The 72089-nt window shown below is 44.5% G+C and overlaps 3 protein-coding genes and 1 long non-coding RNA gene across 5 annotated transcripts; 3 read left to right on the top strand and 1 right to left on the bottom strand.

Moving 5' to 3' along the window:
- The first annotated feature begins 28964 nt into the window (after window positions 1-28964).
- LOC125543255 (endoglucanase 2-like) lies at window positions 28965-31648 on the top strand. Its single transcript, XM_048706547.1, has 7 exons — window positions 28965-29219; window positions 29313-29525; window positions 29641-29841; window positions 29929-30018; window positions 30114-30918; window positions 30988-31029; window positions 31135-31648. The coding sequence occupies exons 1-7, from the start codon at window positions 28992-28994 to the stop codon at window positions 31446-31448; spliced, it is 1893 nt and encodes a 630-aa protein (XP_048562504.1). The 5' UTR covers window positions 28965-28991; the 3' UTR covers window positions 31449-31648.
- Window positions 31649-32081: 433 nt separating this feature from the next.
- LOC125543256 lies at window positions 32082-35713 on the top strand. Of its 2 annotated transcripts, none has more exons than XR_007298360.1 (3): window positions 32082-32199; window positions 32297-33411; window positions 33501-35712. It is a non-coding gene; the product is annotated as an uncharacterized LOC125543256 (long non-coding RNA). The 2 variants fall into 2 exon arrangements; XR_007298361.1 differs by having other exon boundaries at window positions 32124-32677; window positions 33244-33411; window positions 33501-35713.
- Window positions 35714-44533: 8820 nt separating this feature from the next.
- Window positions 44534-51615, bottom strand: LOC125546727 (cell division control protein 48 homolog D-like). The gene is made up of 3 exons (XM_048710879.1): window positions 51369-51615; window positions 47144-47238; window positions 44534-46702 (listed from the first exon to the last, which is right to left on the bottom strand). Exons 1-3 carry the CDS (start codon window positions 51613-51615, stop codon window positions 44534-44536), a joined length of 2511 nt encoding a protein of 836 aa, XP_048566836.1.
- A 6368-nt stretch (window positions 51616-57983) lies between these two features.
- LOC125548161 (probable protein phosphatase 2C 8) lies at window positions 57984-61215 on the top strand. The gene is made up of 3 exons (XM_048711837.1): window positions 57984-58602; window positions 60518-60620; window positions 60723-61215. Exons 1-3 carry the CDS (start codon window positions 58045-58047, stop codon window positions 61115-61117), a joined length of 1056 nt encoding a protein of 351 aa, XP_048567794.1. The 5' UTR covers window positions 57984-58044; the 3' UTR covers window positions 61118-61215.
- The last annotated feature ends 10874 nt before the right edge of the window (window positions 61216-72089 follow it).

Genomic DNA, 72089 nt, shown 5'->3' with positions numbered 1-72089 from the left:
CCTTGTGGTTTGACTTAATCTCACCATGCTTCTTTGCATCCTGTGATCTTCCAATTGTTGTGAATCAAACACCCAGATTGGCAGAAATCCTGTGTTTTTAAATTCTCTGTTTTGCACGTGCATTCCTATCTATTTCCTATCCCTGCATTATTGGAATCCTCCAATTCAAACGAGCCCTTACAGAATTACTTCTCTTACAGATAGTTGTCAAAGAAAACCTTGCGTGGTTTGTCCCGCTCTTGCTGCGCCGTCGTCCACCCTAGCTCAGCTGCTCCAACGACAGAAGGGTCCAGCACAGCAGGGATCCGGCCTCCAGATTGTCTTTCGCGGCCTCAGATCTTCTTCCCTGCCGCTAGCAGCCATGAAAACTGCATTACCATCATCAACCGAGCAGATGACCTCGAGGACTAGACGGGTCCGCAAGAGAGGTCGCACTCTTTCGTGTCTGCTTACGTTATGCATCGCTTAATATTACATGCTACTTTATCGTCCTGTTCACCGATTAGACTCTGAGTCAGCTCCAAACTAATGGTCAAACTTGAGTTTTTAAATGGTTGTGGGGTACATATCGGGGCCGCTATCGATAGTATCTATCTACTATCTGGTTAATCTCCGGTGTCTACTATGAGTTTCATGTTGGGTGGGAAACAAACAGTAAAGAAGCCATTATCTGTATTTTTTAACTGAAGCCATTATCTGCCTGCTATTATTGGCTTTGGGTCTATCCACAGGTTGCTACCATCACTCTGGATTTCTGCATGCACTCCTTACATAATCTCACGCTGTTTTATTCCTATGCATGACAGTTATTGTAAACAATGGAACTGAACATGTAGAGCAAAAGAGACGAGCCTTGCGTGGCAATAAAATTTCATGCGGACGTCGCTCCATGGTAGGCGCAAAGGCAGCCCCCCTCCACGCATTTCGGATTGTAATTGAGAGGAAGATATCTGTTCTGAGGGGGATTCAGAAGGAGAAGACAACTCCTATTTACCCCCTGAGGTCTTCGCTCTAACTTGGCATGCTGATGTTGGTTATATCATGCATATGGTGTCTTGCATTGCTTACTTTATACATCAAATATGTCATCTGCTTAGTTTAGACATCCTTTGTGCGAATGCCATCTGTTTAGTTTATTCATCGTTTATGTGAATTATGCAACGCCATCTTGTTTAGCCAGGCATCATATATGTGAATTTTGCAATGCCATCCTGCTTAGCCAATCATCTTATATGTAAATTATATCATGCCATCCTTTTTTTTCGTTACATATTACATTTGTCAACAATGTTAGTACATTCAACTGCTCTTCGTGTGCATCAGCCATTTGACACGGTGATGGCAAATTCTAGAGTGAAAACAAGGTCTTCAGAGCAGACTAATGCTATCTGACGAAGCGCATATCTCGCTGGTTACGGATAGCTCCTCAGAGGAGGATTCAGAGACAGATGACCAGTCCTATTCCCCCCCGAGGTGTATGCTCTAACTTCGCAGGGTTATGTTGCTCATATCGTGCGTATGGTGTCTCGCATTGCTATGTCATTTGATTAGTTTAGACATGCTTTGTGTGAATGCCACCTGTTCAGTGTCTAATTACCATATATGTGAATTATGCATTGCCATCTTGTTGCAAGACATTATATATGTGAATTATACAATGCTATCTTGTTGCAAAGATATTATATATGTGAATTATGCAATGCCATGTTGTTTAGCCAATCATCATGTATGTGAATTATATCATGCTATCATTTTTTTGTATTACATGTTCCATTTGTCGACAACGTTTGTATATTCAACTACTCTTCCTGTGCATCAGCCATTTGAAGCGGTGATGGAAGTATCTGGAGTGAAAACAAGGTATTCAAAGCAGACAATGCTACCTGCTGAAGCAGACATCTTGCTGGTTACAGAGAGCTCCTCAGAGGAGGATTCAGAGACTGATGACCAGTCCTATTTCCCCACAGAGGTCTATGCTCAAACTTGGCAGGGTTATATTACCCATGTCATGCATGTTGTCTTGCATTGCTTAGTTTTTACATCATATATGGATTGCCATATGCTTACTTACTTACTATATAAATCATATATTTGAATTATATCATGCCATCATGTTTACATAGTACATACACATCATCTATCTGAATTATGGCTTGGCAACCCATTTAATAAAGATGTCATATAGTTATATCATCTCATCCTGTTTAGTGTTTACAGTCATCATATTTTGAATTATGGCATTCTATCCGTGAATGTATGTGAATTATGGCATGACAACCTATTTAATAAACACATTATATAGTTATGTCATGTCATCCTATTTACATAGTCTCATATTTTGAACTATGTCTTTCCATCTTTTTTAGTTAGCCATCATAATGTGAAATTGTGTCATGCTATCCTGTTTAGTTAGCCATCATATATGTGAAATTGTGTCATGCTATCCTGTATGGTTAGACAACATAAATATGAATTATTTCATGCCCTCTTTTATTCCCCACTATTCATTGCACCTGTCTATCATACAATGTCTATACTTTCAATTACTTTTCTTGTTTATCAGCCATTTGAATTGGAGAGCGTGATGGCAGTATCTAAGGGGGTAACAACACGGTCTTCAGAAAAGATAGTGCTACCAGTTGATGCAGATAGAACCATGGTTGTACTTGCCCAAGGACCAGATCCACCACACATAACCTAGACTCCCGCAGATTGTACCCCTACCCAGTTGGACAGAGAACCAGCTACACTCCTTCTAACCCCAACCCCGATAGATAGTAACCCAGTTCCAGTTGACACAGCACCGTCTCCACCACAGAGCACCCAAACACGAGCAGTTAGTAAGGGAACCGCAGTGCCCAAAGCACAAGGACCACCACTCCGAATCCCAACTCAACGCTTAAAGGAGAAGAAGATTTGTTCTTAGGTCAGGTTCTGTAGCTATGGTTCATACTCCTTTGCTCTTGCATTACTGTATTTACTCATACCAACTAGCTTCAAATTTGAAGGATGGAATTGAAACTCCAATGGCGCAACAGGTATGTTTTAAACCTGTTTCTCTAACTGGTTTGCTGCTGTAACCTACTCTATGTTAATTTCAGTTTCAATTGAATAAACAGTATTGTTCTCATGTCATGCACATTACAAGTGTTGTTATTGCTCTATACTTACCCGCACTTATATTCTGTCTATTCTGCTTTGTCTTGAACAAATATTATTTGAACTGTGTCTCTATCTTGATTTGGCAACAAAAACTAGAATGATATAGACCATAAAGTGACCATGGTACATAGATATATGTTTGTTTCATGCTGTTATCCTGTCCACTTTACTACTAAACTCATTTACCAAAATGAGTTTCATATACAACATGGTAAACATGTGATGTGTCTGCTTGTTTCTCTTTTAGAATGCGGACAAAATATTGGAGAACAGTACCGCGTTATCCAATGGTAAAGGAAGTAATGCAGATAAGGTTCAAGATAGTGAGACATCCCTGTTGGTCTCCAAGAAAGCTGATAAAAACTATCTTAACGACAGTGAGGGAACCAAAAAGTCCTGTCTTGATGTAGTGTTCGAGTTACTGGCCACTACTGCTGGCACAAGCTCTTCAAACTCGCTGCCTGAATCAGTTCATCTTCTTGAGTCTCAACTTCAAGTTGAAAGACATCGATCAGATGTGCTGCGACAGGAAGCTGAGGGACTAAGGAAGTCCCTGCAGAATTCATATGCATATTTTCTGGTGCAACAGCAAGTGCTGGAGGATTTAAGCGCCAAACAAGAGAAAGTTAATAAGCTTGCTAAGCATCTTGCCAGCATTATGGGTACCCAGGATATTGTTTCTTGATATCTTCTGAAGTGGTTTCAGTTCTGGATTTGTTTTGCTGCGGCGTTTATTTGCGCCGGTCGCCAACTTTGACAACCAGTGTATATGATATGCTGCTTTGTTCCCTATATTTGCACTGGTGGCGAACTTTGATGCCCAGTGGATGTAATATGTGTAATAGCCGTGATAGCCTAGCGTTAGTTGCTTGCTTATTTATTTCCTTGTTGTCTTGTTTATTTGTTTGCTTGTAGTCATTGTAGTTCTTTTTCCGCGGTTAGCTAGTGGCTGCAATAACCTATTTTTTAAAACTAGGCCACAATAACCATGGGCTAATATTTACTGTAGTGACACTAGGCCTCCTACTGGCCGTAGAAACAATGGGCCTTCTATGGGCCGTAGAAACAATGGGCCTTCTGCGGGCCGTATCATCAATGGGCCTTATACGGGCCGTATGATCGATTGGCCAAACATGGGCCAAACAGACCGCATTATGGCCGTAAATGGGCTAGAGTTGGAATCGCCCGTTCATGGGCCGACCATAACGGGCCATCGTTAATAAATAGGCCGTATTTGATGACGCTATGAAAAACGGCCCAACGTATTAATGAACCACAAACGGGCCGACTGTAACCACGGGCTGAATTTGGCCCACAAGCAGAAAATGATAGTAACAGGCCGTAAGTAAACGAATGATGGAAATGAGCCCAAGTATAAATGGGCTCTGAGAAGGCCGAAAGATAACATGGGCCGGAAACGGCCCAACGGAATAACGGGCCGTTAATGGGTATAAAGTGATACGCTGTTCATTACGGGCCAGTTTCACCACGGGCCGTTAATGGGTGTAAAGTGATACACTGTTCATTACGTGCCAGTTTCACCACAGGCCGTTAATAGGCCAAGAGTTAGATAGAGCCTCATATGGGCTGAAAGACGTCATGGGCCATACATGCGCCAGAAGTGAAAACGGGCTGGAATCATATTGGATGGTCCAGATGACGCTACTGGGCCTAATTCGGATAGGGCGTAACGGGCCTTGGGTTAGCGGGTTGTAAATGGGCTATATGCGAACATGCCGTTAACAGGCTTTCCATGGGCCGGCCCGCCACCTTTTGACCAAGTCAAACGGGCCGGCCTTTTCACAGAATGGGCCTCTGTTGGGCCATGCGACGTGTCGACGTATCATAGGTGCCTTCCGTCCAATGAGTGGATGACATCTGTCCCAATGATGAGCCGGCACGTGTTTCCTCCAGCCAATGATGATTTTACACGTGGAAAATCCCCATTGGTCTGTTAACGGGTTATCGGATCCAAAACCCGACCCGATAGCTTAACGACGTTCCGTTACGGTGGATGCCACGTGTCGGTCACCCTTGACGAAAGCACTTCTGTGACGCGCGATTTATCGTCATGGAAGTGGACACTTCTGTGATGATAATTTTGGTAATGTCATGGAACACTTCTATGACAGCATAGGTATGACTATCTTGATTCTGCCATAAAATCGTCATGGATGTACATGCATGACAAAAAAACGCGACCTACTATGACAAACACGTATCATCACGGAAGTGTATTTTTTTGTAGTGCTAGCTACTACTTAGATGCAAACTGTTGATGTCTAGTTACATACAAGACATGCGGTGTTGTAATATCTTGTTGTAGTGGTGAGGTCTAGCACACACACTCATCATAGGCACAACATAACAATTTGAACAAGCATTAGCCAAACCATAGTCATGATAACGATAGTCTTAAACAGACATGCCCCTAGGGATTAACCACACATATCTTTAAACAAAAAATCACTATTAATGAAAATACATTAACGAACAGGCACAAGTGCCCCGTCGTGCTTCTTGTACATGACCATCACCTCGCTATTGGAAAGGTTGAAGGCGATCACCTTGAAGGTGATGGGAGTCAGCACCTTGAAGGTGACGAGGTATCCAATCTTCAGCTGGTGAGCTATGGTGAAACCAACCAACCTTTTATCAAGGTTGAGCCTATCGTTGACCATCCAGAGTGTGATTTGATACGTATCCATCATATATACTTTTCCAAACACTTTTGCCCTTGTTTTGGACTCTAACTTGCATGATTTGAATGGAACTAACCCGGACTGATGCTGTTTTCAGCAGAATTGCCATGGTGTTATTTTTGTGCAGAAATAAAAGTTCTCAGAATGACATGAAAATCAACGGAGAATATTTTGGAATATATAAAAAATATTGTCGAAAGAATCAACGTGAGGGGGCCCACACCCTGTCCACGAGGGTGGGGGGCGTGCTGATACGTCTCCAACGTATCTATAATTTTTGATTTCTCCATGCTATATTATCTACTGTTTTGGACATTATTGGGATTTATTATCCACTTTCATATTATTTTTGGGACTAACCTATTAACCGGAGGCCCAGCCCAGAATTGCTATTTTTTGCCTATTTTAGGGTTTCGAAGAAAAGGAATATCAAACGGAGTCCAAACAGAATGAAACCTTCGGGAACGTGATTTTCTCACCGAACATGATCCATAAGACTTGGACCCTACGTCAAGAAATAAAGAAGGGACCCACGAGGTAGGGGGCGCGCCTACCCCCCAGGCGCACCCTCCACCCTCGTGGGCCCCCTGTTGCTCCACCAACGTACTCCTTCCTACTATATATACCTACGTACCCGCAAACGATCAGATACGGAGCCAAAACCCTAATTCCACCGCCGTAACTTTCTGTATCCACGAGATCCCATCTTGGGGCCTGTTCCGAAGCTCTGCCGGAGGGGGCATCCATCACAGAGGGCTTCTACATCAATACCATAGCCTCTCCGATGAAGTGTGAGCAGTTTACCTCAGACCTTCGGGTCCATAGTTATTAGCTAGATGTCTTCTCTCTTTTTGGATCTCAATACAACGTTCTTCCCCTCTCTTGTGGAGATCTATTCGATGTAATCTTCTTTTTGCGGTGTGTTTGTTGAGACCGATGAATTGTGGGTTTATGATCAAGACTATCTATGAACAATATTTGAATCTTCTTTGAATTCTTTTATGTATGATTGGTTATCTTTGCAAGTCTCTTCGAATTATTAGTTTGTTTTGGCCTACTAGATTGATCTTTCTTGCAATGGGAGAAGTGCTTAGCTTTGGGTTCAATCTTGCGGTGTCCTTTCCCAGTGACAGTAGGGGAAGCAAGGCACATATTGTATTGTTGCCATCGAGGATAGCAAGATGGTTTTTTTAATCATATTGCATGAATTTATCCCTCTACATCATGTCATCTTGCTTAAGGCGTTACTTTATTTTCATGAACTTAATACTCTAGATGCATGCTGGATAGCGGGCGATGAGTGGAGTAATAGTAGTAGATGCAGGCAGGAGTCGGTCTACTTGTCTCATATGTGATGCATATATACATGATCATACCTAGATATTCTCATAACTATGCTCAATTATGTCAATTGCTCAACAGTAATTCGTTCACCCACCGTAGAATACTTATGCTCTTGAGAGAAGCCACTAGTGAAACCTATGGCCCCCGGGTCTATATTCATCATATTAATCTTCCAATACTTAGTTAATTCCTTTGCTTTTTTAGTTTTCTTTTATTTTACTTTGCATATTTATCATAAAAATACCAAAATAATTATCTTATCATATCTATCAGATCTCACTCTCGTAAGTGACCGTGAAGGGATTGACAACCCCTTATCGCGTTGGTTGCGAGGAGTTATTTGTTTTGTGCAGGTACTAGGGACGCGCGTGCGCAACCTCCTACTAGATTGATACCTTGGTTCTCAAAAACTGAGGGAAATACTTACGCTACTTTGCTGCATCATCCCTTCCTCTTCGGGGAAAACCAACACAGTGCTCAAGAGGTAGCAAGAAGGATTTCTGGCGCCGTTGCCGGGGAGGTCTACGCAAAAGTCAATATACCAAGTACCCATCACATACCCTTATCTCCCACATTACATTATTTTCCATTTGCCTCTCATTTTCCTCTCCCCCACTTCACCCTTGCCGTTTTATTCGCCCTCTCTCTCTCTATCCTCCCTCTCTTTCCCTATTTGCCTCTTTTTGCCCGCTTGCTTTTTGTTTGCTTGTGTGTTAGTTTGCTTGCTTGTCATGATGGCTCAAGATAATACTAAATTGTGTGACTTCACCAATACCAACAACAATGATTTTATTAGCAGTCCGATTTCTCCTCTTACCGATGCTGAATCTTGTGAAATTAATGCCGCTTTGCTGAATCTTGTCATGAAAGATCCGTTTTCCGGCCTTCCTAGTGAAGATGCCGCTACCCATCTAAATAGCTTCGTTGATTTGTGGGATATGCAAAAGAAGAAAGATGTGGATAATGATATTGTTAAATTGAAGCTATTTCCTTTTTCGCTTAGAGATCGTGCTAAAGCTTGGTTTTCGTCTTTGCCTAAAAATAGTATTGACTCGTGGAATAAGTGCAAAGATGCTTTTATCTCTAAGTATTTTCCTCCCACTAAGATCATCTCTCTTAGAAACGATATTATGAATTTTAAGCAACTTGATCATGAACATGTTGCACAATCTTGGGAGAGGATGAAATTAATGATACGTAATTGCCCTAGTCATGGTTTGAATCTTTGGATGATTATACAAAAAGTTTATGCCGGATTGAATTTTGCTTCTAGAAATCTTTTAGATTCGGCCGCGGGAGGCACTTTTATGGAAATCACTTTAGGAGAATCTACTAAACTCCTAGATAATATTATGGTTAATTATTCTCAATGGCACACCGAAAGATCTGCTAATAAAAAGGTGCATGCGATAGAAGAAATTAATGTTTTGAGTGGAAAGATGGATGAACTTATGAAATTGTTTGCTAATAAGAGTGCTCCAACTGATCCTAATGATATGCCCTTGTCTACCATGATTGAGAATAATAATGAATCTATGGATGTGACTTTTGTTGGTAGGAACAATTTTGGTAATAACGCGTATAGAGGTAATTTTAATTCTACGCCGTTTCCTAGTAATTCCTCTAATAATTATGGTAATTCCTACAACAATTCCTATGGAAATTATACTAATATGCCCTCTGATTTTGAATCTAATATTAAATAATTTATTACTTCGCAAAAGAGTTTCAATGCTTTGATTGAAGAAAAATTGCTTAAGATTGATGAGTTGGCTAGGAACATTGATAGAATTTCTCTTGATGTTGATTCTTTGAATCTTAGATCTATTCCACCTAAGCATGATATCAATGAGTCTCTCAAAGCCATGAGAATTTCCATTGATGAGTGCAAAGAAAGAACCGCTAGGATGCATTCTAAGAAAGATTACTTTGTGAAGGCGTGCTCTTCTAGTTTTCATGGTAATAAAGATGAAGATCTAAAAGTGATTGATGTGTCTCCTATTAAATCTTTGTTTTGCAATATGAATCTTGATAATGATGAGATTGAAGATGAGCCACCTTTACCTAGAAGGCATTTCAAAAATTCGGAGTTTTTAGATCTTGATGCTAACATTGATAAAAGTGAGATTGAAGAGATTAAAACTTTAAATAGTAATGAACCCGCTATTTTGAATTTCAAGGAATTTAATTATGATAATTGATCTTTGATAGATTGTATTTCCTTGTTACAATCCGTGCTAAATTCTCCTCATGCTTATAGTCAAAATAAAGCTTTTACTAAACATATCGTTGATGCTTTGATGCAATCATATGAAGAAAAACTTGAGTTGGAAGTTTCTATCCCTAGAAAACTTTATGATGAGTGGGAACATACAATAAAAATTAAAATTAAAGATCATGAGTGTTATGCTTTGTGTGATTTGGGTGCTAGTGTTTCCACGATTCCGAAAACTTGATGTGATTTGCTAGGTTTCCGTGATTTTGATGATTATTCTTTAAACTTGCACCTTGAGGATTCCACTATTAAGAAACCTATGGGAAGAATTGCCATGATGCTCTTATTGTTACAAATAGGAACTATGTGCCCTTATATTTCATTGTTCTTGATATAGATTGCAATCCTTCATGTCCTATTATTCTTGGTAGACCTTTCCTTAGAACGATTGGTGCAATTATTGATATGAAGGAAGGGAATATTAGATTCCAATTTCCATTAATAAAAGGCATGGAACACTTCCCTAGAAAGAAAATTAAATTACTATATGAATCTATAATGAGAGCCAGTTATGGATTGCCTACCAAAGATGGCAATAGCTAGATCTATCTTCGCTTTTATGCCTAGCTAGGGGCGTTAAACGATAGCGCTCGTTGGGAGGCAACCCCATTTTATTTTTATTCCTTATTTTTTGATCCTGTTTAGTAATAAATAATTTATCTAGCCCTGTTTTGGTTGTTTTTTTGTGTTTAATTAGTGTTTGTTCCAAGTAGAACCGTTGGGAAGACTTGGGGAAAGTCTTTTTGATCCTGCTGTAGAAAATAGAAACTTTAGCGCTCACGAGAATCGCTGCAATTTTTATTTGGAAGGTGATATTTAGTTAATTATTTTTGCAGATGATTAATAGATAAATTCCTCACGTCCAGCAATTTATTTTAGAATTTTTGGGGTTCCAGAACTTGCGTTAACTACAGATTGTTCTGTTTTTGATAGATTCTGTTTTTCTTGTGTTGTTTGCTAATTTTGATGAATCGATGGCTAGTAAAAGAGTTTATAAACCATAGAGAAGTTGGAATAAAGTAGGTTTAACACCAATATAAATAAATAATGAGTTCATTACAGTACCTTGAAGTGGTGTTTTGTTTTCTTTCGCTAACGGAGCTCACGAGATTTTCTATTTTGAGTTTTGTGTTGTGAAGTTTTTCAAGTTTTGGGTAAAGATTTGATGGATTATGGAACAAGGAGTGGCAAGAGCCTAAGCTTGGGGATGCCCATGTCACCCCAAGGTAAAATTCAAGGCCACCAAAAAGCCTAAGCTTGGGGATGCCCCTGAAGGCATCCCCTCTTTCGTCTTCGTCTATCGGTAACTTTACTTGGAGCTATATTTTTATTCACCACATGATATGTGTTTTGCTTGGAGCGTCTTGTATGATTTGAGTCTTTGCTTTCTAGTTTACCACAATCATCCTTGCTGTACACACCTTTTGAGAGAGACTCACATAATTTGAAATTTATTAGAATACTCTATGTGCTTCACTTATATCTTTTGAGCTATATAGTTTTTGCTCTAGTGATTCACTTATATCTTTTAGAGCACGGCGGTGGATTTGTTTTATAGAAACTATTGTTCTCTCATGCTTCACTTATATTATTTTGAGAGTCCTTTAGAACAACATGGCAATAATAAAAACTTTCATACAAGTGCATTGAATACTATGAGAAGTCTGATACTTGATAATTGTTTTGAGATATGGAGATGGTGATATTAGAGTCATGCTAGTTGAGTAGTTGTGAATTTGAGAAATACTTGTGTTGAAGTTTGTGATTCCCGTAGCATGCACATATGGTGAACCGTTATGTGATGAAGTCGGAGCATGATTTATTTATTGATTGCATTCCTTATGAGTGGCGGTCGGGGACGAGCGATGGTCTTTTCCTACCAATCTATCCCCCTAGGAGCATGCGCGTAATACTTTGTTTCGATAACTAATAGATTTTTGCAATAAGTATGTGAGTTCTTTATGACTAATATTGAGTCCATGGATTATACGCACTCTCACCCTTCCACCATTGCTAGCCTCTCTAGTACCGCGCAACTTTCGCGGGTACCATACACCCACCATATACCTTCCTCAAAACAGCCACCATACCTACCTATTATGGTATTACCATAGCCATTCCAAGATATATTGCCATGCAACTTTACACCGTTCCGTTATTATGACACGCCTCATCATTGTCATATTGCTTGCATGATCATGTAGTTGACATCATAGCTGTGGCAAAGCCACCGTTCATAATTCTGCATACATGTCACTCTTGCATCATTGCACATCCCGGTACACCGCCGGAGGCATTCACATAGAGTCATATTTTGTTCTAAGTATTGAGTTGTAATTCTTGAGTTGTAAGTAAATAAAGTGTGATGATAATCATTATTAGAGCATTGTCCCAAGTGAGGAAAGGATGATGGAGACTATGATTCCCCCACAAGTCGGGATGAGACTCCGGACGAAAAAGAGAGAGAGAGAGAAAAGAGGCCAAAAAGAAAAAAGAAAAGCATGCCCAAATAAAAAAATGAGAGAAAAAGAGAGAAGGGACAATGCTACTATCCTTTTACACACTTGTGCTTCAAAGTAGCACCATGTTCTTCATATAGAGAGTCTCCTATGATATCACTTTCATATACTACTGGGAATTTTCATTATAGAACTTGGATTGTATATTCCAATGTTGGGCTTCCTCAAAATGCCCTAGGTCTTCGTGAGCAAGCAAGTTGGATGCACACCCACTTAGTTTCTTTTGTTGAGTTTTCATATACTTATAGCTCTAGTGCATCCGTTGCATGGCAATCCCTACTCACTCACATTGATATCTATTAATGGGCATCTCCATAGCCCGTTGATACGCCTAGTTGATGTGAGACTATCTTCTCCTTTTTGTCTTCTCCACAACCACCATTCTATTCCACCATAGTGCTATATCCATGGCTCACGCTCATATATTGCGTGAAGATTGAAAATTTTTGAGAACATCAAAAGTATGAAACAATTGCTTGGCTTGTCATCGGGGTTGTGCATGATTTAAATATTTTGTGTGGTGAAGATAGAGCATGGCCAGACTATATGATTTTGTAGGGATAACTTTCTTTGGCCATGTTATTTTGAGAAGACATAATTTCTTAGTTAGTATGCTTGAAGTATTATTATTTTTATGTCAATATCAAACTTTTATCTTGAATCTTTCAGATCTGAACATTCATGCCACAATAAAGAAAAATTACATTGATAAATATGTTAGAAAGCATTCCACATCAAAAATTCTTCTTTTATCATTTACCTACTCGAGGACGAGCAGGAATTAAGCTTGGGGATGCTTGATACGTCTCCAACGTATCTATAATTTTTGATTGCTCCATGCTATTATATTATTTATTTTGGATGTTGATGAGCTTTATTTGACACTTTTATATCATTTTTGGGACCAACCTACTAACCGGAGGCCCAACCCAAATTTTTGTTTTTTTTCCTATTTTAGGGTTTCGAAAAAAAGAAATATCAAACGGAGTCCAAACGGAATGAAACCTTTGGGAACATGATTTTCTCAACAAACGTGATCCAGGAGACTTGGAGTGGCCGTCAAGAAACAAGGGAGGAAGGCACGAGGCAGGGGGCGCGCCTACCCCCCCGGGCGCACCCTCCACCCTCGTGGGCCCTCCGTTGCTCCACCGATGTATTTCTTCCTCCTATATAAGTCCACGTACCCCCCAAACATCCAGGGGCACCACGAAAACCTAATTCCACCGCCGCAACCTTCTATACCCGAGAGATCCCATCTTGGGGCCTTTTCCGGAGCTCCACCGAAGGGGGCATTGATCACGGAGGGCCTCTACATTAACTCCATGGCCTCTCCGGTGATGTGTGAGTAGTTTACTTCAGACCTACATGTCCATAGTTATTAGCTAGATGGCTTCTTCTCTCTCTTTGGATCTCAATACAAAGTTCTCCTCGATTCTCTTGGAGATCTATTCGATGCGATCTTCTTTTGCGGTGTGCTTGTCGAGATCCGATGAATTGTGGGTTTATGATCCAGATTATCTATGAACAATATTTGATTCTCCTCTGAATTCTTTTATGTATGATTGGTTTACCTTTGCAATTCTCTTCGAATTATCAGTTTGGTTTGGCCTACCAGATTGATCTTTCTTGCAATGGGAGAAGTGCTTAGCTTCGGGTTCAATCTTACGGTGCTCGATCCCAGTGACATAAAGGGAACCGACACGTATTATATTATTGCCATCGAGGATAAAAATATGGGGTTTATATCATATTGCATGAGTTTATCCCTATACATCATGTCATCTTCCTTAAAGCATTACTCTGTTCTTATGAACTTGATACTCTAGATGCATGCTGGATAGTGGTCGAAGTGTGGAGTAATAGTAGTAGATGCATAATCGTTTCGGTCTACTTGTCTCAGACGTGATGCCTATATACATGATCATACCTAGATATTCTCATAACTATGCTCAATCCTATCAATTGCTCGACAGTAATTTGTTTACCCACCGTAATACTTATGCTCTTGAGAGAAGCCACTAGTGAAACCTATGGCCCTCAGGTCTATCTTCCATCATATTAATCTTCCAATACTTAGTTATTTCCTTTGCAGTTTATTTTACTTTGCATCTTTATTTCTCTTTATCATAAAAAATACCAAAAATATTATCTTATCATATCTATCAGATCTCACTCTCGTAAGTGACTGTGAAGGGCTTGACAACCCCTTTATCGCATTGGTTGCGAGATTCTTATTTGTTTGTGTAGGTGCGTGGGACTTGAGCGTGGTCTCCTACTGGATTGATACCTTGGTTCTCAAAAACTAAGGGAAATACCTACACTACTTTGCTGCATCACGCTTTCCTCTTCAAGGGAAAACCAACATAGTGCTCAAGAGGTAGCATGCCCTACCCCCCTGGGCACGCCCCCTGCCACGTGGACCCCACGTGGGGCCCCTCCACTTATTCTTGCACCCACACACTTCGTCTTTCTCTAGAAAAAATCATTCACCAGCTCAAACCCGAGTTCTAGCTCATCTTGCTGCCATTTTCGATCTCCTTACTCAAAGCTCCATTCACAAAACTGCTTTGGGGGATTGTTCCTCGGTATGTGACTCCTCCAATGGTCCATTTTTTTTGTTCTAGTGCTTTATTTATTGCAAATTTTTGCTGCTTAGGTGACCCTGTTCTTGAGCTTGCATGTCACATTTATGTGGTCAAAAGTAGTTTTAATGCATAATGTGGCCTCTATGCACTTGTAGGAGTAGTTGCTATCAATCTTGTTGAGTTTGGTTCATTTTTACTTTTGAGTTACTAAAAATTTCAGAAATTTTTAGAATAAGATGAAGAGATTTTTGAGGGGCTCTTCAAGCCGAAGCTCGAAGGATAAGCAAAATGAAGAAAATAAGAAGCCCAAATATAACCGCCCTCGCACTGCGGAGGTTTGGCCGTGTGAATGGCCTTGTGATGAGTTCTTGAGAGAAGTCAGGATTTATGAAGATTTTTATTATTCGGCTTAGAATGTAGGCCTCACCGACTTCCTCCACGACCCGTGAACAGTATCTCCTACTCACCAATATTTTTTGCACAATTTTCATTTCTGTGCTAGGAGATCGCCACCTTCAGTGGAATTTTATTTATACGATGAGCATAAGGAGATGTCGCTTTATGATTTTTGCTGGGTTTGTAGGATACCCTTTGTGGGAAGCATAGAGTAACCACATCATAATGATGTGGAGGGATTTATTGATATGATTGCTGTAGGGGAAATGAGGAAAGTTTCCGATGCAAGAATCACTAGCATACATTTTCCTGTTCTACGTTACTTCGCAATATTTGCTAGTAGATGCTTAATTGGTCGCAGGAACTGTGGAAATCTTGGTGCCCCTGATATTGTTATTTTGCGCCATGCTTTGTTTCATGATACCACTTTTAGTTTAGACGCTATTGTTGCTACACTGTTAAATCTGAACCGCACAAAGGGTCCCGTCTTAGGAGGCATCTTCGCCTCGCGCCTTGTTGCACACTTTAACATACCTATTAGGCATTATGAGAAAGAGGAAAAGTTGTTGCCTCATATTTTTCTAGGTTATAAGAGTATGGTAGCACATGATTCTATTGTTAAGAATAAGAAGAAGCTATTTAACTATAGACTGATATTTGATAAAGACTACTTTGAGACTATTACCTTGCCTGCTCCTTCTTTGTTCCACATATTTTCAGGAATGTACCTTGTTCTGCCGGAGGCCATCCATGCCCACCGGAGCCTGACATCAGCTCCAGAGCCCAAGCCGGAGCCACCACTTGACCCTCACCGTCAGTCTGTTTATCAATGGGATCCGGAGGAGATCGCTAACCAGTGGCACCCTGAGGATCCTCCTCGGTACACCGGAGAGGGCAGCTTCGATCCGTGGGCATAGACCAACTTAGGCCAAAAGCCTAAGCTTGGGGAGTACGTATTTCTCACTGACTTTACATTCATGTTCACACACTCATGCCAGTTGTCGGTGCTCATACTTTTTCATTGTAATATCCATGCTAGTTTAATTTCCTTTTTAAGCTTTCTTCTTGTGTGTTTTAAAAACCTTAAGAAAAACCAAAAAAATTAGTTGTAGCTTTTAGCTAGTTTACTTTCCATGCTTGTAGTAGTAGTAATTAAAAAGAAAACCCAAAAATATTTCTCGTTCTTCTTTTGCTTGTTGGGAGCTTTCCCATGTAAATAGTTTTGTTTCTTTTCCTTTTCTTTGGGGGCCGAGAGGAGAAGACCATGATGAAAATGTTGAGTGGCTCTCATATGCATTATTGTTGATCTAACAGAGAGCCCATATTACCTTGTCTTCTCCCTTGTATTGAATGCTTGCAGATTCCAGCTTAGTCCAATGCACGTGCACTATTATTATTATCCACACCGTTCGGTCGTGCAAGTGAAAGGCAATAATGACGATATATGGTGGACTGATTGAGATGAGAGAAGCTGGTATGAACTCGACCTCTCTGGTTTTTGTAAATATGATTAGTTCATCGTTCCTGATTCAGCCTATTATGAATGAAACATGTTTGCAATGACAATTAGAGATTATAGTTGCTCATGCCATGCTTAATTTGCTAGGAGTTTATAATGGTTTCCTTGCGTGCCAACATGCTATTAAAATGGTTGTGATGTGGTATGATAGGTGGTATCCTCCTTTGAACGATTCGAGTGGTTTGACTTGGCACATGTTCACGCATGTAGTTGAAACAAAATCAACATAGCCTCTACGATATTTATGTTCATGGTGAATTATATCCTACTCATGCCTGCATTCATTGTTGATTAATTTTAGTGCATGTTCATGACTGTTGTCGCTCTCTAGCTGGTCGCTTCCCAGTCTCTTTCTAGCCTTCACTTGTACTAAGCGGGAATACTGCTTGTGCATCCAATTCCATAAACCCCAAAATCCATATGAGTCCACTATACCTTCCTATATGCGGTATCTACCTGCCGTTCCAAGTAAATTTGTATGTGCCAAACTCTAAACCTTCAAATGAAATTCTGTTTTGTATGCTCGAATAGATCATGTATCAACTAGGGTTGTCTGTATCTTCCATGCTAGGCGGGTTATTCTCAAGAGGAGTGGACTCCGCTCCTCACTCACGAGAAAATGGCTGGTCACCGGGATGCCCAGTCCCATGCTCAAACCAAATCAAAATAATTGCAAACAAAACTGCCCCAAGATTGTTGTTAGTTGGAGGCACCCATTGTTTCGGGCAAGCCATGGATTGATGCTTGTTGGTGGTGGGGGAGTATAAACTTACCATTCTGCTTGGGAACCGCCTATAATGTGTGTAGCATGGAAGATATCGAGATCTCTCGGTTGTTATGTTGACAATGAAAGTATACCGCTCAAAATATTATTCATCTCTATTTCAAAATCGAGTTCTGGCACCTCTACAAATCCATGCTTCCCTCTGAGAAGGGCCTATCTATTTACTTTTATGCTGAGTCATCATCCTCTTATTAAAAAGCACTAGTTGGAGAGCACCGCTGTGATTTGCATGTATTACTATTAGTTTACATTGAGTATGACTGTGACTGGATCTCTTTTACCATGAATTACAATTTCCAGTCAGCCCTTGATCTTTAAAGATGCTCTGCATTTATGTTTTGCGGTCTCAAAAGGGCTAGCGAGATACCATCTTGTTATATCATATTATGATTGTTTTGAGAAAGAGTTGTCGTCCGAGATTTATTATTATTGCTCGCTAGTTGATTATGCCATTGATATGAGTAAACATGAGACCTAAATGTTATTGTGAATATGGTTAGTTCATAATCTTTGCTGAAATCTTGAATGCTGGCTTTACATATTTACAACAACAAGAGCAAACCGAGTTTGTAAAAGTTTTTCTTTATCACTTTCAGTTTATCAACTGAATTGCTTGAGGACAAGCAAAGGTTTAAACTTGGGGGAGTTGATACATATCCATAGTATCTACTTTTCCAAACACTTTTGCCCTTGTTTTGGATTCTAACTCGCATGATTTGAATGGAACTAACCCGGACTGACGTTGTTTTCAGCAGAATTGTCATGGTGTTATTTTTGTGCAGAAATAAAAGTCCTCGGAATGACCTAAAAATCAACGGAGAATATTTTTGGAATATATAAAAAATACTGGCGAAAGAATCAACATGAGGGGGCCCATGATGTCTACTACACAACCTTCTTCTTGTAGACGTTGTTGGGCCTCCAAGTGCAGAGGTTTGTAGGACGGTAGCAAATTTCCCTCAAGTGGATGACCTAAGGTTAATCAATCCGTGGGAGGCGTAGGATGAAGATGGTCTCTCTCAAATAACCCTGCAACCAAATAACAAAGAGGCTCTTGTGTCCCCAACACACCCAATACATTGGTAAATTGTATAGGTGCACTAGTTCGGCGAAGAGATGGTGATACAAGTGCAATATGGATGGTAGATATAGGTTTTCGTAATCTGAAAATATAAAAACAGCAAGGTAACTAATGATAAAAGTGAGCACAAACGGTATTGCAATGTGTTGAAACAAGGCCTAGGGTTCATACTTTCACTAGTGCAAGTTCTCTCAACAATAATAACATAATTGGATCATATAACTATCCCTCAACATGCAACAAAGAGTCACTCCAAAGTCACTAATAGCGGAGAACAAACGAAGAGATTATGGTAGGGTACGAAACCACCTCAAAGTTATCCTTTCTGATCGATCTATTCAAGAGTCCGTAGTAAAATAACATGAAGCTATTCTTTCTGTTCAATCTATCATAGAGTTCGTACTAGAATAACACCTTAAGACACAAATCAACCAAAACCCTAATGTCACCTAGATACTCCAATGTCACCTCAAGTATCCGTGGGTATGATTATATGATATGCATCACACAATCTCAGATTCATCACACAATCTCAGATTCATCACACAATCTCAGATTCATCTATTCAACCAACACAAAGAACTTCAAAGAGTGCCCCAAAGTTTCTACCAGAGAGTCAAGACGAAAACGTGTGCCAACCCCTATGCATAAGTTCACGTGGTCACGGAACTCGCAAGTTGATCACCAAAACATACATCAAGTGGATCACATGATATCCCATTGTCACCACAGATAAGAACGTGCAAGACATACATAAAGTGTTCTCAAATCCTTAAAGACTCAATCCGATAAGACAACTTCAAATGGAAAACTCAATTCATCACAAGAGAGTAGAGGGGAAGAAACATCATAACATCCAACTATAATAGCAAAGCTCGTGATACATCAAGATCGTATCACCTCAAGAACACGAGAGAGAGAGAGAGAGAGAGAGAGATCAAACACATAGCTATTGGTACATACCCTCAGCCACGAGGGAGAACTACTCCCTCCTCGTCATGGAGAGCACCGGGATTATGAAAATGGCCACTGGAGAGGGATTCCCCCTCCGACAGGGTGCCGGAACGGGTCTAGATTGGTTTTCGTTGGCTATGGAGGCTTCTGGCGGTGGAACTCCCAATCTATTCTCCTCTCTCATGTTTTTAGGGTATATGGACATATATAGGCGAAAGAAGTCGGTCAGGGAAGCCACGAGGGGCCCACGAGGGTGGGGGCACGCCCAAGGGGTAGGGCGTGCCTCTTTGCCTCGTGCCTTCCCTAACGTCTACTCCAAGCCTCCTGGATTGCTTCCGTTCCAAAAATAAGTTCCGTGAAGTTTCAGGTCAATTGGACTCCGTTTGATTTTCCTTTTCTGCGATACTCTAAAACAAGGAAAAAACAGAAACTGGCACTAGGCTCTAGGTTAATAGGTTAGTCCCAAAAATCATATAAAATAGCATATAAATGCATATAAACATCTAAGGTTGATAATATAATAGCATGGAACAATAAAAAATTATAGATACGTTGGAGATGTATCAGCCCACACCCTGTCCACGAGGGTGGGGGCGCGCCTACCCCCCTGCCTCGTGGGTCCCCTGACGCTCCACCGACCTCAACTCCAACTCTATATATTCATGTTCGGGGAGAAAAAAATCAGGAAGAAGGATTCATCGCATTTTACGATACGGAGCCGCCGCCAAGACCTAATCTCTCTCGTGAGGGCTGATCTGGAGTCCGTTCAGGGCTCCGGAGAGGGGAATCCGGCGCCATCGTCATCATCAACCTTCCTCCATCACCAATTTCATGATGCTCACCGCCGTGCGTGAGTAATTCCATCGTAGGCTTGCTGGACGGTGATGGGTTGGATGAGATTTATCATGTAATCGAGTTAGTTTTGTTAGGGTTTGATCCCTAGTATCCACTATGTTCTGAGATTGATGTTGCTATGACTTTGCTATGCTTGATGCTTGTCACTAGGGCCCGAGTGCCATGATTTCAGATCTGAACCTATTATTTTTTCATGAATATATGTGAGTTCTTGATCCTATCTTGCAAGTCTATAGTCACCTATTATGTGTTATGATCCATTAACCCCAAAGTGACAATAATCGGGATACTTACCGGTGATGACCGTAGTTTGAGGAGTTCATGTATTCACTAAGTGTTATGCTTTGGTCCGGTACTCTATTAAAAGGAGGCCTTAATATCCCTTAGTTTCCATTAAGACTCCGCTGCCACGGGAGGGTAGGACAAAAGATGTCATGCACGTATGACTATATTCGAAATACATGCCTACATTACATCGATGAATTGGAGCTAGTTCTGTGTCACCCTATGTTATAACCATTGCATGAGGAATCGCATCCGACATAATTATCCATCACTGATCCATTGCCTACGAGATTTTCACATATTGATCTTTGCTTAGTTACTTTTTCGTTGCCTTTGTTACAATCACTACAAAACTGCTACTGTTACTTTTGCTACCGTTGACGCTACTATCATATTACTTTGCTACTAAATACTTTGCTGCAGATATTAAGTCTTTTAGGTGCGGTTGAATTGACAACTCAACTGTTAATACTTGAGAATATTCTTTGGCTCCCGTTGTGTCGAATCAATAAATTTGGGTTGAATACTCTACCCTCGAAAACTGTTGTGATCCCCTATACTTGTGGGTTATAATGATTCTGCTGGCACAACCGGTGTTCGCCCTCATAACGACTTCTGGTGGGACGATGTACATGTACTTGCTGAAGTCACAGGGGATCGACAGACACTCCAACTTAGTTGCTTGAATGATCTTGCAGAAGTGCGATGGAATTGACTCCTCGTGGAAATGACCGTAATTCCTCGACCTGACATAAGCCTCTTAGCAGTGCTGCCCTCCTCCGCCTCCTTTTCCTTTGATCAGTTGCCCTCTACCACCACCTTGCCCTTCAGGCAGTTGCCCTCAGCAGCATTGCCAAGGACAAGCTTCTCGGTAGAGCACTACATTGAACAACTGAACAATACCAATGGAGCTTTTATTTAACAATCTAACCCTAAATTGACATGGTAATCGTCCAAAATCTGACCCTATATCGACATGGCAACTCACCAAGATCTGACCCTATATTGACTACATATGTACATAGGAAGTCAACAAAATATATATGTATGTCAACACCCAAATCTGACCGGACTTCAACACTGAAATGGATCCCTAGACCCCAAATCAACCCCTTACCTGACACCCTAATTGAACACCAAAATGGATGACCAAATCATGCTCTTAACTGATACCCCAAATCAAATCCTAATCGAATGCACGAAGTTTAAATCCATGCCTAAATACACCGCAAATCAAATCCTAAATCAGGGAGACAAGGCTTACCGCCATTGAATAAGAATTGGCGGAGGGAAGATAAAGCGATGATGAAGCTGGTGGTTGCCGTCAGTGCTCGCTATCCAAATCTTTTCCCCTATAATGCTCTCCACCACCTATGAGAGAGTGGGGAGAGGGGAAAGTGAGGATTGAGATAGGGGTGAGGGGATTTATGGCGCGGCTCCAGGAAACAATGCGCCTTCTCTCACGTGCTCCCACACCTGTAGTCGGCTGCAGCCGCATGGCCTCTTTGTGCTCGCTCAGGCCAGGCTCGCTGGAAACGGCCGATTCAACTATTCCTATGGAGCCAGGCTTTGGAATGCTTTAAGTTTGATGCGATGCAGGCCAACACGCTAGCGTAGACAACCAAACGGGCCAGAATTGCATCACCGGGGCAGGCTGAGGGGGATTCATGCAACCAAACATGCCCTAACCAACGCTAAAATGAGGAAGAACATAACTCGGAACCTCTACTACTTAGACGTATACCCGCATTGTGCATTAAGCTGAACCATGCCGGTTCACATGTAAAATAAAACCAAAGGACAACTTCAAAATGCTAACTTTGTCAAAAGGTTCACTATTTGCAACACAACAAAGGTTCACAACAACAATAAATGATCAGAATACATAAAAGGTTGGCAATGTGAGATGTTCCGATCCGGTGGGCATTAGAGGGATGTATTGCTGAACTAGTGATTGGGGTGAGGCTAGGGTGAGGGTTCAAGAAAAGGATAACATGTGTATGTGTGTGAGAGAGAGAGGTGATGAGAGGAGAGGTGTAGGCGGAGGCGGAGACTTACCCTTGGAAGGAGGTGAAGTTCTACAACACTCATCGGTGTCTGAACAAGATTACATAGGAGAAACCTGAGGTTCTGAAAGAATTGGGGTCGGGGAAGAGAGGAGTGGAGAAAGAGGTGAGTCAGCTCACCGAGAATTCTCGCCAGCAATGGGGAAGCTGGACAACATGGGGACAAAGTGGAGGCGAGGAGGGAAAAAGGAGGTAGGGGAAATGTGTCAGGGTGGGAGGTTACAGGAAATCCAAAGGAATGATAACTGAAAGAAGCGAATCTGTTTTAGCTTTCGTATCCCTCTATGGAATGTTATATTGAGTTCCTACACCCAATTCCGGAATAGCCAACCATGTCGATTTCATAAATCGAAATTGAATTCCATGAACTCTAACCCAAATGATGGGTGCCAAATGAGCTTTTAATAAATGTTGCTTCATTTAGAATGGACTTGTCTTAAATGTTGGTATCATTGCGTAAATATATAGTGGGTTCTAGCCAACATGAATCAATGTTAATCATTCATATGACAAGCTGATAATACTTTACTCATTAAGTAGTAGGGGGTTAGTCGTGTTTGCAAACTTAAGTTCAAATATCAAAGAAGGTGTTGGTATTGTCGAAGGAGAGGAAGTGTTGGTAAGATGATGGTAATATTGAAGGGGATGAAGCATTGAAAGTTTACATCAGTTCTGTTACTAAGATATTTTTGGACCACATGTTGAGAACTTGGTTTTTGTGGATGAGATGAAAATTATGAAATACTATGTTACAAGTGGATGATAATGTTACTTTAGAGGTTGAACTCTCAGAACATGAGGTAATAAACTCGAGCATTCCGATGGAGCATAGTTAACCCTTTTGTTCAGATCGTTTTCCCACTATATTCCACCATCATTTTTGGGAGATTATTAATGGCAATATTCTCACACGTTTTTGGATTTCCACAAAGTTACATTTCCTATGTATAGTTTGAATTATGTATGAGCCGCCTAAAGGTCCAAATATTTTCAAAATAGCAGGCCCCAATCGGGGTAAGGTAGTGGTTGAACATCATTCAGCCAACACATATGATGGCTTTGAGGAGGGCTACACCATGGGATGTGTAGTTATTTTGCATGACACTATTCATGGGTAACATGAAGATGGGTGTGATTATTTTCAAAGTTGACCTCGAGGAAGCTTATGATAAGGTGTGATGGTTTGTTTTGGAGAACGACATGTGAATGAAGTTTTTTTTCTTGTTTTGGAGGGCTTGGTCAACAACTTTGTCAAACAGGGCAACACTGCCATTAAGTTAAATGAGCCAATGAGGAGGGTTGTTTAGCACTCTTATTCACCACCTAGTAGATGAAAAAAATACATTGTTTACAATGCAATGCTGACGCGAGTATTTTATGGATCATGTTTTGGCCATAGTAGCTTATGTGGAATAAATATAAGAGTGTTTGAACAACTATCTAGGTTAATGATTAATTTACACAAAATGGAGCCATGCAGTTTTGGAAAAGCTAAGGAGCATGAACTCAAGTATACCCAAATTTATGGCAGTGGGTTGAGTCCATTCCCCTTTAAATACCTTGAAATTCCAATACCCTCTGAGAAGCTTCATCAATGGGAACCGAAGGCAATAAAAAATCCTCTTGAGAAGGGTCCTATTATTGGTGGTCCAAGAGCCTTTCCTATGATAGTCATCTATTCTTGATTAAGTTAGTACCGAGTAGTCTCTCCTCCCCGTTTTGGAAATCCTGGAAGGGGTTCAGAAGAATCTATATTTTAAGCATTCTCTAGCTTCTTTTGGTAGTAGGATTAGCATAAGAGCTATACCGTTTAGCACAATGGGAATTTTTGCGTACACCTAAGCACCAAGGTGGCCTAGTTATTCAAGATTTATATATCAAAAGGAAGTGTCTATTAAGTAAATGCTTTTTTGAACTATGAACTGGTGGTGGGGTTTGGCAATGCTCTTGCAAAACAAGTACTTGGGGTCAAAACCACTAATGTCAATTAAAGACAAACTAAATGATCCATATTTCTAGAAGGGCCTCAACTAGAGGATGTGTTCATTCATTTTGGTTTGTTTCATATAGGGAATGACAAATCAATGAGATTTTTTCAGAGGACCGTGGATAGGGGACATGCCCGTTTCGACTAGGTACCCATGTTCATTTAATAATGTTTGTTATGAAGACATCATGATAGTCGTTTTAATTTTGAGTGGAAACCCTAGAGGTTGACTTCATTAGCCTCTTGGTAGTCATAATTTATGAAACTGAAATGAAATCGTCCTCAAGATTTCATATGCGTAACTAACTTAGAGGAGGAGTTAACTAAGTGGGCCCTGGATACCAGCGGATTTAATTTCTTGCTGGTCTCGCGGCGGCCCGCGAGCCTTCTTCGCTGGGCATGCTTGGGTATAACGACACCTCACCTCCCAAGTCCTGGTTAACTCTCTTGCATTCTTCTTTCAAGATATTCCTTTGTACCAAAGTCCTCTATTTCCCGACGCGGTATGTATGATAAAACCATATATGCGCTTCTTGATGTCATATCTGGTCCTTATGCCTCCAGTCATATTCAATGTCGTTGTTCCTTCCAAGGATTATACGTCTTGTCTCCTTGGGGGCAGGGCACATGTGAACGTGTCATACATTTGGAAGCGATGGATCATGCAACATATTTGTGGTGGCCTATTAATGTACGTTCCCTGGCCTCCTTTTCTCTTATTCTATGTTGGGATGTCTAATCTTGTCATATTTCTCGCGTGCTTGAACCTTGTGAGGTTGTCAGAGTATTGGCCGTTCTCCTGCATTCTACAACTATATTTTACTTTGTATTTCATCGACAAGATCCTCTGGGGCACTTTCCTGCTACAGTGGCTCAGCCCTAGAGAAGTTTCATCGGGACCATTTTCTCCTGGGTCTCATATTTGACTGTTGCATTCTTAGTGAAGGAATATCTTGTGATATGAAGGTTGCGACATCGGTAAGAACTACACTGTACCTTGGTCAGTCTTTTCTTTCTTCATGCTGGCTATTTAGTCTTGTCAGATTACCATATTTGGCCCATATGGAATATACATATGTCATTGACCATATCCTTTCTCTTCTAGCGTTAAGCTACTTCTTGTTGTTTCTATCACATGGAAGGCATCAGGTGCTTATTTTCCAGCTAAGCCCTTGTGCTTTTCTTTGGTTTGTCCTCGTGTGCCATAGTTCTTGATGAATCCTCATCCAACGAGGATGATGAAAACAAAGAAATATATCCCACAAAGCTACTGTCATTCAGATGAAATCCACATGGCAATGATGACTACAAAGAAAAGAACCAGTCACAAGAAGAGCCTTCACTAGTATTGATCAAATGCTCGACCCCTCTTTCTTAGCTAGTGCCAGACGCATTGAGACATCAACCATTCCAAAAGGGGCGACTCTACGAATCATACACCCCCTGCAGTTTGAAGTGTAAGGCATATTTCGATGGTTCAACATGTCATACATAGGTAATTATTGTTGAGCCAGACGCCAAAGAAATAAATTCAGCTTTCAAGGAACATGATTTTCCAAAGTTGTACCCTATCCTTAGAAATACAGTCATTATTGGATGATCCCACTGGTTCCTCCAACCAATTACCCCTACCGCATGTAGTTTGTAACAACATTTTGTAGGCTGAGTAAATAGTAACCATACTTTTTTTCTTTGCTCTAAGACCAAAAATCTGAGATACATCACGTGCAAAGCGATATGGACAACATATCGTTGGCATCTATGCTAGAAAATATTCCGTGCCATCTCCTCCCTCCAGCATGCAGACGTCTCATAAAAGAGTTCACGGACAACTTAAGGGCCATCAATAGGTGGAATAGTGATCGGCCGCATAAAGCTCTCCGGCGGGAGCTAGTTGTGGCTCCAAATGTTAGTGCTTACACTATATTCTATTCTCTTAATAGGGTTCTATGCTAGAACATCTCGACCCTCCAGAATTGGTGTCCACACATGCGATGGATGGATTCCCAAATTTGCATCATGAATTTTGGTATGAGGGAATTAAACACTTTTCAAATTCTTGCACATAAGCACACTCCATGCCTATCTAGCCTACAAAGAAAGTTGAAAAGTTCCAAATCACGAAACCCAACACCTCCCATGAATCTTTGTCTAGTCATAACCTCCCAAGATATACCCATGCCACTTTTCTTGCTCCCCATTTACTTCCCTACCATAAATTTCAAATGACGGAATTTATATGCTCGCACAAATCCCTCGGGAGTTTGAAACATGCCATGGAGTACACTGGTATGACTTGGACAACATATTTAACCAAAACCTCCTTGCCTCTTGCAGATAAAAGTTTATCTAGCCACCCTTGGACCTTTTTGCAAATTATGTCCTTGTGGTATTTAGAAGTACCATGCTTGGATATCCCTACATCATGAAGGCACGCCTAACTACTTTTCACTTAGGGATTCATTTGTGACATTCAGTGAGAGCTTTGCCTCCTCTCTTTTGGTTATCCATTATGAAAAAACTAAAGACTTTTCAAGGTTAATTCTCCGACCTGAAGCATTGAAATATATATCCAATAGGTATGGTAGCTTTGCCGCCCTTCGTGACTTGCTTTTTAAAAACAACATACTATCATCTGAAAAATGTAAATGGCTCACTGCATAGATTCCTCCACTTTGCTTCCACACAAATTCGATGACTGATCATTAGCTTCGAGGAGGCACAAAAGTGCCTTTTTGCCAATAAGAAGAGACAGGGTAAAAGAGGATATCCCTGGCGGATACGTCTTGATGGTTTGAGTCCATCTAGTTTTTTTTACCATTAACATAACTGAGAAAGAGACTGAGCCCACCATACCCATCACTACAAAAATCCACTGATGATTGAATCAAAGTTTCTCTGTGATTGTCTGAAGATAAAACCACCCCCCGGTCATATGCCTTCAACATGTCTAATTTGAGAGCACATAACATGTGCTTCCTTGCCCTATTTATTTTCATGAAATGCAAACATTCATAAGCAGAAATTATATTATCAGCAATTAAACGTCCTGTCCAAAGGCAGATTACTCCTCTAAAATGATTCCCAATATAATTTGCTTCAAGCGTTTGCAATGACTTGGAGGATATCTTGTATAGGACATTACAAAGGCTTGTTGGACGAAACTATGACAAAGTGGAGGGGTTAACTGCCTTTGGGATGAGCACGATAATGGCGCTATAGACTCTGGACTATCAACCCCTTACACTATGCGCAAAACGACATTAGTAACATCATCTTCACACATGTCCCATTTGTTCTAATTTTTGGGGGATGGATAAATGTTTGGACACAGAGATTTTAAAGGAAACATTTGAAAAAGAGATATTCTCACCTCTTGGAAGTAAGACACTGTGAGAACTGAGGTCATAGCCTCTGTAACCTTAATTGGAACTGCTTAGATACACCCTCTGTCTGGAAAACATTTGCATCGAATTTAGTAATCAGAACTTCCATCTGAACTGTGTCTTCAATTACCAGACCATTCGCATCAGCAAGGCTTTAAAAAATGTTTCTCTTGCTCCTCTTATTAGCTCTGTAATGAAAGAAGTACATGTTTTATCACCCGTTCATAACCATTCTTTGCGAGCTCCCTATCTCCACATGATCTCCTCCATGTGTTTGAGTTATATCAGGTTTTCATTGATCTTTAATTCTACGTGGTCAAAATCAACCCTACCAACCCTATTCCTTAGCCGGTCCAGCTTGGAACCAGGGACGGACCTGCACCCATGGTAGCCTGGGCTTTAGCCTGGTGCTTAGGTCCAAAACTACAATAGATGCTCTTTAAAATGTAGAAAGAAACATCTATAGAGTAATATAGCCCACATACGTGACCCAGCCTGAGGCTCAGCCCAAACCGAACGTCCGAACCAGGGTCGGTCCATTTATGTAACACCCCAATAATAAAACTTTAGATGACCTACAACTTCGTATTTTTTTCAAGATCTGGTACCACATATCTATTTTTTATGATATTCTATCATTACTTAATTAGTTTTAATACTCCCTCAGATCCAAATTAATTGATGCAATCTCTATACAATGTAAAATAGACATTATATAGAGGCTGCGTCAATTAATTCAGATTGGAGGAAGTGCTCGTTTTATGTCATGAAATCATGAAACTCGGATACTCTATTTCAAAACCGAAGAAATTAGGGTGCATTCATTGTTTATTTGTAGAACTATAGATATGATTTTGAGATGTGCACGATCTGTCTCATTTGCTTTCAAATATTTAGTGTGCGCTTTTTCATTTGTGCAGTCACCATTTAGATAGCCAACAGATTAAAAAACCAGACCTCCGCCACCTTTGAGCGCCGTCCTGGCGTCCTCTTCCTCCCGACGGGACACGCTATAAATACACATGCCCTCGCGCTCCAGAGCTCCCATCCAAAGCACTACACAGTGTGGCATTCCCTCTTTTGCTAGCCTCATGGCCTTCAACCAACCAGCCATAGCCATGGGTCTCCTCGTTGGCTTGGTCCTTTCCGCCATGGCACAGGTGGCGTACTGCGCGGGTGGCCGCACCACCCAGAACTACCGCGAGGCGCTGGCCAAGAGCATCCTCTTCCTCGAGGCCCAGCGGTCCGGCGTGCTCCCCGCCAGCCAAAGGGTCGTCTGGAGGTCCAACTCCGGTCTACACGACGGGAAGGCCAACGGGGTATGCAGCTGCCTACTGGAAATCTCAAATCTGGGTGCAACTAATTAATCTATGTACCAGTATCAACATTAACTTCTGCATTTTCCAACCCAGGTGGACCTTACGGGCGGCTACTACGACGCCGGCGACAACGTCAAGTTCGGGCTGCCGATGGCATTCACGGTGACCATGATGTCGTGGAGCGTCCTCGAGTACGGCAGGCAGATGCAGGCGGCCGGCGAGCTCGGCAACGCCCTGGAGGCCATCAAGTGGGGCACCGACTACTTCGTCAAGGCGCACCCGGAGGCCAACGTGCTCTACGGAGAGGTAATTCGTACTTACTTTTCTGAAGCACTCGAGTGCATGCACGTCGGGTTTACGAGGTCATACGCGTAGTCGGTAGCTGACCAAGTGTACGCATTTCGAACGGATTCTTGTGCAGGTGGGAGACGGTGACTCCGACCACTTCTGCTGGCAGCGGCCGGAGGAGATGACGACGAGCCGTCAGGCGTACCGCCTCGACCCCCAGCGCCCGGGCTCCGACCTCGCCGGAGAGACCGCCGCCGCAATGGCCGCAGCGTCGCTCGTGTTCCGCCGCTCCAACCCGGGATACGCGAACCTGCTCCTGCAACACTCCAAGCAGGTTTGTCCGTTCTAAACTAACCATCCATGCTGAAATGATCCAATAGTTGATCCTGATGTTTCTTGGCACCATTGGTGGATGGCTCAGCTGTTTGACTTCGCCGACAAGTACCGGGGAAGGTACGACGCCAGCATCCCTTTGGCGAGGAACTATTACCAGTCAGTCAGCGGATACAGCGTAAGCAATCAGATCAGATGGACACTCCGCCATGCATGTTCAACATTTGGCATCCCGTCTTGATCTGGTAATTAATCCGAGTGGTGCGGTTTCAGGACGAGCTGCTGTGGGCGGCGGCGTGGCTGTTCCAGGCGACCGACGACCGGCGCTACCTGGACTACCTTGCTAACAACGCGGACGCGATGGGCGGCACGGGCTGGTCCACCGCCATGTTCAGCTGGGACATCAAGTACGCCGGTGTGCAGGTCCTCGCCGCCAAGATCCTACTGCAAGGCAGAGCCGGCAGGCACGCAGCCGTGCTGCAGCGGTACCGGCAGAAGGCCGACTTCTTCGTGTGCGCGACCCTCGGCAAGCAGGGCTACGGCAACGTCAAGCGGACGCCCGGCGGCCTCTTGTATCACCAGCAGTGGAACAACCTCCAGTACGTGACCAGCGGGTCGTTCCTCCTGGCCGCCTACTCAGACAGCCTCGCCGCCGCCCGGCAGGCCGCCGTGTGGTGCCCGGCCGGGGCGGCGTCGCCCGCGCAGATCATGGCGTTCGCCAAGTCCCAGGTGGACTACGTCCTGGGGAGCAACCCGAGGGCGACGAGCTACATGGTCGGGTACGGCTTCATTTACCCGCTGGAGGCGCACCACCGCGGCGCGTCCATCGTGTCCTTCAAGTCCAACCCGTCGTTCGTGGCCTGCAAGGCCGGGTACGCGATCTGGTATCCCCGCAAGTCCAGCAACCCGAACCTGCTCGAGGGCGCCATCGTTGGCGGGCCGGACGAGTTCGACAACTTCGTCGACGACAGGAACAACTACAAGCAGACCGAGGCGCCCACCTACAACAACGCGCCGTTCATGGGCGTGCTCGCTCGGCTCGCCGCCGGCCGCCGGTTTGATCAGTCAATTCCAGATGGTACGTACCCAATTTTTCAGAAGTTATTATCTCAGGCACCAAGCATCATTTGATATTCTGTTCTTGCAGGGCTTGACAACCAGACCTCAGTAGTGCCATCTCTTTCTGCTGGTAATAATCTACCTAACATCATGGCTTTCTAGATTCAGTTCAGAGACAGGCTTGTGTTTTTACAACCCAATCAGAGTTTGATTCTTCACCATGTGCGCGTTGCAGCGGCCGATCAAGGTGAGCACGCGTCACCGATCGTGATCGAGCAGAACGCGACGGCGTCATGGACGGAGAAGGGCCGGACGTACCACCGGTACGCGGTGACGGTGACCAACAGGTCGGTGAACAAGACGGTGCACGAGCTGTACCTCGGCATCGCCGAGCTCTACGGCCCGGTGACGGGGCTCGACAAGAATCGGTATGGCCACCTGCTCCCGGACACGGCCCCGTCGGTGCCCGCCGGCGGGAGCGTCACGTTCGAGTACGCGCACGCCGCGCCGCCGGCAAACGTCTGGGTCACCGGCTACAAGCTCGTCTGAACTGAAACCAATGCTAGCCAGTTTGTCAGGTTACAATTACAATAGGGAAGTTGGAGTGATGGGTCTAGTGACAATCTCTCAGTCATCCTCCATATTCCGTTATAATGAGCTAAACTATGCTAGGAGTAACTAGTGGCTGCGTGTTATCGTGGTTGAAAATGTAAGAGGAATGGTGTTGTTGCGCTATAAAGTATAAACGAATTGGATTATAATTAAAAACAATCTCGGTTTCATTTTTTAATTTTTTAACAAGAAGCTAATCCAGATAAAAACTAAAGAAAGAGCTATACAGCAGAGAAATTATACAACAAAGACACTGCTACTGCCGTTGTGGAAAGGATTGGATATTCTAAATATACTAAACCTGGCCAGGTTTAGTTTATCAGGTTTTTTTTTTGACTTTTTTCTATTAGTAAAAATCGGGCCAATAGGGTAGTGACACGTTAATTTGTGGGGGAGCTAGCGGGGTGCGCTTCTGGATGCGTTTAGCGATTTTGCCGTGGATAGATGGTCAAAGTTTGGCTGTTGACTATAGATTGTAATTGACTGGTTTGTTAGTACGTTCGTATAGTCGGTCGTCGCTGAAATCGCTAGCAATAGGTACTTCGAGAGAGGCCTCGTCGATGTCAAGGCCACCACGGCACCGCCGAACAAGACTATAAATAGACTTCCTTCGCTCCGCCTCACCTTCCTCCCCGCTCCACAGCCGAGCTCCTGTTCCCTTCATCCGCCCTGGCCGGAGTGTGCCAAGGTGAGGAGCTGCCATGACCATGGATCCCCCAACCTCCTCTGCTCCTTCTAACCTCTTCTACCCCTCCCTGATGTGCTACATGCTGCCCTCGCGACAGAGACGACGGCCAACCTTTGGTTGCACGGCGCGGTGGCTCGCCATGGGACTCGACGGTACTGTCGCCGGCGCTCTGCACCTTCCTCCGGTGTCTCCTGTACGTGCCTAGATCACTCCCTGTACCCTGTCCCCGCTACAGCCGGTGGGCCTCCACATGTGGGACGAGAACGAGGGCACTGACGATCATGGCCAGTCCCATGACACCATGCCTCACCCACCACTTTCGGTGGCTTTCTGCTGCCCCTGCGCGGGGAGCTCAACATGGAGGGACTCGCCATGGATCGAGCATCGCTCTGGAGTCTAGACGCGGCTGCCCACTGCCCTGCAAGTTGACTGTTCCAACGCCCACCAAGTGTTTGACGTAATGTTTTGACGGCTGTAGGTAAAAGAAAATACGTTCTATCCAGAAGCTGTGTTGCTATACTCCTAATTTTGTGTTCTTCCAAGATATTTGACTTCACCATTAATAGATCAAAAGGACTTCCCTCAACCATGCACCATATATTGTTTCCACATTCATTTTTCTCTTTATTAACTTAGTTATTCTCTTATTATCATGTTTATGATTTCCGCTGCAAAGTTTGATGACATGTTTCCTCTTATAGTGTTGATGATAGATGATCAAAGGTTATATGCGTGTTCCATCCCAAGCACAATTCTTTTTCTTTACATGTTCCTTCTGTGATATGTCTGCTTATGCAATGAGGCTCATGCTACTGGTGGATTGCAGCCTGGAAATATGTTAAAAGAGAGATTTACTGTCAGGAAGCCCTCCATAGGAAATAGGATGCAGTGTAAAATGGACTCTGCCTTAACCCTTGTTTGGTATGAACTTCATGGATGAGGCAATTGAGCTCTACACAACAAGCATATTTAATACATCAAGGTTGTTAGGCACAATTGTTCATGTAGAACCATCTGCTAAACTTACTATGACTTCCTTTCTAGGGTGCTCCATGGAATCTTCGAACAGATCAATGGATAAAGCAAAAAAGAGAAGTCCACACAGGGCTCTATGAGTCCTGCTGCTTCCGGTCGTCCTCCCCATGAATGTCGGGAGAAGCGGCTGCTACAGAACATATCGCACCCGCACGCTATAGGCTCATGGGTCTTCAGGTCAGCTCCCTCTCAAGTCATGCATGCATCTTCTTCTGAGGAAAATTTAGAATGCATTTCAGTTAATTGTTCCATTACTGTGTTTGCAGGACAGAGATGGGAGGCTCTTCTACAAGCTCATGATCGACATCGCGGAGCTGCATATCCTTGTTTATAGAGATAATTAGAAGTTTGTGAGAAATTTAGTGTGCTCTACATCTAATTTCAGAGGAAGTACATGTATTGTAGTAGCATGCAAGTGGGTTCATGCCATTGTACATAGCAGGTTCCAGCTGCCGTATATCCTTACTTTCAGAGACAATTAGTAGTTTCTTAGAATTATATCTCATAGCACGAGCACGTGACTATGAGAGATTATTAGAACAGTAGTTCTACCTGCTATCACATGCATTTTTCCGTTAATTGTACAAGTTTACATGTACATCTCTGAATAAAGAAGAACCTTATTACTGAAGTTATAGAACTGAGGTGGTGTTGCTCTGTATATACAGGCTATTATTTGCATGCTTTTCTGAATAAGTGCAGCTTAAAATGAGTTGAAACCTAAGAGCAGACAGTTGCATGTTCGACTTCCGTTGTGCAGTACCATTTCTTGCAACATACTTTCAATTAGAATAGTTGTCCTGCAATATTTGCCTAGCTCTAATACCAACCATTCCTCACAAAATACATACACCCTTTTTAGTGTCTGAATTTTATTATCTGTTGGCGATCAGTCTTTCCTACTGCAGTTCTTGGATGTGCTATCCACCCTTCTCACTCTCAGGTTGTAGCAGCAAATGGATGGCAAGCATCACGAAGCATCTCAGCTCCATCGCCTCCAGTGGCGGCAAGGTCTGTATGCTCAGCCCAACCCCGATGCTCTCTGTGCATTTTATTTATACACCAAAATATACTGAATGGAGGACAAGTTCTACTTTTTGTTAATGGAGCTAGCTTGATTGATTTTTTTTCAGCATTAGCTTGATTGATTTAATCCCCGTGGATGTGCTACTTTTTGTTCATGCCAACGTGTATTTGTGTTAATGTCTACAAGGGAGCAAGTGGACTAGAAGGATGGTTGGACGGAGAGTAATCTGCTACAATGTTTTACATCTTTTATGGTTATTTCTTGAATCTGTGATATAACATATAATGCATTCTGTAGAAACCAAAATGATGTTCATTGCAGCTTCACTCTTTCTATGTTTCTTCCATTCATTTCTGCTTTGAGAAAACTCCATACTTGAAAAATGTCTCTTCATAGTTTCTTTGAAGTTTTTTCTGTAGTTTTCAGTCTTGGGTGCATGCAGTTTCTTCATGTCACATCTGAAATTTGGGGCCAGGTATGTGCATTCTAATTAGTAGAGCCTTCTCAGTTTATGATACTAAATGAGGTACTTCTATATATAGGTTTGCACCATGGCATTTTTTCCTGTGATTAATTGATCTTCATACCAAGAAAATCCTGTTCAAGGGATATCGTGCACTCTGATTTTCAGTGCTTTTTATGAGAAGAGGGTTGTCAAGTAATTATTTTTATCTTTGATCTGAACAACAATAATACTTTAGGATTGAAAAATGATCAACACCTGTGTAATATGTAGCATAAGTTGTGGCTCATGGTAGTACACAACATGGTTGAGTACCTGAGATGGAAAGCCAATCATTAAGATTTTTTTCCGAAGACAATCACTAAGTATTTTGAACATATTTTTCCTGCCATCTTTTTTTGAAATTGGTTGCTTGATTAGAAATACTCACTGTTATAGTATATACTACGGATAAAGTGTTGAGGTGTTGGTTATAGTCCGACTAATTTATATTACCATGATGTTCAGGTAGGTTGCTTTCTTGATGTCTTCTCCCTGAGTAATCGAGGAAATACAGACCTATCTTGCACGTTTTGAAGAAGCACAATCAGTCTTATGGTGTAAAAAGTAGTAGCACCTGAGGATTGTTAATCAAGGTTGCCTCTTCCATTTCTAGAAAGGCATGATGTCATGACATATTTTAAGTTTGAACTGTGAACATTATTTTTAGGAAGTGGAACGCAGCAATATCGTAGAGATGTGTCCTGATAGAATGAAAGAAATTCCTCCGACGTATCCATCATTTTCCTTTTGGTGTTGTATTGTCCAAAGGACTAATGCCCATAAGGGAATTTTATAGAGATGCAATGAAATTCATATAAGATTTTGATGCCCGTCTTTAGGAATCATATAGTGAACTACTGACACATCATCATACAGGTTGGTTCTCATCTTGGAACACAATTAAATGGAGATCAATAGCAAAACACGAGCTGCATAACTGTTAATGTAATCCTAGAATCAAGCTTCATCTATATATTTCAAAGTGGTTCATGATATTTCTGCGTACTATGGCTGTGTTGTAACACATATGGGTTACAAACATATTTTTTTTGCGGGGTTACAAACATATTTTTCATGTCTAACTACTGAAATTTAGTACGGTTTCCTTGATACTATGGTCTGCCGAGCTGCCATTTCTACTTACGTTCGTGCGTGCGTACTCCTGGTAATAGGAAAACGTGGCTTCGGCTTGAATGGCGTTTTGGCTCCCGGTAGCGCACGGTCCCTCGTGAATAATAATAAAAAAATATAGTGAATGTTTTCAAAAAGTTCTGAATTTTTTTAGATGTTTGTGTTAGTGTCACAAGTATCTTTGCAAATTTTCATGAGAGATGGAGCAGGGGCGTTTCTTCGGTGGAAAAAATAAATTTTGCGTGACATTTTGGGGTAATATTTGGTGTTTATTTTGTTCTTTTTTCACAGGCCAAAATGTTTAATCTTTTTGCCTATAAATTTGTATGTAGCATTCGGATGTGACAAAGAACACATGGACTTCTTGTTGATTATTTTTTTACATTCTGAAAATATTTTCATGCGCAGGAGCACGTGCTCCTGGGAGCACCAACGAACTTCCGCTTGTGGCTTTATTATGTAGCTTTATTAGTAGGAATGTCTGCCCGTCAAAAACAATTAGTAGCAATCTCTTGTATAGGAAGTGATCTCTTCCCTTTGCCTTGAAGTCAATGTAAATTTTGGGGTATACTCATCTGTTACAAGCATCACTAAAGGCAAGTTCCAAAATTTTAATATAATCAAAACAATATTGGAAACGATTTTTGGAGTGTAATTTCTCATGTAGGCACTTAATTTGGAGTGTAATTTCTCACTTATGCACTAACCGCAAATCCTAATATGCTGCTATATGAGCTCTAGAGCAAAAAAAAATTATTATCAAGCCATGGTTGATAAAAGTAATGAAGTACACTCACATTTAGTCAGGTTCAATAACAGTAATTCTCGGTTCATGCAGAACTCAGACCCCTATTTCAAGATACATGGCTTATAACTTGACTCATGAATCCAGGATCTCTATTTAGTCTACTATCAGAGGTACCAAGGCCACTTTTCATTGTTGGATTAGTATATACTCCCTCCGGTCCTTTTTAGTTTGCATATAAGATTTGATTGAAGTCAAGCCTCATAAAGTTTGACCAACTTTATAGAAAAAAGTACCAACATTCACAATCTGAAATCAATATCAATAGATGTGTCATGACTTAAAATTTCATATTGTATAATTTTAGCATGGCAGATGTTGATATTTTTTCGTATAGATACGGTCAAACTTTGTGAAGTTTGACTTCAGAGGATTCTAATATGCAGAGTAAAAAGGACCAGAGGGAGTATCGTGTTCCCTCACTTACATAGAGCTTAAGACACTAAGGGCATAGGACATTTCTGCATCGTTACTACATGAGCATAGCTATGAAACAGACATGTCTGAAAAGGAAGCAAGTTAGGAAGTATTTGTCTCTTTTACTCCCTCTATTCCAAATTACTCGTCTTAATTGACTTGGATTTATCTAGATACGGATGTATCTAGACATGTATACGAGTATCTGATCTTTTCAAGTCATGGATAGTACGGTTTACAGTTGAATGTAGGGAATAATTTTTAACTTAGTATCAGACGTCGGTCTTACTCGCAGTATTAACCAAGGTAATTAAAAGGCCACAATGCTTGGTTATTTTCTTCCTGAAAATTGTTGTCCGGGAATATGTGGGAGAAGTCCTTGAATAAAGCACCAAACCAAACACACACACACACACACACACACACACACACACACACACACACGCACACACACACACAGAGAAAAAAAGAGATGTAGGAATCCCCAGCTCAAGAGTACATACGGAACAAAAAGAAGCTACTCCTGGGAGTCCCTACATTAGATCAAACCTCATCCTGTTGTAATTGATTGTAGATCCGTGTTCATGGGTCCATCCAATGTATGACACCCCACTATTTCGAATCAGCTACTTACGAGCCATTCAGTATATTTATGCATTTCGTATACAAATTATAATACATGCAATCACTTTCTTGCACGGTGTGACTGGGGAACTCGGGTTTCCCTATGTTGTATCCTTGATCAGCTGATGTATTTTGAGCCCCTACATCCCATTGTTTTGTACCCTCTCTGTCCGGAATTACTTGTTGAAAATTAATGTATCTAGATGTGGTTTAGTTTTAGATACATCCATTTCTGAGACAAGTAATTCGGGGCCGAAATTACTTGCAACAAAAATGGATGTATCTCAATGAATTTTAGTTCTTTTTTTCGAGAAAACGCAGAAGATTTACGTTTCATTGTATTGAAAAGAAGGGGTTTGTAACAATCCTCCTAGGAGGGAGTTGTAGGGCAAATACAAGGGCATTAGTGAACATCCCAGGTTTGGGGCAGGATGACGCGGAGGCCAAGGGCCCCAGCTCTGGCCCAAAGGGCAGCCTCAGCCTTGATCGTGGCAATCAGGGAGGTGACCGAAGGGCGGTCTCCCTCGAAAACGCAGCCATTGCGATGTTTCCAGATCATCCATGGCACGAGCAGAGTGGCGGAGGCGAGGCCTTTGTGCATCGGCTTGGGCGCATTCCGTTTAGCCAAGCGCCACCAGTCGTGAAGCGAGACATCGTTGTTGGGTGGTGGACACGGGAGGCACAGCCACGAGAGGATCTCATGCCACACCTGACGAGCGAAGGGGCATCCCAGGAGAAGGTGGTGCGGTGTCTCTGGGGCTTGATCGCAGAGCGGACAGCAGGGTGGGTGAGGCAGGTTACGGCTCGCTAGGCGGTCGGCAGTCCAGCAGCGGTCGAGGCTCGCAAGCCAGTGGAAGAAGCGCATCCGTGGTGGCGCCCAGCACTTCCAGGTAAGCCTCCAGGCCTGGCAGTGGGCGGAACCGTGGAAGGTGGCGAGGTAGGCCGACTTGGCTGAGTACGCGCCATCCTCGGTCCACTTCCAGCGGAGGCGGTCCGGCGCGCCGTGGAGATTGGTTTGGGCAATCAGGCGCCAGAGGCAGAGGTATTCACCAATCTCCGGGATACCAACCGTGCCCTGTATGTCGGTAGCCCAATGGTTTGCGTGGAGGCCGTCGGCGACGGTTCTGGACTTGCGGCGTCATTTGGGGATGCAAGCGTAGAGGAGAGGTGCGATCTCGCTAACGGCGCGGCCATTGATCCAACGGTCCTCCCAAAAGAGGGCGCGCAGCCCGTTCCCGATCGTCATGGTGGTGGACGCGAAGAAGAAAGCCCGCTCCTCATGCGAGAACTGCAGGTCGAGGCCGTGCCAAGCCCTCTCATCGATGTCGCGGTTGAGCCAAAGCCAGCGGGTGCGCAGGGCGAGACCGGTGCACTCGAGGTCGTGCACGCCAAGGCTACCGAGCTGGATAGGGCGACATACGCGCCGCCAGTTGACATGGCAGTTGCCACCATTGGCATCGGCGCGGCCAGCCCAAAGGAAACCTCGCTCGATCTTCTCGAGTAGCCTGAGGGTCTTTTTTGGCGGCGCAAGCACGAGGAGCCGGTGGACGGGGATAGCGCTCAGGACGGCCTTGACAAGGGCCAGCCGGCCAGCCTTGTTCATGAGCCAGGCTTTCCAGGAGGGAAGCCGCCCGGCCACCTTGTCGACGACGGGCTGCAGCTGGGTGGCGGTGGGGCGACGCAGCGTGAGAGGGATGCCCAAGTACGTGATCGGGAAGTCGACGATGGGGCACCCCAGGCGCTCGGTGACAAGGGCAGCGTCATCGGTGTCGCCTCGGATGAGGGCCGCGGCACTCTTCTGATAGTTGACCTTGAACCCCGATGCGCGCCCAAAAAGGCGCAAGATCTCCTTTACCGCCGTGATGTCGCCTGGCGTGGGGTGGCAAAAGAGGATCACATCATCCGCGTACAGGGAGATGGGCGGTATGGCGCGGCGGGGATGGAGTGGTTGCAAGACTCGGAGCTCGATGGTGTGGTAGAAGAGCCTCCCCAACGTGTCAACAGCCAAGACGAAGAGCTGTGGGGACACGGGGTCGCCTTGACGCAGCCCACACCTATGCCAGATCGGAGGTCCAGGGGCTCCGTTGAGGAGGATTTTAGTGCTGGCCGACGACAAAAGGAGGGCGATCCAGTCGAGGAAGCGATCGCCGAAGCTGTGGCAACGCAGAACATCGAACAGGAACGGCCAGGAGATGGAGTCGAAGGCGCGCGCCAGGTCAAGCTTCAGAAGCACGCGTGGGGCGCCAAGCTGGTGCAGAAGCTGCGCGGATTGACGCACCAGGGTGAAGTTGTCGTGAAGGCTTCGGCCAGGGATGAAGGCATTCTGGACTTTGCTGACGAGGCTATTGAGCTTGGGCGCGAGGCGGAGTGACAGCAGCTTGGCGAGGACCTTGGCGACAAGATGAATCAAACTTATGGGTCTGTAGTCCCCAAGGCCGCTCGCATCCGCGCGCTTGGGAAGAAGAGTGATAAGCGCCTGGTTGAGGCAGCTGAAACCGCGGCCGTGGAGCGCGTACACTTGCTCGAAGATCTTCAAGAGGTCCTTCTTGATGATGGGCCAGCAAGAACGGAGGAATTCCGCTGTGAATCCGTCGGGGCCAGGCGCTTTGCGCGACGGCAAGCGCTTGATGGCCTGCCAGACCTCATCCTCGCTGAAGGGCGCGTCAAGATCATCCAGGCAAGATGGCACGATGAGCTGCGAAAGGTCGATGGTGCAGTCCTGTGGCACGTCAGTCCCAATCAGAGCATCGAAGTGCGCAAAGGTCGCCGCGGCCATGTCGCAGGGGTCGGTGAGGACTGCGCCATCGACCGAAAGGGAATGGATCCAGTTCTTTTGCTTGCGGAAGGAGCACTGGCGATGGAAGAATGAAGTGTTCGCGTCACCATCTTTAAGGGACGCGATGTGCGCGCGCTGGCGGGCGATGGTTCGCTCAAGGGAGGCGAGGCCCAGGTAGGAGAGCTTGAGCTGGCGACGCAACCAGTCCTCATGCGGCGACAACAGCCTATGTTCGAGCGCAGAGTCAAAGCGTAGGAGCAGCTCACGGGAGATCGCGAGCTGGTCACGCACGTTGCCAACCGAGCGCGCGCTCCAGCTTATGAGTTTGCGCGCGGTGGCCTGCATGCGTCGCATGAAGCACCGAAAAGGATCAGCGTCCTCCACCGAGTTCCATGCGCTGGCGACAATCTCCTGGAAGCTGGCGAGGCGCGTCCAGAACTCCTCGAAGCGGAAGCGTCGATGCACCGGGTGCATGGGCGAGCAGTCCAGCAAGAGGGGGGCGTGGTCAGAGACGACCGTGGCCAGACAACGCAGGTGACACTCACCATGCATTTCCTCCCAGTCCGCGGAGCACATCACCCGATCAAGATGGACCAGGGTAGGCGGGTTCTGCTCATTGGACCAAGTATAGCGCCGGCCGTTGAGATAAATCTCCTTGAGCGCGAGGTCGTTGAGAACACGCCGAAAACGACCCATCATACGTCGGTTGAGGTTGCCGTTGTTCTTGTCTTCATCCCGATAGATGAGATTGAAGTCGCCGCAGATAAGCCAAGGCCCGGGGCACGTAGCACGCACATCGCGGATTCTGTGGAGGAACGTGATCTTTCCCGGGTCATCTTGGGGTCCGTAGACAATGGTTAGCCACCAGGGCACGCTGAAGCCATCGGTGGTCACGACCCGGGCCGAGAGAGTGTTGGTGGTGAACATCGGGTTCGTGATGGACATGGCCCGGCTCTTCCAAGCCAACAAAATCCCACCACAAGTGCCGATCACAGGGAGGTAAACGTACTTATCAAACTCGGAGCCCAACGTCTCGAGGACAGTCGACGAGTAGATGAACTCCATCTTAGTTTCCTGGAAGCAAGCGATCGAAGCGCTGGAGGTTACAGTAAGCAAGCGGATGGCGGTGCGCCTTGCGCGAGAGTTTAAGCCGCGGACGTTCTAGTTGATGATGCAGAGGCCGTGATCCATTGAACATAAGTCGACGGATGGGCACGCAGCAGTGCGGCTATGTTGCGATCGGGCTGCCAGCAATCACCGTGGTGATAGGCGCCGTAGAAGGATCAGAGGGCAGCTCGCGGCCGATTAGCGCGGCGATGGCCTCCAGGACGGTGTGCGGGAGAGGTGCGGCGAAAACTCCCTCGTAGGCCTTCATGGCTTCAGCAAAGATCACCTGGTCAATGCCGATGATGCCCAAGGTACGAAGGAGCTGGACCTGCGCACGGCGCTCAGCGGTGGACGGGGCGGCCGTTTTTGCCTTCGCGATGGAGGCAGAGCGACCACGCCGCGGCGAGAAGTTCAGGGGCTGCCGTCGCCATTTGCGTCCAGGGTTGGGAAGGGCTGGACATGTTTGCTTGGTGGCGGCGGCGAGGAAGTCTCCCAGGGTCCAGGAGCTGATGGAGCTGGCGCGCTGGCGAGATCGATGCAGGGTAACAGGCGGCGAGGCGAAGCGTGAGGCGCTGCCGAACTGGATCGCGTGGGGTGCAGGGGCTGGAGCGGGCGACGAAGGGCCTGGGTGGGTTGACGATGGTGGGCCTGGAGGGGGGGGTGAGCCCATCAATGCCACCAGCCACGGGCTGGGGCCGCTGCAGAATGCGCCGGGGTGACTGGGCCGAAGAGGGGGCGCGGCCCAGCTCGGGCCTGTCGTTGGGGGCAGCAGGAGTTGGAAGCACGGCGGTTCGAGGTTCCCGCGCGCTCTCCCGCAGCGCGCAAGTGGGGCTGGGTCGCAGGTCAGCGGGCCCGCAGCAGCAACAGGAGCTGACGAGGGTGAAGCCCCGCTTTGCCCCGACAGGGGATCATCCTCGGGGGCAGTTGGGCGCTCCGCAGGAAGGGGATCTGGGACCTCACTGGTGGAGGACAGGCCGTCCTGATCCCCAAGTGCGCATGGACCAGTCGTTGGTGGCCCTTCCCTGGTTGGGTTGTCCCCCTGCGCATGGTGACACGCGAGACAGGCTCAGCGCGGGCCCGACAGCAGGAGGAGCGCAGATTGGCACCAATGCGGTGGGGCCAGCTGGCGAGGTAGGCACCACCAGCGCTTGGGCAGGTGGCGCGGCCGGCCTCGGATCCGCCGCAGCCGTAGCTTTTGCGAGCGCGGCCAGAACCCTTGCACGCTTTTGCTTTCCTCCCCGCTTTCCTCTTTTGGCTCTGCGACAAGGGGGTAGGGCCCAGCCTCTTTGGGCCATGCAGCCATGCATCTCGCAGACCCGTGTACGGACGGCGGCGCACGCGAAGCGGTGGCGGCGCGGGATGCAGGCCAGCCGTGGGCAACCGCCAAGCCGTCGGCGCGCGAGCGACCATTCGAACGCGTCCAGCCGGCCGAGTCCACCGCTGAGCGCCGTGCGCAGGCATATAAATTTCTACTGAAGCCATGACAAATGTATCCAGAACTAAAATAAGTTCATCTGGAAGGCATACAAATTTGGCTGAATGCCTTTAAAAATGAAATCGTTTGTACTGTTCCAAATACCCCAGGAAATTAAAGTGATCAGCTCAAGGAAGAAATGCATGATAAAGTATGCTTTAAGTTGATTAATCTGTTCCTCAATGTCACAGTGCATCGGTGTCCAAATTCACATGGGACAAAAAAGGGATCCTTGTTTCCAGAACTCGCAAGACACATAGAACACAAGTGCAGTCTGCAACAAAGAAATTTTTCCTCTGCAGGAGTGCATTGGTATTCAATCTATTTTGGATTATCAGCCAAAAAAAAAAGATCTACTTGAGCTGGCAGCGGGAATTCCATAGCCATTCTCGTGCGTATTCGAGAAAAAATTCCATAGCCATTTAATGGCAGGAATGACAGTGGCCACTCCAACCAGCAACTTATAAGTTTTTGAAACCTTAAAGAGGAACTTACGAAAGTAATTTAACTCTTCGAAACCTAGAGGAACTTATGAGTAGTTAAACCCTAAAGAAACTTCCCTTCTTTCTTTCTCTTGTTGCAAACCGTAAGTGCATTCTGTGAATGTGATCATGAGCACCAAGCAGTATGCCCAGCCCGGCCGTTGATGGTGGACACTGTGATCATGAGCACCAAGCAAGCTCCCCCAACCAGAACTCACAACAGGAAGAGCATACTGTGAAAGGCCGGGCTGAATAACATTCAGTTGGGTACAACAATTGGCCTCTGGATAAGGGTAGTATAGATCAAACTCATTGTTGGCTAACAAAGAACTCTCTGCAACTAAGACTGTTGAGAGCCATAAGTTTCAGACAACAGGTGCTCTCTTACAAGTTCAATCCGAAATTAACCGGAGCAACTATTGGTAATTGAGGGTTAGCCAAAGCAGGATCTATGATTCGGTTGCTTTTCTTCTCCTGATTTTCTGATCCAAATCCTATTTCATTGATTTTCTGACTGGAATTCAAGAAGGAAAACAAGGAGAAATTGACTTGAATTTTCCTTTTTGTTTCCAGTGGTGTTGTGCAGGAGCAGAGAGGGGTTGTCAGAGAACGGTGGTAGTACAAACTACAATAAGGAGCTTATTATTTCAGTTAACGCTTAGGCTAGTTTCCAGAATCTAGGAAAGCACAACAAGAAGCTTATTATTTCGGTTCCGTCTAATCGACAATTCAGTTAACGCTTAGGCTAGTTTTCAGAGTCTAGGTAAGCACAACAAGGAGCTTATTGTTTCATCAACTGTATTTCTATGATGTATGTAAAATTCTTACAAACGAAAATTATATACATGGAAAGAATCAACAATATACATGATCGATGAGAGAAAACAGAACAAAAACATAGTCTATAATATTCTGGTACTCCTACTTCATGTTCTAACAATGGTTATTGGATCACCTGTACAGATCGTCTTCATCCTCATCAGCTGCCGCGGAGGTGTGGACAGCAGCTTCTGCTGCCTGTGGCTGCGCCGGGAAGCGAAACTCGGTGCCGAACCCCCTAGACTGCTGCAGCGTCTGCGCGAACGACTGGTACTTTCTGATGTCGGTGTCGCTCACGCTCCGCCTCGCGTACTTCATCGACTCCTCGAAGTGAGCCGCCTTTATTTCAGCCACCTCCTCCTCTTCCTGCCCGCCGTCCACCTCCATGGTGTCTTTTCCCATCCTCTGCCTCTCCATGTCCTTTTCAATGTCCTCCCTGATGGCGAATTTGCACGCCCTCTGGCAGATCTCCGTGATGTCGGCGCCACTGAAGCCGGAAGTGAACCTTGCGAGCGCACCGAGGTCGACGTCCTTGGCCACGGGAGACTTCCTGAGGCATGCCTTGAAGATCTGATGCCGCGAGGCCTCGTCTGGTAAGGGGATATAGATGAGCTGGTCTAGGCGGCCAGGACGGAGCAACGCCGAGTCAATAATGTCCGGCCTATTGGTGGCGCCGATGATGAAGACCGTCCTTTTGGCATTCATGCCGTCCATCTCAGTGAGCAGCTGGTTCAGGACCCTGTCTGCCGCGCCGCCGGCGTCGCCCACTCTGCCGCCCCTTTGAGTTGCAATGGAGTCGAGCTCGTCGAAGAACAGCACGCACGGCGCGGACTGATGCGCCTTGTCGAAGATCTCACGCACGTTGGCCTCGCTCTCACCGAACCACATGGTGAGCAGCTCTGGCCCCTTGATGCGGATGAAGTTGGCCTGGCACTCGTTGGCGATCGCCTTCGCCAGCAAGGTCTTGCCGCAGCCTGGTGACCCGTAGAAGAGGACACCCTTGGACGGCGACATGCCAAACTTCTCGAATTTCTCTGGGTGCTCAACCGGGTACTGGACGGTCTCTTGCAGCTCCCTCTTGACGCCGTCGAGGCCGCCGATATCGGTCCAGCTGACGTTGGGCACCTCGACGACGGTCTCACGTAGCGCAGATGGGTTCGTGCCGACGAGAGCCGTCTTAAGGTGGTCATTGGTGACGGCCATGGAGTTCAAGATCTCGGCGTCGATGGTGTCGTCCTCTAAGTCGATGACGTCCATCTTCTCCCTGATGCACTGTAGCGCCGCCTCAGTGTAGAGCGCGGCCAAGTCGGCGCCGACGTAGCCGTGTGTATCCTTGGCAATCACCTCTAGGTTGACATCCAAGTCCAGCTTCATGTTTTTGGTGTGGATGCGGAGCACTTCGAGACGCCCGACCTCGTCCGGCACGCCGATGTCGATCTCGCGATCAAACCTTCCGAAGCGCCTCAAGGCAGGGTCGATGCTGTTGGGACGGTTCGTGGCGCCCATGACGATGACATGCGCGCGGGCCTTCATGCCGTCCATCAGAGTCAGTAGCTGGGAGACGATGCGCCTCTCGACCTCACCGTGAGTCTTCTCCCTATTAGGGGAAATGGAGTCGATCTCGTCGATGAAGATGATGGAGGGCGCGTTCTTCTCGGCCTCCTCAAAGGCCTTCCTCAGGTTGCTCTCGCTCTCTCCAGCCATCTTGGACATTATCTCCGGGCCGTTGATAAGGAAGAAGAAGGCCCCCGTCTCGTTCGCCACCGCGCGGGCGATCAACGTCTTGCCCGACCAGGGAGGGCCGTAGAGGAGGATGCCCTTGGGAGGCTTGACGCCAATGGTCTTGAAGATCCGTGGATGCCTGAGTGGCAGCTCGACGAGCTCCCTGATCAGAGTTAGCGGTTTCCCCATGCCACCCACGTCGTCGTAGCCGATGTCGTCAAGCCTCTCCTCGTCCTCCCGTTTTACCGGCTCGCCCTCGCAGAAGATCTCCGTGTCAGGCGCCACGATGCAGTACTCCATCGCGGGGTCGATCTCCATGACCTTGAACTCGACGCTCCGCATGCCGCCACGCATCAGGAAGAGGTCACCCTTCTGAAGCGGGCGGTAGGCTTCCACGAAGTAGGGCTTGAGGTAGGCGTCGAAGAGGTTCCCCGCGATGCCCTCAACCGTGTCGTCGAGACGAAGGATGTGCACGCGTCTGCCGAACTTGGCGTCGTGGCACAGGTGCACAGACACGACGTCGGTGATGCACACGCGCAGGTTGGAGCGGGCCACCTTGTTGATCCTAAGCTTGCATGCCTGCAGGTCGACTCTAGAGGATCCCCGGGTACCGAGCTCGAATTCGCCCTATAGTGAGTCGTATTACAATTCACTGGCCGTCGTTTTACAACGTCGTGATGCCTATTATGATCATTATAGCTTAGTGCTAGAATGTGGAAGGTCTAGAGACCTTTCTCTTAATTATCCATCATCGCTTGAGCTGTAACTGAACCTGTACTTGATGTATATAAACTGAGCAATACTAGTGTAAGCCATCACGGCATTTCCATCTAGCTGACTTGGTATACAGAGCAAAAAGATCCTATCCCCATGGCCGGCACCGCCGCTGCCGGCTCCAGCTCTTCAGCTCCGATCTCTGTCACGTCACTCGCCAACCTCATCACGATCCGTCTCACGCGGGATAACTTCCTGCTATGGAAGACCCAAGCCGTTCCTGCCCTTGCCGCAAACGGCCTGTACGGCTATGTCGCCGGCACCGTGGAAGCACCACCGCACACCATCATGCAAGGAACCGGTGAGGTAGCCGTCGAGGTGGCCAACTCGGAGTTCCTTCACTGGTACCAGCAAGACCAGCTCGTGATGATTGCTCTCCTAGGATCCATGACTGAGGATATTCTTGGTCAGATGACACAGTTGACGACCTCTGCTGCAGTTTGGACTGCTCTCCATGACATGTTTGCTTCACAAAATCGAGCTCGTGTTATGCAACTAAGATACCAGCTCTCTAATCTGAAGAAGAACGACTTCTCTGCGTTGGAATACTATCGCAAGATGAAGGGGTTCGCTGATGCCATGGCCTCCATCGGCAAGCCCCTATCTGATGACGAGGTGCTTGGGTACATGCTCGCTGGGCTGGGCTCCGAGTTCGAGCCTCTTGTTGCGTCGATCACGACACGTGATGACCCCGTGAGCCTCAACAACTTTTATGCATTTCTTCTCAGCGCTGAAATTCGTCTTGAGCAGCAGAACTCAACTGGAGAGATCCATCCCTCTGCCAACGCTGCAGCATGTGGCAACGGTGCACGTGGCGGGCAAGGCGGACAAGCTCGTGGTCGTGGCGGGTGGGGTCGCGGCAATGGGCGCTCCAACCTGAAGTGTCAGGTGTGTGGCAAGTTCGGCCATGACGCGCTTCACTGTCGCAATCGCTTCAACCACGCGTACCAGCCGAAGGAGCACCGCGAGCGCTCCGGCAACATCGCCAACACCGGCTCCTACTCCGTGGACATGGACTGGTACGCGGACACTGGTGCCACCGACCACCTGACGAACGATCTTGACCGCCTAACCGTCCATGAGCGCTACGGTGGCAAGGACAAGGTGCACGTCGCCAATGGGGTAGGTTTGTCTATCTCACATGTTGGTCACTCCACTATTTCCGGTTCGTTCAAACCTCTTTATCTTCGCAACATTTTTCATGTTCCCCGTGTAAACAAACACTTGCTATCCGTGCACAAGTTAGTCTCTGACAATGATGCTTTCGCTGAATTTCATCCTCACTTGTTTTATCTAAAGGACCGAGCAACAAGGAAGGTTCTTCTTCGCGGTAGATGTCGTGAAGGTCTTTATCCGGTGCCAAGCTTCAAGTCCTCACCTATCGTGTCTGGTCATCGCGCCTTCTCCGGTGTCAAGCTCTCCTCGGATCTTTGGCATCGAAGATTAGGCCACCCATCCAAAAGTGTCGTTGAGTCAGTTCTTAGGTCAAATAAATTTTCTTGTGCACCTTCGATCGAGTCTAATAATGTTTGTGATGCTTGCCAACGAGTTAAGGTCCATCAATTACCTTTTCGAGATTCGAGTCATGTTACTCATGCTCCGCTTGAAATTATTCATTCTGATGTTTGGGGACCTGCTATTACCTCTGTTGGAGGCTTCAAATATTATGTGAGTTTTTTGGATGACTTTAGTCGTTTCACATGGATTTACCTTCTCAAGAGAAAATCCGATGTCGAGCAAGCATTTTACACCTTCCAAAAACATGTTGAGCGCTTGCTTAATACTAAAATCAAAACTGTCCAGTCTGATTGGGGTGGGGAGTACCATCGCCTATCTAAATATTTTCAGCGGGAAGGCATTACTCATCGTGTATCCTGCCCACACACCTCACAACAAAATGGCATCGCTGAACGCAAGCATCGCCATATCATTGAAACCGGCATCACACTCCTCGCTCATTCCTCTCTCCCAATCCGTTTTTGGGACAAAGCCTTCATTACCGCTTGCTATTTAATTAATCGCATGCCAACTCGTGTTCTTCAAAACACCGCGCCACTCACGTGTCTTCTTAACGAGAAACCAGATTATACTTTTCTCCGTGCCTTTGGATGTGCATGCTGGCCGAACCTCCGCCCATACAATAAACGTAAACTTGATTTTCGTTCCCGACAGTGCGTATTCTTGGGCTATAGCTCTATACACAAAGGCTACAAGTGCCTTGATTGATCAACTGGCCGTATTTATATTTCCTGCGACGTTGTTTTTGATGAAGAATTTTTTCCTTTTGCAGCCGCATCTTCCACTACTCCCACCACCACACCCATTCTTCCTACACCTCCTTCGGTTTTTCCTGTAGCCGAGCCGGCCATAGTGGATGATCGCATGCAGAGATATGATTTAACCTTGCTTTCTAATGCGTCGTCAAGTCCTTCTGATGTGCATGCAGATTCCAGCGACTCGACATCCTCTGGCTCTATGTCGCCATGCACGCCGCATCGTCGCCATGCAGACGGGCCAGCTCCGACGTCCCCCATCCTTCCGAGCGGGTCGCAGACTCCAGCCTCGTCTACAGCCGAGTCTTGCACCTCGCCTGGCCCAGACACGAGCTCTCCTGGCGCGGTGTCCCTAGCGTCTCCGACTTCGCCGAGCGAACAGGAGCCTCCTGCTGCTCCAACTCTGGAGCAGCGTCCGCCAGCTGCTCCTGCCACAGGCACTTCACATCCGATGATAACGCGTCTCCGAAATAACGTCGTGAAGACGCTGGTACCCACGGATGGCACCGTGCGTTATGATCCTCGGCGTTGGGCCTTTCATGCTGAGCCACGCACGTACCGCGACGCACTCCAGGATGGACAATGGCGCCCCGCCATGGAGGCCGAGTTCTCCGCTCTTCAGCAGAACAAGACATGGACTTTAGTTCCACGCCTGCCCGGAAAAAATGTTATTGGATGCAAATGGATTTTCAAGGTGAAGCACAAGTCTGATGGTTCTCTCGACAAGTTCAAAGCTCGTCTAGTCGCACACAGCTTCACACAGCAGTACGGAATTGACTACTCCGACACCTTCTCACATGTGGTTAAGCCTGCAACCGTGCGACTCGTGCTCTCTCTTGCAGTTTCCCATGGATGGCAGCTTCGTCAGGTTGACATTAGCAATGCATTCCTGCATGGTATTCTCACTGAAGAAGCTTATATGCAGCAGCCACCCGGCTTCCAGGATCCCTCGCGTCCAGATTATGTGTGCAAGTTGCATAAAGCTTTATATGGCCTGAAACAGTCCCCTCGTGCCTGGTACGCCCGACTGAGTGAACATCTTCAGCAGCTGGGTTTCTATCCTTCAGCAGCTGACACATCTTTGTTCATTTTTGCACGCGGTGGTGTCACCATATACATGCTGGTTTATGTTGATGATATAGTCATTGTGAGTTCTTCATCATCGGCCATGACACGACTTCTTCAGCATCTCTCCGTCACATTTCCTGTGAAAGATCTTGGCTTTCTTAATTATTTTTTAGGCATTGAGGTGCTTCGCAATTCCGGGGGAATCACTCTTAATCAGAAGAAGTATGCTCTTGATCTTTTACAGCATACAGACATGGCGAATTGCAAACCAGTCTCAACACCGATGTGCACTCATGAGAAGCTTAGTCGGGAATCTGGTCATCGACTGTCCGAAGATGAAGCTTTTCGTTACAGAAGCATGGTTGGCGCTCTCCAATACTTGACCTTAACACGGCCTGATCTCTCATTCTCCGTTAATAAGGTGTGCCAGTACTTGTCCTGTCCGACTGATATTCATTGGGAAGCAGTGAAGAGAATACTTCGGTTTGTGAAAGGGACGGTGTCGACCGGCTTAAATATTCGGCGCTCGCCTTCAACTCTATTGAGTGTGTTCACGAATGCGGATTGGGCTGGCTGTAGCGATGATAGGCGTTCTACTGGCGGGTTCGCAATTTTCTTCGGTCCGAATCTTATTTCATGGAGTGCACGCAAGCAGCCGACCGTGTCTAGATCATCGACAGAAGCGGAATACAAAGCTTTGGCAAATGGTACGGCTGAAGCAACCTGGATACAATCATTATTAAAGGAACTAGGTGTTCCTCAGCCTCGTGCGCCCGTCTTGTGGTGTGACAACCTCGGCGCAACATATCTCACGGCGAACCCGGTGTTCCATGCCCGCACGAAACACATCGAAGTTGATTTTCATTTTGTGAGAGAGAAGGTAGCCATGGGTGCTTTGGAGGTCAAATTTATTTCTTCAGCAGATCAAGTAGCTGATGCATTCACCAAGCCTCTCACTAAGGTTATGTTTACTCGATTACGTTCCAATCTAAACCTTAGCACAGGTTAAGATTGCGGAGGAATGTTAAGCAACGCATCCTTTGGATTCAGCTAGTGCTGCATATTATGATTATTATAGCTTAGTGCTAGAATGTGGAAGGTCTAGAGACCTTTTTTTTTTAATTATCCACCATCATTTGAGCTGTAACTGAACCTGTACTTGATGTATATAAACTGAGCAATACTAGTGTAAGCCATCACGGCATTTCCATCTAGCTGACTGCGCTTGCCCTTGAGCATCACGATGTCGCCCTTGAATATGGAGAGCTTCTCCATGGTGTCTGGGTGAAGGGTGCACACGGAGTTGTCGTTGTTGGTGGCGGTCTCCTCCACCACCAGCCGGTTCGCCGCCTTCTTCGACGGCGCTGCGGTCGCCATCGCCTTCAGCTCTCGTAGTCTCGTTGGTCGACTTGCTGCTCTCGTGTATTACTCTCGTGGATCTCGAGCGCCAGGCTAGTTTGCGTTGGTGTTGAGGTGAAGAGGATAGCTGGGGGTCAGCCCCCCTTTTCAAGGCCCGGCCTGAAGAAATCGACTCGGGTTGGAAGGCCCGTAGGCTCGCGCACTTCACACGTTCCGAGTAGAGATCGTTCACGTACGTCATAGCCTGGATTAACGGTGAGATGGATTCGTACACTTACCTGACTCTTTTCCAACCTGAATCATTTTTATCTGATGAAAAAATTAGTATACTTTGTATACGATCAAAAACGGAAAGAACCGTTTTCCAAATAACTGTGCCTAGCTGCGTCATCATTGGCCTGTCCGTTCTATGTGAGAGTATGAGACTTTTTTAGCCTCATCTAGCCTAAAAAATGTCTTATATTGTGATATGGAGGGAGTATTTTTTTTTTTTTGAACTGGGAGCACTGCGCAGCCGGCTGAAGGATGTCCATGCCCCCAAATCTTATTTAGCCCTTAAGCACTGGATACTAGTGTTCTTCAACATGACGCACACCCATGTTTGACCTTGGGCTTGGCTCATTTAACTCTTTTTTTTAGAACATACGCCAGGCGTGCTAGGTTCGCTAGTTCGGCCGGTCCGTGAAAGATTTTTTCCTCACCGGTTTTAAGAATCTTCTAGAAACTTCTATCATTTTTTTCAGAGAGGCTTTCTCCTAGTTCATTCCAAGACGAATTTTGTACATTTTTTTGCTTTTCCTTTTTTGTTTCTCATTCTCGCAAACTTTTCTTAAATCTACAAATATTTTTCAATTTCTTTAGCATTTTTAAACTTTAAAATTTTCAAATTCATGAACTTTTTTTAAAATCCATGAAAATTTTCAAAATCCACATTTTTTCAAATCCATGATTTTTTAGAATTCGTACTTTGTTTTCAAATTCCCTTCATTTTTTGAAATGCATGAATATTTTTAAACTTTTGATTTTTTTTCAAATTTATGAACATTTTTACAATTGTTTTTCAAACTCATGTTTTTAAAATTTGAAAAAAATCGAATTTGTAAACTGTTTCAAAATTTGTGTTTTTTCTCAAATTTTATGAATCTTTTTAAATTCATATTTTTTTTCAAAGTTTATGAAGTTTTCAAATTTATGATCATTTTTGGTTTTTATTTATTTCAAAAGTCCAGAGTCAACCAGTCCATCGATCAACTAGGTGTAGCTGGGTCGGCCCACAACACATCGCATGTGAGCGCCAGTTGGCGTGCTAGTGCCGTGAACGCGGGCTAGGAGGTCTCGTCCGTGCCATTCCATGGAATTTTATATGTGTTCAGTCCGAATGTGTGAAATTTCCTTTGAAAATATTGTGACTTGGAGGCTAACTCAGCCCATTTAGAAATCCATATTTGTTTACCTTTTGCGTGCCACATGTGAAAGTATAATGTTGTAATTTTCTTGCGGGGTAAAATGTTGTAAAATTTTGCACATTCAGAAAAAGAAAGAACCCGTCCCTTCTCAATAATTTTTCCTAGTTGATTTGCAAAAAGAACAATTGTCCCTAGATGCACTAACAATGACATGTTCCTTTTAGAGGAGAGTGTTGTCGTTGTGAGATGCAAGACGGAGAACACCGATTCAACCCATCGATTGTTTTTAGGGAAAAGTCAAGAACCGACTATAAATAAAGCCATTACAGTGAGTTCACCATAACTCACAATGCAAGACATAAAAACCAAGTGTAGATCACCAGGATCAAGACAAAGACACACAGGCCAAGCAACAGAGAAGGATAAATCTTAATGGCTATTCTCATCAGGGGTCTGGGTGATAGAGGAGGCACGGATCTTGGAGACAGCCAAGATGAAAAAATCAACACCCACAACTTTAATGAGAGGTCTCCACTGTTGGACAATGACAACCATTTTGAGCAAACAATTAGAAGGACGGTTAGGGAATAAGTGTTCAATCATAAATTTGTTCCGGGTGGTCCATAAGGACCAACCGAAAGTGGCAAATGCAATCCGGAACACATGAGAAAATTGGCCCAAGTAATTTCGTAAGATGTCAAGTAGTTCATCTAGGCTAGTCGGGTTCCAGGAAGTCCAAGAACGATCGAACGCAGCTCCATATAAGTTAGCTAAAAAACAGTTAAATAGGATGTGTTTGGTGGTCTCATTCTCCCCACAAAGAGAGTAAGCAGTGGAAGCATGTGGGCATACTGCTTAAGGATTTGATTACTAGCCGGGCGTCGTCGCCTGATGGCTTGCCCAAGGAAGGTATTGGTCTTAAGCGGGATCCATGCGTTCGACAGACCCTTGAAACGGGGGGAAGGTTGTCCTGAGAAAGCTTAAGGTATAGTGATTTTAACGGTAAATTTGCTATTAGAGGTGTGGTGCCAGGAGATCTAATTCGGGCTCACTCAGAGTGACTATAGAGGGGTAGTGAGGGCCTGCCAATCAGCTAACACGGGACTAAGTCTAGCGTAGCCCAAGGCCCTAACTAGCAGTTGCAAGCTCCGAAATGGAGATAGACTAGTTGGAACAGTAAGAAAATAGAGCAGTGAAAGAATGGAAGAGGGGCCCCTCTCTTGACCACCAATCAATCCAGAAGCGAACAGAGGAATCCAGTCCAATAGTAGATTTAATCAAGCTATGAAACTCATACCGGACTTGGTTAAGGACGTTTAGAACTAAGAGCCACCACCAAACATCATGAAACAACCACTATGCCACATGCCGGATCACGAAGTTGACCATCAAGCTCTTATATTATGAGATCCAATATCAGCCACACCAGGCTGTTAAGTCTGAGGTGTTGGCAGATTTTATTGCCGAATAGACGGAGATCGAGGTCCCTAAAGAGCATGTTGCCTATACAAATTGGGTCATGTATTTCAACAGATCCAGGATGTTGGCCGACTTGGGGGCTGGAATTGTCCTCATCTCCCCAAGCAGCGATGTCACAAAGTACATGTTGCAAATCATGTACACGGACTCGAACAACACACATAGTATGAGGCACCACTACACTGTCTTTAGATGGCCGTCTCCATGGGGATCCAATGTCTGGAAGTCCGAGGTGACTCTAACCTTTCTATTTCCTAGATCAGTGCTGAGTTCGATGCCAAGGACCCAAAGATGATGGCATACAACAACCGCAGAGCTATATGTATTGCTGGGGGGCTATGCCCCCACCCCCAGCTTTGAAGCAACTTGTGAATATTTTTTTTAGCTTTTGCCCCCCCCCCCCAAAAAAAACACTCATATATTCCTTCTTGTCCCCCAACACATTTGGTCTAGCTCCATCACTGGCATACAACAACATAGTCATGCAGATACCAGCTCAGCTTGATGGCTTAGAGTTTCATCACACCCAGCGCGATGTTGATCAAGAGGTCGATACACTGGCTAGATTGGGTGCACGGCGGGAGCCAGTGCCCCAAAACACGTTCCTTGAGCTAGAAAGGAAAACATAAATTTGATTTTTCCTTTTCTTTTTCCATATCTATTACAAACACCTATATAATTCCTAAGAAGGCCTTCCCGAGATGATTGGGCATAGAGGATAACTTTTTGTATCCATTACAAAAATACATCAGCGGGAACATAATTCATATTGTCGATATCGAGCCTTGAAGATGAATACAATTATCTGGCGAATGCCATTGCCGAAACCATCTAGGTTCAGTCATTGCATAACAACTTGGTTTCCCTTAGAAAAGAGTGCCATCATCTTGTTGTGATAGTTTAGTAACAACGTAACTTTCATCTTATCATATCTTTCATGCAATGAAAAAACACATATAAATTGGTTTGCATTTCATCTATATCTATATCCTATATAATATAAAAAAGACTCGAAGTTGAAGATTTAAACAAATCTCGGCCATCAAAACAGATCAATCCAATGACTCAGACTGCTCCAATGGTGAGCGCTCAACACGTTTAAGCATGCAGTTAATATGATATCAAATATCTATTCCACGCTATAATTAGCATACAAATAATATCCTTCCTATTTTTTTGCATGCAATTAATATACTGCCTAATATCAACGTACATTGCACATACGTATTTACTAGTCATAGAAAGAGTTACAAAGCATCTTGAGATTCGATCGTCCCTTCATCTGTAGATCAATTGTGCACTAGCTTCAGGAAGGCACCTCCGGTTGAGCTCCTTGAAGAATTCCAGAGCAATCAAAATCTTATGAGGTTGAGAGGGAGAGATGTTAGATATGATTTGATATTGTACCCTTCTCAATCTATAAAAGATCGGTTATGTTTAACCATGGATATGCCTTGAATATTAAATTTGTATTAAGTCATGTAATCCTTGTCAATTTGCCTCAATTAATATATACATACTCATGTGCCCCCGTAGGTGGATACGCTGGCCACAAATTTGTACATTGTACAACAAATTTGTACATTGTCAAGCATGATTTTTTGCTATTGCTATAATATTTAATTAATATATCAAATCTAATATAGTGGTAAATCCAATAATGGCAGCACCAAGGAATAATTCAAGAAAAACTGGAATTCCCTTCGTTTCTAAAATAGATGATATTGCCCTAGAATGCGTGCAATCAAAGTATAACTTCCACAAGCATACTCATTTGCAAATATTAGTCAAAGTTATTATGCACTAGACACCATATCAAAATCTAAGACCTACTAGTTTTTTTTATATCTTGCCACTCTGCTAGTTACTTCTCAAGGGCCCTTTACAACTGAGTTTTGGTCTCTGGACACTCGGATTCTTGGGAGTGCTAAGGACATCTACAAGCAGATCCTTGGGAGTGCTATGGACTGTCCAAACGCAAAATTGCTACCCAAGCGAACGCCTGAAACACAGCCCAAACGTCTGGGTTGACCGGTAACCCCATATTCATCTCATAGGTGGGGCAGATATAGACACATCCGGACGTGTCCGACATGTCAGATTCGTTCCACATTGGCCCACCGACTCCACAATATTTAACCCTATCCGCGGTTCGAACGAAACTCTAGCTGCACTCCAGTCCACTTCACTCCCCTTCCACAGTATCCAAGCTCCTCTTCGGCGAACTCCGGTGTACACCTTCATGGTGGGCACTAGATTTGACTTCGAGAGGTCCGGATCTGAGGACTGGGACCTCATCCCTTGTGATCCCGAGGAGGAGATGGCTATCAGCGCTATTCTTCGACGCTCTCGGGAGGAGTGCGACCCCCGCGGTGGAAATTTATCCGTCGGGAATCCATTGCCTCGGCTCAAATGGCACTAGAATCAGCCGGGGCCGGTGGATGAAGGCGGTCTGCTCAATTGAAAGCAATTAAAATTAAAAGAAATGGCATAAAATCTAGTCAAACTTGATATCTACAGAAACTTCATAAAATTTCTAATATAATGCAAAAAGAATCAAATTAAAATACTAAAAATCCTAATTGATATGAATTTTCTAAAACAGTAGAGTAGGTGTTGGCCGAAGAGGGACTCTTTGGTCAACGGTTGGCCGAAAAGTCCTTTTTGGCCAACAGTTAGCCGCAAAGTCTCTCTTCGACCGACATGAAGCCGACAGGGTGATACTATTGATTTTTCTGCATTAGGATGTATAGTTTCCGAATTTGCTATAAAAATCATCATAGTTTTAAAAAAAAATCATGCTGGTGCAACCGGCTTGGCCAACGGAATCACTTAGGTGACGTCTCGTCCCTGCGGCACCGGGAGCCCAAACAGAGGCCATATCCGCCTCCATGGTTTGCAGCCAAAACGAGCAAGAGGCATGGCATGCCCGCCGCACGAGGCTGCGGGCGCGAGATGCCATGGTAGCCCTTAACGTGGAGCCGCACGCCGGCACGGGAGGAGGAAGACCTCCGTGCCCGCATCACCGACAAGCGGCGAAGGAGAGCGGTCCATGCCATGGCAAAAGAGCAAAGCACGGCGGTTCGTGGCACCCCCCCCCCCTCCCCAGGAGAAGGACGAGGACCGATCAGACAGCTCCGACGGTGAGCAGACCGCTTTGATTTGTTTTGCGTCTTTGACCGCTACTCTGACAAGGAAGATGACAAGGACAAGGACGACCTTTTTCATTGTCATTTCATTTGTAGCAGAACATGTCAATTTTTGATAGTCCGATGACATGTGTCTAACGATGTATGTAATTTTACTTTGCATGAGACTAGTATGAATTTAAGGATTCGATTTGATGAAACCAATTGTACAGGTTTATTTTTAATACCTACATGACCACTGTCCGTGGATATGACCGGACGCATCCGCAGACATGTAAGATTCGGATTTGACAATTTTAGTTGTAGATGCTCTAAGGAGGATTTAAGACAGGCTCGGGCACCACTATTCGGAAGCCAAGCTGCAGAGGTCTCCCCGTCTCTCCCGGAACGCGGCAAAGACGAGTTAGATAGCGATGCCGACCAACGGTGAGGCCCCAGCAGCGGAGACGGCGGCACCGGCGGGACCGTCGTCGCTTGGATGGGGATGGGGTTCATGTCCTGCGCTGTACGTGTCCTACGGCTTGTCCGCCCTCAAAGGCCGGCAACCGGAGCTGACGGGCGCCCTGGCTGCCGTGCCGTCGTTCACGGAGCTGTCGCCGCCCATGGGGCTCGACTACTTCGGGGTCTTCGACGGCCACTCGGGCGCGGCCGTCGCCAATTACCTGACGGAGCGGCTGCACGGCGCCATCGCGGACCAGATCTTGCGCGAGCTGCTCGCCGAGGCCCCGCGGTTCCTCCACGGGCCGCAGGGAGACGTGGAGGGATGGTGGAGGACGGCCATGGCGGACGCGTTCCAGACAGTGGACGCGGAGCTGCTGGAGGGAGCAGGCGGTGTGGACGCGTCGGTCGCCGGCGCGACGGCTCTCGTGGCGCTGGTCCTGGAGGAGTACGTGGTGCTCGCCAACTGCGGCATCTCCAGGGCCGTCATCTCCCGCGGCGGCGAGATCTTGCAGCTCACCTCCGAGCACCGGGTAATTACAGCAGTATCTTTCCGATGATTATACTCTAATTTCACTAGCTGTGCCTAGTTCGTGCTTCATTTCCGATCGAGCACAGAGGGCGAAGCTACGAGGGTTTTCTCTCGAGATCATGCAAGCTCTATGCATGTCTCGTAGTATCTTTTTGGAGATCATGCGAAAGCTCCATGTCTCGTATCTTTTTGGAGATCATGCAAAAGCTCTATATGTCGCGTATCACAAGCTAGATGTGATTTCTCAGTTGTACCTTGGAAATTTGGCAAGTAATTAAGCTGTGCTTGTGTAGTAGCTAGACTCACAAGCAATCCATTTTAAGGCTATTTGAAGTAAAAAGGAGAATCTTAAGCTAGGTGCGATCTTGTACTCGGGCTCTTCCAAGAAATTTTAGAGGTCAGGTCACACAACGCATTCCTTTAATCGGAGTTTCAAACCACTAAAAAAATTATAGTTTCCTCTGCAACTGAAATTCTTAGAAGATGCCCCCAAATGCTTGGAACACAAAGAACACAAAGGAGCACAAAACTAGGACACTTGTCACAAATGAGAAGAATAGTTTGGTACTTGGGAGGTCTTGTTTGCACATTTGGCGAGTACGTAGGTTTGCTTGTGTAGTAGCAACAGTAAGTACGATTTAGGTTTGCTTGAGTGGCACAGGATCAGGAAATATGGTGCGATAAATATATGCGGCATATTTTCCACTGGCACCAAACACTATGATGGATGTTTGAGGTTGCCTTCACTGCGTTGCATGTGAATTTTGTAGGGCAGAAGTGCACGTGCAATGTCACTGTAGCCAAGCCATTGCCCATCCAAAACTTTTCTTGGTTTGCCTAGTTATTTATGACCAGCTCCTGTGTGTGCAGAACCCCTACAAAGACAATAAGGACCAGCCGGTCCAAGCTAGTCCATCAAACATCCATGTAAGGTTTGCCCATTCCTCTGGGGTGGGGTGAGTTGTCAGATCCAAATGTACCATTTGAGTCATAGTGCAGGCATCAACTTATGCTCGTAGCTTTATAGTACATGTGAGGTGAAAGCCTGAACCATCAGTATGTATACATGAATGAAAAAAAGAGGGTACCCCTCCACCCACCACCTGATTTCTATTAATAGAAACCAAACATTAATACGAATTAATATGGCTTACAATTTCTTGGTAATCTACGATGTAGACTAATTTTTCCAAACAATGGAAGGATGTTTACTTTCTGATTTACAAAGGTCTCAATTTTCAGTCTCTATTCGAACATACAAGTTCTAATGAACTTTTGGTTTTGCGGAATTCGTAATTTGCAAAACATCTATGTACTCACTGGGTATAGTCTAGACTAGACAGAGGAAATATATCTCCAACTCTTGGAGATAGTAGTATAAGGTACATGCCCAAATACCCAGTAGGTCCCGGGTCCCAATGGACCTGAATTGGAAAAAATAATTTAGAAATTGCAAAAAGAGCAAAAAATTCCTGATCTTTTTTGGAAACAACATTAGTAGGTGTTAAATTCGTGTGAATTTTTTTGTAAAGGAATAGCTTCGACCGACTCCAGGGGCAAGAAAATAAAATCATGAGTACAAAAAGTGTGAATAGTAACTTTTATATAGTGCCGATTTTGTTTTTTTATTGCTCATAATACCACTGAAGTCACTCATTCACGAAACTTTTCACGTGAGTGCAACACATGATCATGTTTGATTTCAAAAATTCTCAAGATTTTTTTTGACTTTTTTGCAATTTCTGAATTTTTTTCTCAATTCGTGTGCATTGGCACCCGAGATCCAAAGATCCTCGTTGACATGTACATATACACAATTTATCTTCTCGCGTAGTCGAAAAAACAATGTAATTACTCTGTTTTATATCGCCGAGAAAATGCTTACAGTACGTATGAACATGCTGTGTGCGTCACAGCCAAACAGGCCAGATGAGAAGCAGCGTGTGGAAAACGGCGGGGGACGCGTGGACGAATCCACCAACACAGTCGACGAGTTTCTGCCAACCTCCCGCGCATTTGGTATGTACATACTCATTGGCTGGATGGATCGACCATTTCTGGTTAATTTCTGCGATCCATGGTAGCTAGCTAACGATCTTACTGTAACACTGTGCCCTGCAGGGAGCTATCTGTACAAGCAGTACGTGATCGCGGAGCCCGAGGTGACCGCGGTGGGTCGCGATCCGCGGGACGAGTTCCTGATCCTGGCCACGGCCGGGCTCTGGGACAGCGTCTCGCCGGTGGAGGCGTGCCGCGTGGTGGAGCGCAAGCTGCGCAGCAGGTCGCGGAGCGCCATGGAGTGGGGGAAGGCGGCGGACAACAACACGGTCTCGGCAACCGTGCTCGCCAAGGAGCTGGCCCAGCACGCGGTCCGCGCAGGCAGCACGGGCAACGTCAGCGTCATCGTTGTCCTCTTCAGGGACGATCCCGTTGCCACGGCGTCTCCTGCTCCGGTGCTGGCCAGCGGGCGCGTCCAGCGCCCGCGGCGTGGGTGTCGCTCGTGTGGCTCTCCGTGATGGGTGTCCCAACTTGTAAGCAGCTGGAGAAACTACTCTTCGTCAAATAACATTTGCTTTAGTTCTCCGTTCCGAATTTGTCAGAACTGGATTCAGTAAGAAATTAGCATGTTTCATGAGCTTCAACGTTTACTTACAGCATCTACAACTAGATCATTCAAACCCTTCCCAAACATTCGGCGGACAGCCCGGCACCGTCGGTACATAAAAATGGCACCCCCACTCCCGAAACACCAAAAGACAACCCAAACGATCGGGCTGTCCGACACCTATCAAACACAATCCATATGTGGGGCTGATATGGGGGCACACGAACACGTTTGCTAAATCCGACAGGCCGTACCCATTTCAAACCCCACCAAATTTACCAAACCGACCGTCCTCCTCTTGCGTCCGAGCCGTCGTCCTCCTCCACTCTTTCTCTCCGTCCTCGTCCACTGTTGTAGATGTTGATGCTGAGTACCTCGTCCCCGACCACCACCATGGACAATGTCTTCGTGGAGCCCGTGTCGCTCCCGACCGCCGTCGTCTGTGGAGGAAGAACGGGCGCCACCCATCGCTACTGCCATCGGCGTGCACAACTTGGTCGACAAAATGTCCCAAAGGTAAAAAAAACATCAATGCAATTGTGATGCGATTCGAACCTTTCAATGCAATTGTGATGTGATTCGAACTTTTCAATGCAATTGTGATGTGATGTGTCCCTATGTTACTCAATTTTTATGTATGTAGTCTTGATGATGAAACGTTTTTGCACTACGCGAATGTTGCATCGCCAGATTTTGTGTCTCAAGAAACCCCCTCTCAAGAATACGAGACACAATATGATATGTGCAATTTTGACATGGATGAGGAGGGTTTTTTTATTCAACACCATCGGAAAGAAAAAACTATCAAGTAGATGAACACATGTTGTTTAACATAGAAGAAAATTGTTTGTTTGCTCAAATTTCTGCATTCTTTTCTTTATCTCCCTACCACTTTATATGTGTTGGTGTCTAACTTGTTTCGTCAATTGTGATATGTAGCTCAACGTTGTTCAAGCTTTGTTCAAAGGAAAAGGAAAGGGGAGAAAAGGGAAGCAAGGCAAAGCATTCACCTCGCATCATCGTTGGAAGGAGCCTAAAAGTGAGAAGTGAAAGAACCGAGAGGCATATGAAGTTCCTAATATGAATAACTCCAAGAGCTTGGTTGAAATGCAGTAATGGTTGGTGCTGATGATGCATCAAGTGGCGAAAAAGGAAAAAAGAAGCCCCACTCCCAACTCGGTTGCTCCTACAAGAAGGTCTGGTGAAAGAAGGAATGGCAAAGAAAGGGCATGAAGGTTGGAGACAATGACATGAAGGAATCATTGGAAGCCATCATCAATGCAAGAAAAGAGACATCCCAAGAAAGAAAATGCATGAAGATCAAAGACATGGAGGAGCGGACGGCAGCAGAACAATGGAGGGCTGTGACCAGGGACAGGTCGACGGCGGCTGATGAGAGGAAGGTGGCGACTGAGGAGGGGAAGGTGGCCATGGAAAACCTACAAGCATTTGCCACGAGAAAAACTTAATGTTCATGTGCTCAAGTGGTTTCAATGAGAAGAAAAAAGCATACATTGAGCTTTCTTGTTTTGTCCATGAAGTCAATGAGCATTGAGCTTTGTCAAAAAGCATACATTTCGATCGGATCTATAGTTCAGTAACTGACTACGGATTGCCCACCTCATATGCTCCATTTAATCAAGAAAAATAAATTAGTTGTCAGCTTATATGGATTTCAAATTGTGTGTCCCACTTCTTAAGTAATTAGTGCTACACATGGATTTCAAATTGTCAGTACATAACGGCACAACACAACGAGAACATAGTGTTATTATTAGAGAATAGCATAACTCATTGAATTGTTGTATAAATCCAAATTCTACAAGTATTATCCAAGAAGATGAAACTGTAACCCTATCATATCTCGTTACCCCCACAAGCCATATCTAAACAAAAACTCATCACAACTAGCAACTATACCAGTTAACGAACTGTCAGCTACCCCCTGCCAACCTGAAATTTGCAGCCTTAATACAATTGTTCCTATGGTGCCCCTCGATCCCACAATTTCCGCACCTCCCAGGTCTAGAGGTTGTGTCGGAAAAACACCTTTTTTCTAAGCAGGAAGTCCTTTCTCATGCCGCAACAAGTGGTGGAAAACCATTTCCATCTCCTTTCGCTTTACAGGCGGCGGTAAACCACCCAACCTGTTGCCTAACACAGATACTGCACTGTTATCAACACCTTCAACACTGGAAAGTATAGCTAGAACATCACAATTGCCTCAGTTCCTCTCCATGTCTATTTGATTCTCAAAAACTCCATTGTTTGCCAACACTTGGATATTCATGAAAACTCCATTCAGGAATCCAAAGGCAGAAAATAGCACACATGCTAAACACTTGGATAAATCTCCCAGGCCCAAGCGGAGGGTACTACCACTCATCTTTGTCCCCTTGCTGGTGTGGATTGATCTACTGTCCTTTTAACCTAAGGAGAGAAAAAAATGTAAAACAAATGAACTCATGAGGAAGGCTTGCAACATCAAGTCCAGGATAAAAGTAAACACTTTCATAAAGGCACAAGACATACAACTTCAAATAGGAAATTAATTAGGATGGGCATAACACATCAAACTAACCTACACATGACGTTTTTTTATATATGCAAAAGAAAACATTCAAAAAAGGATATGCAAGACATAAGCATCAAGCTGAAAGGTTCATCATTATAGCTATGTTTTGGGCTAGTAACCTACTAATATATCAGTTGTGCCAATGGCAAGTCTGAATATGTGCAAATACTCTAATTTTGGAACTTGTATCTGCGAAGATGGTATCTAGCTAAAAATAGATATTATGCTATGAACTAAACATCAGAGAGTCAAGGGTCGTAAAGAGAAAGGAGCAACTACCAGAGATTCATCGTGGACCACATCTTGTTCATTTGCTTGCCACATGATGGTTTGGCCCCATCTCCTCTCCACCTCTCTTCCTCCTAGCTGTGCGGCTCGATTGATACACAAAACTATGAACCGACCTCTCTTGCCACACGCTGTGAAAAAACAGATCCTCGGGTTAAAATCTACAATGACCACATAACTGAGCATGAGAAATCTGAACCTTCCTCAGGTCTGAATGGTGCCTTTGTGTAAACGGGAAAATTTAATACCTCAATCCCAAATACATAATCACATCACGTGAAAAACTGAAGCAAAACAGGTATGTCTTTGGCCTCCAACATAGTGACGATCACAATATTTTCCTTCTATATAGAAGGATTATACTCTGACAGGCGGAAATGAAACTATAAAACAACAATGTAAAATTCAGAAATGTCTTGGAATATTCATGGATACCATCGCTATTCAATCAACCATATACAAAACAAAAACATCATTTTGTTCCATCAATATGTGATCTAGTGATCATATCATTCAATTCCTGACAAGTAGTGATTCTGTACAACATCAGATAAATTACCCAGTATGTTGTCTCATAATTACAAGCAATCACATTCAGATTTGCACACGTGAATTTTGCAACATAGACATTCTATCTTTTTAGTTCACAATTTATGGTTCAATTATTTATCCAAGGGCTCAACAATATGTGCATGCCGATTCATCCAGCTCACAATCAAATGATGTGTCCCTGTTTTGTACTCTTGTAATTACAACCAACCACACACATACGACCTCGGATTGTTCATATGCACCTCAAATTATATGCAACCAACCACACACATACGAAAAGTGATTCTCCAAATTTACACCATTAAATTCGGAACTATTGTATTGAGCATGGAAATACCCGCGGCTCCATCCTGGAGCTCTAGGTCCATCTTCCCTATCGTTTGTTCGGAACTCGGAAGCCTGCGGTGAACCCTCACTTTGATCTCCCACCTCCACCTCCCGCACGCAAATATGCTCGTCAAAGCTATCCGCGGGTTTCTGATGCTGCTCCGTCCCCGCAATCGGTGACCTCCTCAAGCACCATGGATCTGCGCAGCATGAGGACGAAATTCCAGATTGATACCACGGGATCCAAAATCGAGCAAAAACATCAGGTGAGTCTAATGAACTAGTGTGGTACCTTTGAATTAGCTGTATCAGGAACTTCATGCCCACTGGTCAATGCGGTCTTCTTGTTGGATTCACTTCCGGACGAACTCAGCCCTGCCGCAACTAGAAAAGTCCAGCGGCCTGAGGTAGGAGACAACAGTACCACGACTGACCCCCACCCATCCCCCACTCCTCCTATTACTCCTCCGCCGCCAGAGATAACAAAAAGCACGTACCTGATCCACGGATCAGGAAAGATGTCGACAAGTTGAGCCATGGCTCAGCTTGCTGCCGTCTACGCCCGCCTCCCTCCTTCTTTGTCAGCTCATGTGTATTCCCTCTTTTCCATATTTTCAGTCGCTCACAAAGTTGGTCCACTTTTTTAATGCGTGGAATCCCGAGACGCTACTGACCGCCCAGATACAGAGCACACATGTGCTCGGGTTCAAAGACACCACATCCTCTGAAAGGCTGCTTTGCTTGCAATATTATCCTAACGGAAGCCTTTCTGGTTATATTTTAGGTATAACAATTGAACACGGGCATATGTTGCGTGTGCGTCTGTGTTTATATATTCAGTTGCCTATGACTTTTTCGTTCCATAATGTCTATACCATAATTTTGAGATCCTTAAGATGTTCGACAGTTAATTATGACTTCATAGTCTTCGTTCACCATATTTTTGGCTGGGCAGTGTGGGTTAGGATAACTTAATTTGCATGTATACAATATGGTTGTTATAGTTTTCAACTTAATTATGGATATGCGATAAACACATCGGTCATGACGAAGGAGAACACAGTTCGAATCTGCAGTGTTTTCATATATTATCCATAGCGCAAAATAGATTTTTGCATAATTTGTGAAAAATATGTTATTTCTTTTTGTGAAAAATGTAGATGAATCTTCTGGACTTGAGTAGGACACCCGCTATAACATAATTTCCGGGATTTGCTATGGTTTAAAGTACCTTCATGAGGAAAAAGGTAAGCATGTGCTCCATGTGGACCTAAAGCCGGTGAACATATTGCTGGATAATGCTATGAAGCCAAAGATTACAGACTTTGGTCTTTCAAGACTAATCTATCAACAACAAACTATAAGCACTTCAAGTCGTGATGGAACACTGTAATTATCCATTCTATTTTATTGGTTTACAAAATATTTCCCCTGCACAGTGTTGTTATTTTGTATCTTCAAAATTCACAAACTTAACCTTGTGATGTAGGCGTTACATGGCACCAGAATACCTACATGGAGGTACGGTCACAGCTAAATCAGACATATTCAGTTTGGGTGTAATAATTTTGGAGGTAATAACAGGACACAAGGACTACCCAGATGTTACAAGAACAGTCTCCGAGAGATTTATGGAGCTTGTAAGAAATCCATGTCCTCTTTCCACAAAGAGGATGTTACATTTTACTTTTTCATACTGGTAACACTCTATATTCATTTTTCAATTCCTCGGACACTTGATAAATGGAGGTCGAGAAATCCATCGAACAAATCACCAGGCTATATACCAAAAATAAGAAGATGCATTGGATTCGGTTCGTAGCTCACACCGTTGTTCGTTGCATGGATTCGATTCGTCAATGCTCAAAGAAAAATTGCTTCATCCCAATTAGTTCATGCTCAAACCCCTGTTTCGAAATCCAATTCAATGTTTACCTCGCTTTGTTTCATAAATGAATTGATGATCACTTACAAATCCATTCCATTTTTCAAACCAAATGCCCAAATGTAACCATTACATTCCTTCAAATTACCCACATCAAACACAACGACGGAACCAACCCATTACACTGGAATGGAACCATGGCATTCCATTACACTTCGTTCCCGAACCAAACACACCCTGAGATAGGTCTAGTATGTGTGGATCCTGAGCAGAAGGGAAGGACATCAACAGGCGAGCTTATCAAGTTGCTACAAGGAAGAATGATGTTAGACAAGGTATAGTAATTAACTTAATCATAATGCATGTAAATGTCATAAAAACATGCATCGGGTGTGTCCTAATTGTGATCACTGTCAGGAAATTTGTAAAATTTAAATGAGGAAAAATATTTTCATAGTTAACAAGTGCAATATATATACCATACAGATTGGAGTGTCTAGAATGGAAGCAACCCGTTTCCTGCCGGACCTAACTGCCATAGATGAGATTCTAGAGAGGGAGGGATACAAACCAGAGGAAGGGCTTCCAAATGAGGTAATTAAAGAGAACTATTCCCTCTGTTCCAGATTATAAGATGGAGGTAATACATTCTTGTTTCACCTTTATTTTTTATTTTTATTCAGTGGGCTTACATCTTCATCATCCTCCATGTTGTAGCTATCTTTCCAAATGTGGACAGACCTAATGCGAGAGTCATTGATCCAAAGAAAAAAGGGTGATGCTGCATTCCGAGCTGGAGACTTTCAGATAGCATTGGACAATTTTACTAAGGTAATGCCTTGAATTTATCATCAGGAGATATTTTGGCGTCCTAGACTGCAATATGCCCTGATTGATCCATTTCCTATCATTGTTTCACAGTTTATTGATACTGAGGTAATTATTTCATGGGTTGTTTATGCCAGACGCAGCTTGTGCTACCTTATGTCTGGCTAACTTGATGCTAGTGCATCTTTGAGGAATGCATTACGAAATGGCCCACGACACTCTACATGGAGAAAGTTGCGGTTTCAATGCTAGACAATCAGAGGCCTCGTAGCGCAACCGAAATGTTGAATGAAGCGTCGCACATCGAAGAGGAGAGGCGTCGGAATGAAACATTCAGCTTTCAGACCAACGAGGGATTTACATTCCCAAAATTGAGGCAATAGTGCTTAGACATTTTTGTAGTTCAATTTGAGTAGCGTCCTATGCGAGTAGACTATTGCACTTGTGGAAATGGAATCTTTTGATAATAGCAGTTTGTCTTAACCCTTTGATGCCACGGTCGGTGCAGTGCGAACAACAGGGAATGACGCCTCTAATGCCATCGCTACCAGTGAGGTGGGCGGCTCTGCCACTGTCGTAACAGGGGCGGCACGATCCCTCCAGCCTCTCCGACAAGATCTACGTCGTCATCCGCCCAAGCGGCAGCGTCCTCGCCATGGCGCAGCTCCCGTATCCAGAAGGTGTATGACATGCCAAGGGTGGGCTCTGTTGAGCGTGCTACCAAGCGCAAGGCAGCCGGCAACTCCTTCAATGGCGGGGCGCGGCGCCGCCCTGGCTCCTCTGCCACTAGGAAGAAGAAGGCCAAGCTGCAACACGTGTCCGAACTCCTCGGGATCCTTCAAAAGACGCCTTTGCCACTTACCAGGGGCAAAGTTATGCAGATCGCACGCTGCTGTGATCTGAATGTCGACGCCATCCTCGAAGCGGTCTCTTAGAGCTCGTCGTCACTCCACTCGAGTGCTTCCTCAGCTCAATCTGCATCCCCCAAGACTGCACATGGATAAATGGTGTTGGGCAGACCATTCCCTCCGGAAGTCGTTTGTACTTTGTACACTGCATGCTTATGAGCCCAGCTTGGTTATCCTTTTAGGGGTTGTTTTAGCTGCATTTCCTCGTATGTCACTGCATTGTTGTCATGTTTGCAACTTCTGTTTCAATCTTAATGAGATTTATCGTTTGCTTTCAACTTGCACACATGAACGCGGCTAGCTTTTGTTCCTACAGTTCTTTAATATGCCAACTAATTTTGCAATGCAGAGTTCAATCCATTCAACTCATTCTGACGCAGTGTACTTGCAGGAAACAAAACTATTAATGTGCCAACTAATTTTGCAATGCGAAGTTCAATCCACTCAACTCATTCTGACGCAGTGGGCATGCAGGAGACAAAACTACAGTGCCGGGGGGGGGGGCATTTCCTATTTGGTGCATAAGCGCCCGTTCGCAAACGGGCACCTGAAGCGCATCCCTCCCACTGGTGGGAGGGCCTGGCCCATGAATGTTGTTTTTATTCTTTAAAAATAGTTCAAAAAGGAGGTGGCGCAACCGGGAGTCGAACTGCAGATCTCTTACTGAATCTCGAATGAGAGAACCACTACGCCATCGAGGAACAACTGATGCCTAACTTGTTTTCTTTTGATTCTCTCCAGTCATGGGAATCCTCCGGTTTTGGGAAGCTTCTTGAATCTTCCCAAACCTGGTTTTTTCCCGGTTCGTTGTCATTTTCGGGGCTATTTTTATTTGGTTTCTCTTTTCCTTTTCTTTTTCAAATTCGTCTTTGTTAAAATTCATTTTTTCCAAATTGATAATTTTCCATTTTTGTGTTTTTATAAAAAAATCGATGAACTTTTTTCTACATTGATGAATTTTTTTTTTCAAATTTCATGAACTATTTCTATATTTCCATGAACTCTTTTACAAATTTGATGAAGTTTCGTTCAAATTCGATGATTTTTTTTAAGTTTGATGAACTATTTTCAAAATTGATGAACTTTTTTTCAATTGTGATGAACCTTTTCAAATGTGATGAACTTTTTTAAAAACCCAATGAACTTTTTTCAAATCTGATTAACCTTTTTTTTAAAATCTATTATTTTTTTCAAATCCGGTGAACTTTTTTTTCAGATTTATGAACTTTTTAAGATTTCATCGAATTTGATAAAAGTTCATCAAAAAATGAAAAAAATGCATCGGTTTGATAAGAGTTCACGAATTTGAAAAGAATTAATTATATAAGGAAGAAAAAAAAACAAAAAGTGGAAAAAGGGAAAAGGGAAAAGGAAACAAGAAAAGAGGGGAAACGATGTAAGCTATCAGATGTGCCTAAGTGGCCGACTGGTAAGCGCGTTGTACCCTGGAATCGGAGGTCGCTGGTTTGATCCTTCTCCCATGTGCCATTTTCTGTTTTGTTTCCTTTTGGTTGCGCCTCTGTTTTGGGCCGGCCATAAGTGCGGCAGCGTGGACGTTGGAACTCCTAGTTGGCGCAGAAGGCGCTGACTAGGAGCTCCCTGGGGAAGCTCCTAGTCGGCGCCGATTAGGAGACGCGCGCTCGCAACAGCACGAGGTGGGCCGGCCCATGAAGAGGACCGCATAAAAATGGAACTAGAAAGCGCGAAAACTATGCAAAGGTAGGGCAACCGCGGCGAGCTGAACTCATGACCTACACATCCAACAAGAGTTGAGCTAACCACTAGGACGAGCGGTTGCAAGTGACTTACTGCAGCGCTAAAACCTTAAAACCTATTATAGCCGCTCTTACATGATGTTCTTAAAAAAACTTCACAGATTTCGGAAAAGGTTCATGAACATGCTAAAAAACTTTGGAAAACTTTGCCCTATTCAAGAAAAGTTCAATGATGTTGAAAAAAGTTTATCAATTTTAAAAATAGTTCACAAAAAATAGAAAAATGATCATCAAAATCTTTTAAAAAAAGTTCACCAATTTCAAAAAAGTTCACAAAACTGAAAAAAGTTCATAAACTTCAAAAAAAGTTCATCGAATTTAAAAATGATCATTGAATTTGAAAATAGTTCACTGATTTTGAAAAAAGTTCATGAAATTTGAAAGAAAAAAAATCAAATTTGAAAAAATGTTCATTGAATTGAAAAAAGTTCATCAAATTTGAAAAAAACATTGCTTTTTACAAGTAGTTCACTAAACATAAAAAAGTTCACACAAAAATGAAAAAAATTATCGATTTTGAAAAAAAACGTTAATTGAATTTTAAAAAAGTGCATCCAATTTGGACAACATTCATCAAATTCAAAAAACTTCATTGATTTTAAAAAGTTCAACGAATTTAAGAAAAGTTCATCGAAATTTTAAAAAGTTTATTTAATTCGAAAACATTTAATCAGTTTTCAAAAAAGTTCATCGCATTTGAAATAAGTTTATAGAATTTGAAAAAAAGTTCATCAATTTTGAAAAAAGTTCGTCGATTTTGGAAAATAGTTCATCGATTTGTTGAAAAGTTCATTGAATATGAAAAATAAAAAGAGACATGGAGAAACGAAAAAACAAGAAAGAAAAACAAAAAGAAAAAGCTAAACAAAAAAGAAGAAAACCGGGTAAATGAAAATCCCCGGAACCCAGCCCAAAAAACCGGTGAAAAACATGAAACTGGGACTCCCGCGACCTAAGGGAAAGATAAAAAAGAGGAAAAAGAAGAACCCTAGCAGGTGTTGACAAATGGCCAAGATGGTTTGTACGGCCGGCCCAGCTTATGTGGCTGGACGCGCCGGTTAGGAAAATAGCCTCTGCAGCTTATGTTTCTTGAAAAAATAAACCTGCCATGCTGGAGGGGAAAATATTTCCATGTTGTATGGCATATCTATTCCATTTCACTAAGTTTGCCATACTTCATAAAATGGAATTGCCATGGCCAGGGGAAAAATTTCCATGTAGTATGGCAAATCTATTTCAATTAACTAAATTTGTCATGGTTCGTTAAATAAACCTACCATGGTGGAGGTGAAAAAATTGACATGTAGTATGGCAAATCAATTGTATGTGCTATAACCATTTTGTACTCAACACAAAAAATCCATTTAATTAAATTTTCCATGCTTTGTAAAACAGAATTGCCATGTTTGAGGTGAAAAATTGCCAAGTAGTATGGAAAATCTATTCCATTTGACTAGATTTTTCATGGTTTGTAAAATAAATTTGCCATGGTCCAAGGCAAGTTAATGGAAAAAATTCATAGCATGGCATGTTCCATATCCGGTCACATGGCAAATTCGTAAAAAAACCTTTTTCCCAGAAAAAGCATGTCAATGGTGTAAAAAAATCTTTGAAATGTCCACATGGCAATTCTAGGAAGTTTATAACTTGTCACATGGCAAATTTATATATATCTTCTTAATGGTAAATTTATTAAGGTTATATGATCATTTACTAAAATTTGCCATTGTCTTGGCAATAAAGTA

Source organism: Triticum urartu, chromosome 3 (assembly GCF_003073215.2).
Source record: "Triticum urartu cultivar G1812 chromosome 3, Tu2.1, whole genome shotgun sequence".
NCBI classification, from domain to species: domain Eukaryota; kingdom Viridiplantae; phylum Streptophyta; class Magnoliopsida; order Poales; family Poaceae; genus Triticum; species Triticum urartu.
This window is presented reverse-complemented; position numbering and strand designations above follow the sequence as displayed.

Excerpts from the sequence above, each read along its gene's own strand:
- LOC125543255 (XM_048706547.1), top strand. The coding sequence starts at position 28,992 with ATGGCCTTCAACCAACCAGCCATAGCCATGGGTCTCCTCGTTGGCTTG. Across the intron at positions 30,019-30,113 it reads AGTCAGTCAGCGGATACAGC|GACGAGCTGCTGTGGGCGGC; the intron begins GTAAGCAATCAG and ends GTGCGGTTTCAG. Across the intron at positions 31,030-31,134 it reads AGTGCCATCTCTTTCTGCTG|CGGCCGATCAAGGTGAGCAC; the intron begins GTAATAATCTAC and ends TGCGCGTTGCAG.
- LOC125546727 (XM_048710879.1), bottom strand. The coding sequence starts at position 51,615 with ATGGCGACCGCAGCGCCGTCGAAGAAGGCGGCGAACCGGCTGGTGGTG. Across the intron at positions 47,239-51,368 it reads CAGTTACAGCTCAAATGATG|TGAAGGAACTCCGAGTTGGC; the intron begins GTGGATAATTAA and ends TGCTGGTACCAG. Across the intron at positions 46,703-47,143 it reads ACGGTGCCGGCGACATAGCC|GCATGCAAGCTTAGGATCAA; the intron begins GTACAGGCCGTT and ends GTCGACCTGCAG.
- LOC125548161 (XM_048711837.1), top strand. The coding sequence starts at position 58,045 with ATGCCGACCAACGGTGAGGCCCCAGCAGCGGAGACGGCGGCACCGGCG. Across the intron at positions 58,603-60,517 it reads AGCTCACCTCCGAGCACCGG|CCAAACAGGCCAGATGAGAA; the intron begins GTAATTACAGCA and ends TGTGCGTCACAG. Across the intron at positions 60,621-60,722 it reads GCCAACCTCCCGCGCATTTG|GGAGCTATCTGTACAAGCAG; the intron begins GTATGTACATAC and ends TGTGCCCTGCAG.